General features: G+C 45.1%; 1 long non-coding RNA gene across 1 annotated transcript; it reads left to right on the top strand.

Moving 5' to 3' along the window:
* The first annotated feature begins 19927 nt into the window (after positions 1-19927).
* LOC129387579 (uncharacterized) lies at positions 19928-60561 on the top strand. Its single transcript, XR_008614720.2, has 3 exons — positions 19928-20286; positions 37495-37654; positions 60425-60561. It is a non-coding gene; the product is annotated as an uncharacterized lncRNA (long non-coding RNA).
* The last annotated feature ends 11528 nt before the right edge of the window (positions 60562-72089 follow it).

The raw sequence follows: 72089 nt of genomic DNA, 5'->3' as shown, positions 1-72089 counted from the left end.
TCAGTTTATTTGCACACGGGCATCTGTTGTCGCGTTGTAAAATAAGTCTTTTATTAGTCAATTCAAATAACATTTCATTAAATCAGCAGCGAAATACGCCCGCAGCCTTTCAACTTTTTGCTAATGGTTCGTCTCGTGGTGACCAAGGCAATGAGAAAGCCAGTAACAAAAGGTAAATGAAAACGAACGATTGGAAACAATGGTCCGTTCGACTTGTGAGCGGCTGCCAGCACGCCCCTGCACCTTCCGCGTCTTCGTGACCAACGAGCTCAACCATTAGAGAACAAGGCACGACGGAAGGGGTTCTGAGCGCACCTTGAAGATAGACAGACGAGGAGGGAGGGAATGGCTTCCGTTGTACGAATTCCTTTGTTTGTAGATCTGTTTCTTCTCGCCTCCTTCCGTGGCTGCTCTCCAACTGTCAACGGGGTCCTTGTTCGCTTTCGTTCCGTGTGGCCAGCTTCAGCTCCTATACGTAGCACAGGGGCGCTGGTGTTTCCGTGCATGCCGTTCATTCGCGCACCTCATCCTCCGCTATGCGCAACGTGAGTCGCCTTCGCGGCACCGAGAACTCAGTGACGTGGTCTCGTGCACGGTCTTCAGCGTAATGGAGGCCAAGGTGCGTGGATTCCCGCTGCAGTTGGTCATTTACCGCCAATGATACGGCCGGCACGCTCGCCGCGAAATGACGGCGCTGGCGGAGATCTACTTGTCTACACCGTCGCCTCGCGCACGCGAAGCGCGAGGGTGTTTGCGGTGGCATGCCTCGCCAAACCGGGTCAATGGCGCACGGGAGTGCCCGATTTCTTTTCGGCGGCTGAGAAACCACCTTGGCACATATGGACACGCGGATTGCTCCTTTGGCATTTTCGGGTTTTCGTCTTGGCTTGTTGCGTACTACTGCCTTCATTTTTATCTGATGCACAGCGCTGGTATGCGGGCGGAAAATGGGATCGTAATGAAAGCGAAAGTTGTTTAGTTGCCTTTATTTTACGTTAGCTTTTCTTCTTGGGCCGGCAAGTACGGTGCTTTCTGTCGGCCGAACAATGCGGCCAACATAAGCATTTTTCCCTGCGTTCCAGTGTTTATTTGGTTTCCCCTTCTTTGGCTCTCAGTGGGCCAATGAAGGATTGTTTCCTTAGGACGCGTTGGGCTGTTGACATCTAAGAGGTAATGGCGGAGCCCCTGGGAGAGGGGCTATGGTGCCGCTGGCGGACTAAGAAGAGATCAAGAATTTCATTTTCAGTTTTAGTGCAAAACGGTAACGTTTGTAGGTAGCAGAATTTAACGGACAGGAAACCTCAATTAGGGTCACGCAGTTTCTGTCACAGAAAACGTTCGCAGTGCTGCTCGCAGTTATTTCTCAGACATCATCGTTATAATCATCGTCATCATCAGTCTATTTTATGCCCACTGCAGGCTGACGGCCTTTAGAAGCATTATGCAATTACACCATTCTTGCGTCAGCTTACTTCATCTTGTGTGTTTAAATTTTCGAATTCCACCACACCACCTCATCCTCTGCGATGATCGACTGCGTTTCCCTTCCTTAGCCATCCATCCTGTTGTTCTATTAGCCCGCCTGTTCATGAATAGAAAAATTGACATCCACCCGCGTGTAGCACAAAGCTACAAAAGAAACCCACATGTGCTTCAAAGAAACAAAGCTTCGTAGTTGAAGAAAAATTCGTACTGCTCCGGGATTTCAGCCCGGGAGCATGCAGCACCTTACCGGGGCGGTCGCGCTACCGTCTTAGCTAACCAGGAGACTGGCAGATTGCAGCTCGAGGGCGAATCAATCGACAACTCGAAACACAAGGAGAATGAATGTTACGAATAAGTTCTGCGGAATTCCGCAAGGGGGAGAAAGGTTCCAGAAAGGAAAAGTATCTGCAGAATTCCGCAGAACTGATTTGTAATATTCATTGTCCTTGTGCTCCAAGGGGTCGATCAATTCGCCACACCGGCAAACCGTATGTCGTTGGTTTCATTCAGCTGCAGTTACCCCCTTCTTTAAAATCGTTGGTTCAAGTTACGTGAAGCACCCTGTATAATACAGGTACGTGTTATGAAAATTGAAGCTCCAGTTATCACATAATGTTGTGTTCCGCAACAAGCATGTACACGAAATGAAGGAGAAGCTAGTTCCTCTCAGCATCTGTTTCGTGCTTCCTCATGGCTTAGTTTTGATGTCATTCGCGTGCACTACAAAGTCTCTTGGTCTAAGGCCCCAAAGCTGCAGCTTTCGAGCGTGTATAGTATGTATAGAGTGCCTTCAGAAAGGTGGCTATTTGGGCCTGTTGATACTGTATTTTCCGCTGTGCGTTCAAGCAAAACAGAAAGGAACGGATGCATCTTGTCCCTTTATGTTTCTCGCTCACAAATAAAATTCAAAATATAGACTGCCTTTTTGTTTCTAGATCTTGCAAAGTATTATGGGCTCCAGTTGCTTCGGCACGGCTTGTTTTGTACTCCAGCTCTTCGTATAGAACGGCACTCGCACGGAACGCGGGTGTGGTTCATAGAAGCATGCCTATAACAAAAACAATTATGCATAGCTGCGCTATCGTGTGGCGGTTTGACTTTGCAAGGCCCATTCCTTGGCGGCTGCTTTTAAAGTTTGCAGGCATCATGTAATCGTCACCTCACCATTGAAGCAATGGGACACCAACACGGTCAAAATTGTGCTGTTTAGTTATGCAATTTTCCAACAATGTAATCAAAGGTAGATGCAAAAGAGAAAATATTTTAAGTGTTAAATGCGCTCTGCCTTTCTCATATTTTGTGAAAAACAAAGTTAGCTCGAGCGAAATTGTGCGTTAGAGCCAGGTGTGTGCTTTTCTACCGGAGTGCGTTTTCTAGACACTTAAAAAAATTATGAAATGATGGGGTTTTACGTGCTAAAACCAGGATCTGAATATGAGACATGCCGTAGTGGTGGACACGGAAAATTTGGACCACCTGGGGTTCTTTAACGTGCACATAAATCTAAGTACACGGGTGTTTTCGCATTCCGCATCCATGAAAATTCGGCCTCCGTTGCCGGGATTCGATCCCGGTTTTCTAGACTATTGCACCAGCGATCTACGTGGCGGCGGTATATGCCATGGACATTGTCCTTAGGTGGCCACAACAGTCTTCACTTTAACATGCTGCAACATAGAGTAAGTGAAAAATAGATGTTTAGAAGGCATGGGCACAAGCTTCATGGTCGTGTGTGCTTCGCGTGAGAGTGTGATAAAGTTAGGGGAGAGAAAAGCCTTCGATGCGCATGACACCAATTTTATCTTGTTAGCAGCAATTAAGTCATTGGGTTAAGCCTCCTGTATTAAGCCTGTTCTTCTCACTCAGTAGTTTGTAATAACTAATGAACTAAGCTTTCAATTGGCATTCATATAACAAATCCTCAAAATAGAACGAGACTTCTCCGAATAATACGACAAGTAGATATATATGACTTTTCGGGCCCTCTAAGATTATCTTCACAATGAAAAGTAGCTACAGGCTATATATAATTTTACAAATCACCTGTGACAGATAGTGCAATGGCAGCGGTTGAGCTGGATTACTCGATTAATTAACGAAAAATCACTGATCAACGTTTCAATTATTTTATTTGCGGCACGTGTTGCAATTTACCAATTGTAGCCAGTGAATTTGGGAGGCATATTACCCATTTGGTTCGTCTCCCACTTTGCGAATATCTTGAATCTTGTGCTCTACCTGCAAATTACTTCCAAGTGGATACGCCTTTCGAAATCACCGGCTGCAATTCGTAAATTGCAATATGTGCCACAAAGTAATCAATGAAAAGCTTATTGAATTTTTGTACATAAGAATAGGCATTTCAGTTTCTCGTGCAAGTAATGTGCGCCTCATAAGTAAACCAGCCAAATAACTAAAGTTATGCTCTCTGTACAGGCGACTTTAAAATTAATGTATGGCCTAAAAAATACACACGGTGTATGTTCACTTATTTCCAGGTTAGACGAGTGCTCATTTTATTATGGTAATGAGCTACCCCGCCTGTTCTGCTTATGGTGAACATAATGTTATGCACATTATGCATTGCTTTCGCTAGATGCTTTAAAGCTAACACGCTTTGTAAAAGAGTCAAACTTGAGCTAGCTGCTTGAAATGCATATTTGAGCGGCTGCTCAAACCAGACGAGCACACACAGAAGAAGGACCACGAAACGCTGCACTGATCTCACAACTACACTTTATTGAAAGAAATGAAAGAATAAATACAAATGAAGAAGAAATCGCGCATGCGCAATGATATGGCGGAACAGTAAACAATGGTGACAAAAACAGTGATCAAAGCTTTGTGTCCAAGAAAACGAGGCCTCTCTTGTAATAACTTCGCAGAAAACGTTCCCAGAAAAGGCACGGGAAGCAGTAAAGAAGAATTTGTGGGCCGATAAAGCGATGACATCAAAAGTGAAAGAAAAGGCATTAAAACTTTTGAACTGCTACAGTTCGGAAAGGCTAGAGGCATCTGTCGAGAAGGCAAGTAAACAAGCATTGCTCGTTTTCTTTTCGGCTGTGACACATAAAGCGGATGTACCTTTCAGGGTTGCAGGGATGGAAAAGGGCACGTGGAAAATCAATGTGTCATAATTTCTAGTCATTTGTCAACGTCAAACATTGGGTGGCCCTTTCTGCGTCGAGAATTCGGTTGAATTAGTCCCATATTTTAAGAAAATGGACCCAGGAAACTGTCATATGTTCAGCGGGAACGTAGTGGACCTCATGATAAACTGATAGAAGGTGTGAAATTTTGCAGAACCCAACATAATGAGGAATAAAAATGTATTAAAAAATGTGGCATATTCAGTGAGCCTTTGGAAATTATTTCTTTTTATCTGAATGGTACTTTTATTGGCTGTAACGGGGAAAAATTTCTTGCTGAAATCTGAAATATGCACCGTTTTGCGTGTTGTCCCAGTCCTAAGCTATATTTTTCTCCCCACAGTAGACCGCAATATATATCCAACTTTGAGCGACCCAGGGTTAAAGAGATCGTCAGGTATGTCAGTCATTTATTTATTCTAGAAAGGAGATTCTATTGCCGCCGACGAACAGATGCTTTGAAACGCTTTTGAGAAAGTGGCTTTGGGGTTGCATTTTACGTTTGAAGTGCCCGAACTCCAGTCTTTAGATGTAAGGTCCAGGTTATTGAGTGGACATGTGTGCTGCATGTGTTCGCCAAAATCAGCAAAGCCGCTTCTTGAATTCTGTTTTCAACCACTCTACAAGTGCAAACAATCGCGTTATCACGTCTAGTTTGCTGTCAGCCATTTCAAGATTTTGTGTCCAAACTTTGTATAATTGTTTTCCAAAGCGAGTTAAATGTCGGAAATCCGCGTACACGACAACCCAGGAATTTGTAGCTCTATTTCGAAATTAGTTCGATGCGCGAAACGCCACGTTAGTTTCCAAGGAAACCTATATATGTACGTTAAGTACGTGTATCGAATGTATCACCGCTCAATGAATGCGGCTGCAAGATGTGATGTCATAGTTGAGTTGTCTGCACGCAATAATTTAGCTAGAATTTGTGGATCTGCGAAAGAAAAAGCGGAAGGAAAAGAAAAGGGGCATCGACAACAACAACGCGTGCCTTCCAAGACGGGGGTGGCTTACTCTATTCCTGTGATATTTCGTGGATCTTATATTGGACAAACTAATTGCTGTCGGAGTGTACCGTTAAATGAAAAATGAGCAATCGTTGCGGGCCGCGTATACTTCCATTTAGCACAACACGTTAGCAGATACGGGTGCACTCCGATATTTAATGAGACATCGATATCAAAATTTCACAAAAATTAGTTCACAAGATAATTGACAAAGGTTTTCTTCATTAGAATAAATAAATATATATTTGTATCAGTTTTCCATCAATCATGCTTGTTTACTGCGAACTTTCTTAGGCATAAGAGAGAGAGAGCAAATGATAAATGAAAGGTAGGGAGGTTAACCAGGACTGAGCCCGGTTGGCTACCCTACACTGGGGAAAGGGAAACGGGGACGGAAAGATTAAAGAAAGAATAGAAAGTCCACCGGGGATATCGTTCAGTCACTCAGTCCGGATCACAGACGCTGACTCAACCCTGTATCTTTCAAATATCGCAGCAGCGCTTTTGTGGCCTTTTGTAGCTGCCATATGCGAGGCCATGGTCCCAAGATCTTGTTCAAGGTGAAAGGTGAACGGTTTTCTATCTAACTGGTTGAGAGCTGTGCAGAGTTCTTGTCTTTCATTTTCAAATGATGGGCAGTAGCACAGTAGATGGTCTATAGTTTCTTCGACACCGCAGGCATTGCACTCGGCGCTATCAGCCATTCCAATTAAAAACATATATGCATTCGTGAATGCGACGCCCAAGCGTAAGCGCCACAGCATTGTTTCCTCATTACGCGGAAGCCCTGGTAACAGCCGCAGTTGCATAGATAGATCGAGGGAATGCAATCGATGTTGAGTGAAATCAGGTGTGTGCCACTTCTCCAATGTCATACGGTGCGCTAGCTTGCCTAAGTGTTGGGCTGCGTCAGTCCGCGATAAAGGTATAGAAACAAGGGTTGCTCCTTCATGTGCTTTCTTAGCAGCTTCGTCAGCGACGTCGTTGCCGGAGATACCGCAATGGCCAGGCAGCCACTGAAACACGACGTCGTGTCCTTTCGCTATGATACCATGGTGCATTTCTCGTATCTCCGACACTAGTTGTTCACAGGACCCGCGACGAAGAGATGACAGAAGACATTGTAAGGCCGCCTTTGAATCACAGAATATTGCCCACCGATTAGCCGGTTGGTTGTTAATATAATCTACGGCACCTCGGAGGGCAACAAGCTCCGAACCGGTCGATGTTGTCAAGTGAGAAATCTTGTATCGGATGCCTAGTGATCGTGATGGTATAACCACTGCCCCGGTGGAGCTGGTCTGGGTGGAAGAGCCATCCGTATATATGTGGACGCGGTCAAAGTAGAAAGTGTGCAAACAATCCAGAGCTGCTTGCTTCAAGGCCAAGGTAGGCAGGTCGGTCTTCTTTCTTATCCCTGGAACCGTAAGACGCACTTGAGGTTGTTTTAAACACCACAAAGCTGAGGTTGAACGTGCTGATGGTGTGAAGCCCGATGGTAGGGAGGCACGATGCTTGCTGACCTCGTTGGAGAAGGATGCCTGTGGTCGTCGTTCTGGCAGACAGGCAAGAAAGCTTGATTGAATCCGTGAAATATGACGAACATGGGCCCTAAGCGAGTCGGTGCTGATGTAAGTCGTGATTGGATGGTCTTGAGCCATTATAATGGTTCCTGCTGTTGAGGTGCTCCGCGGAAGGCCTAGGCAAACACGTAGTGCCTGTGCTTGCACGCTCTGAAGTTCTCGAAGATTTGACTTGCATGTTTTCATCTGTGCCTTCGTAACCGTTGTTTGTTTATCTGCTATATCTTCACGCGTACGTGATATCGTCTTATTGTGTATTTACTACTTTAGTAAAGTTTAGTTCTAAGTTCACAGCCGTGTTTTGTGGTCCTCTGTGTACATGTATGGGCTGTGCTGCCACTAAAATAAGACGGTTTTTGCGCATTCAGACTAAAACGGGACTGTAGGGGTAGTCCTAGCTTATGAAAGCTTCTCGTCGATAAGGTATAGTACGGTTTATGTGCAAAAAGCTGTTTGTGGCAGCTTGACCAGTCCCAATACACGAAAAACAAAAACAGCAGCAGAGCAGTTGCACCTTACTCCGAATAGCTTGCAAATCAAGCGCTACAACATACTATATATGACGGAGGTCGGAAATAAAAACAAAGAAATAGACATGAAATAAAAGAAAGAATACATCTGAATGTACTGCACAATCTCATACAATAGCATACAACTCGCCTATACACGAGAAGAAAAAGACAAGAATATTACAAAGAAAATAAGACGTCATATCAGTTTCATTAAATATAATATAATTTAATAACCTTGTTTGACTAGAGCATAAAATTTGCATTCTGTAGTTAGTGCGCAGATGCTTTATGTGTGAATGCTCCGGATTTCAGACATTGTAGAGAGCTTCATGTTGCTTCAAATAAGCCATACACTTTACGTAGCCTATACTTTCTTTTTCTGCTCATTTTATACGCTAGTACTAAACAATATTTTAAGAGAGGCTTATCATTGGTGGTTTAAGTTCGTGAAACAGAGGCGCTGAAAGAAAATCATATGGTTTGTTGAGAATAGCGCTAAGAGCCTTCGTTTGCAGAATGTGCGATCTGTTGATATTACTTCTGTATATGTCTAAGTTACGCGTTAATAATTAGTAGTAAAGTGCGCTTTCACTGCGCTCATAAAGCGTGCTGTGTGACGGAGAAAAATGGGCACCCAAAGCTATTGCGACATATAAATGATGCCAAGCTTGTTTGAATTATTCATGTAGCAGCACTTGCCATTGACAAGAGTTCAACCTCACCGCCTGTAGCGGTTAGCCGTCTGCGTCGTGACGACGAAGGCGACGCATGATGGTTGTCCAGCAAAAAATGATGATGACAGTTTTATGCCCAGAGAAGTACGACAGATATGTAAATGTCATTTAAGACCTCATACCTCTTGAGTCACAGTAGCAGAGAGAGAGAGAGAGAGAAGAAAAGGAAAAGACAGATAATTTAACCAGAGGGGAAGTTCCCGTTTGCTAACCTGCGCTGGGAAGAGAGGGTCTTGCGAGTTAAGGTGATAGGAAAGTTGACAGAGGTAGAGAAACGAAACACGGACGCACAATCACAGTCTGTAAATTGTCACAAGCAAGGTGTTGAAGAGACTCTTCACAATCGAAGTCAGCACACGAGGCGCCATCGGCCCATCCGATTCGGAAAGCAAAACCTTCGTGAAAGCCATTCTTAGCCATATTCGACAAAGCAGGGTAGCCTTGCGTAGGCATAGTTCAGATGGGATGCTTATAGGCGGAGAGGAAAGTCTAGGTGTTGGGGACGATTGTCTTGAAAACTTCGGGTGTTCCACGTGGAGAACGTGTAATCACGCGTGAATATCGAAGTTTCCAAGTGGAAAGTGTCCGTGATAGCGGTATCAACTACTTATCAGCTCCTCTTTGTCGCCTTGAAGAGCCGACTGAGCAGCGTTATTGGTTTGCTCTTTACCTAATACGCCGCCATGGCGTGGAAGCCACTGGAATGTCACGAAGTGTCCTTTCTCAGTCGAGGTATGAATTAGTTCTCTAATCTTGAATACAAGTTGTTCGGTTGGTCCGCGCCGCAGGGCTCATAGCAGACTGCAGTGCTGCTATTGAGTCACAGAATACTGACCAACTTTGAGGTTGTTCTGGGCTGACGAGACGAAGTGCAGAGCCAATTTTAAGAGCTGCAAGTTTCATAGCCGTCGACGTCGTGGGGTGACACGTATTGAAACTGATGGTGGTCTCTGGCTGGGGACAACCATGGCTCCGGAGGACCACTAAGGATATCGTGATCCATTAGTATAAATATTTACGTGGTTGGCGTACCTCTCGCGCAAAAGGAGCAGAGATAGTACATCCACTATAGCGTATTGACCAAAAATGTGTTCCGCCATGAGCAATTTGAAGCCAAAGAAACCAATTGCGTTCAAGAGCACGTAATAGCGAAACGCTCATGTTCCGTGCAAAAGTGTTTGATGAGGCTCAATATTCAACAGGAAAACTACTTGTTACATATTTACGCGTGATGTGCCAATACAAAGATCTCGAGTAATCTTTGCTTGAAAATAAAACCTCTGTTCCCCGTCATATTGCTCACGACTAACATGTACATTGCAAAATAAGCATTGACGCATACCTATTCTCGCAGTTGTCTGTTCGCGCACGTACAGCAGTATATATTCAGTGACTCAAGATGTCTGCTTGGTCGGAGAGCAGCAAGCAACAAGTTATGTATTTGGGCGCACATCCTGTGGCCGAAGTTCTTTACTCTGCAAGTCGGCAGCTGGTACATACCTAGTGTCCCAAGTTTTCTATATAAATCCAAACGTGTACTGTGAGGAAACGAAGATAAATTCCAAACCATGAGGGAGAGGGAAAGAAGGGTTCATTTCAGATGATGTCTACATGTGGGCGAGATAGGCAGGCAAGTGAAGATAATGCACATAATCAAATGTTTCCTTTCGGTCATGCCGGAGAGCTCGGACATTTACACTGGGCGAGTTTTAACCACGCGGAAACACTTCACACCTGATGACAGTTTAGCCACAGCGGAGCATCCAATGATATTGCGTATTAGTGGAGACCAAGAAATTGTTCCATGACGGTTCGTACTCGGCGCAACATCACCCTAAAGAAAACTTCATAATCGCTAATAGTATACAATTGTGGCTTATGTGAGGTAACCGACCTATTTATATGTTCTGTTGTGCATATTTGTTTGTTATTTTTTTATATAAACATAACTTACATGCTCCATGCGGAGCATTGTGCAAGGGTGGCAACAATTAAAAACAAAAGGACAGCGAAAGAAATTCTGAGCCGGAAGACAATCAATGCAAAGTGTAAGTAAATACAGCAGTATGCTGAGGCATGAAAACAGCAAAACGTCTATTGAAAACATTATAGCAAGACATGCAAAAGAGGCTCATAAATGAATATACTAAAAAACACTAAGATAGCGAGGTAATAAATTTCAGTTTTTAGTAACGTACTAAACATTGAATCATTTATCACGCACGTTGCTCGCGGACATCATCTAACATTGTATAAGAAAAAGGGTCATTGGAAAAGCATGGAAAGAAAACCGTGGTGATACATATGATACATAGTGATACATAGGATCACATACCGAATAACACCATTTTTAAGACAAAAAAGTTAATTGAGCAGGCTGTATAAAGAACACAGTCGCAGTGGAGTACTGAAAGGCGTTGTGCTTGCTGCATACATTGTATGGACACGCGGGCACAGAAATGACGTAACAAATTACACAAGCTACATTTATTTACGCATTAGAAATGTTATATGCTTATGTTGTAGCTAGTGGTTGTCTCACGGTCTGATTTTTCAATCATATTCGCTCCCTCTTCGTAGCGAATTGAAATGAATTTCGGGGTTTTACGTGCCAAAGCCACGATTTGATTGTAAGGCTAGCCGTAGTGGAAGGATCCGGAATAATTTTGACCAGCAGGTAACTTTTTACGTGCCTCCGTTGCACGGGACACGGGCGCTCTCGCATTTTGCCCCCATAGAAATGCGGCCGGCGCTGGCCGGGATTTGATCCCGCGACTTTAGCCCTTAAGCCACAGCAGCAGTCCCCTCTTCGTAGTGGTCCTACTTGTTTTGCAGAGGGTGTTTGGGCAGTAGGGTGAAGAAAATACTCCCTCTACTGGTGGAACCCGTGTCTACTCTGCACAGCCAGAGCCTACGTACAGCTCTCGTATATGCTTGGGGCTCCTTCGCTTGCCTCTATGTCCGGCACTTGTGCTCCATATATGGAGCGCATGCGCCAGACGGACGCGTTCTGCCTTGGTCAAAGGGGTTCGATATCCCTCTGTCTTGCTCCTTGAGTCTCTTCAGTTCATTTTCAAATAGCGCATCACCAACTCGGGGGCGCCATAACCGAGCAAGCGCGAATTCTTTTCAAAACAAGGTGCACCATTGTAGTCCCTACAACTCCTGACGAGCGCACGTTTGAGTTTATTGTATTACACCTGCTATGGCTGAGTGAGCTCTTTCAAAGGCGACACCTCCTGCCTGGATCGACAAGCGTACTGCCCATCTATGACTGTCAGGGCGCCGAGTGAAAAGTTAAATTTAACTCCGATTCAACCATGTGTCTTGCGACAAGAGCCCCATCTGCGCATGCGCCATCTGAATGATTGATAATGTGTTATTTCTTCTGCACAATGACACCAAAGTAAGCTACGTGAGTAGCACAGTTCCCAATATGTATGAGTAATATTGCCTTAACATGATAATGCTACAAGTTGCCTAAATTTATCATGTGCCTGATTCCGCGACAGCGATGTCAGGAAGGGAATTCCACAAGTGGATAGAACAGGCAATGTAAAACAATAAATGCATCCATATCTCTATGAATACGAGTGAAGCTTAAGCCATCTTTCATTCCTGGTGATATGCTACATGCACATGCCAGCAATAAGACTGGCAGCTTCATACGTTGTGACAAATGCGCCTAATTGATCTTGAGGAAATGACACATATGGCTGCGATGAGAGAGGCACAGAAAAGGTTTAATGTGAGAATAACACCTCGATAGTTGTATAAAGAAGCCTGATATACTAAGTCCTTATTTGTATAATGAGGAAAGCTTGAGCTGGAGCGTGCACTTGTGGAAGACATTCACTAGCATTTATATTAGTTAAGTACCATTTACCAGTCATTGTATCAGTTTCTAATGCATTGAACGTCATCTTGAAGAATAAGGTGGTCTTGAAGGCTGTATGTTTGTCGGTATATAAATCCAATCATACGCAAAACTCCACTTGCTAGTATAGACGTTATTGGGCAAGTCCTCGATGTAAATTAGAAAAAACACAAGGGTCCTTGTACAGGGTCCTGCTGTGACGTACGAAAAGGCGATGTAAAATTGTTTGCCCCCGTGAATCGCTGGCGAGCAGTTGTGAAATTACGGATCCAACGTAGCGTTAAGCTATACCCACCGTGGTGGCACAGTGGCTTTCGCGTTGCCCTGCTAAGAGCGGCGATGCGAGACAGAATCCTGGCCTCGGCAGCCACATTTCGATTGGGGCAAATTCAGTAACGCCCATGTGCTGCGCATTTGGTGCAGGTTAACGAACCCCAGCCGGTCAAAATTAGTACGGAGTCTCTCACTATGCATGACACGTTTTTTTTTTAATTAGCTCTAGACAGTGTAATTTTAGCACATTTAATTTGGAATTCAAGTTGCAGTGAGCTACGCGATTGAACGGCTTATAAAATTCAAGCAAGATGCAATAACTTTGTTGCTTACGGTTTTTGTAAACACGTACGTGGACAGCGAGGTCTAGTAACTGCCTATTGCACGAGAAAGCTTATTTGATGCCGGGTGATGAAATATATAAAATTAAATTTACGTTATTATTGTGCGGAAAAAAACATGAAAAAAGAAGGAAGCACGCAACTTGTGTGCTTCCGCCTTTGTGCGTGTTTTCCTTCGCACAGTAAAATCATGAATTCGTGCCAACTCACCGTACTTGCGATCATTTTTGGGATGCAATAAGATGTTCAACTGTCTTGCAGCATACGTGAGTCAATGACATTGGACGCTATTTCATGGTAAAATTTATACTGCCCCTTTTGAATACAAGTGCCCCTTAAGCAACTTTCCTGACGTAGTAGACTTGCGGTAATGACTCGTGGAAAACATGGTAAGACATTTATGTCAAACAGTGAAGCTGTGTTCCTTAAAACTTTACACATAATGTAATCAATACCTGAATAAATTGATATTTTAAGGTTATTAATGACACGTGCAACGCCATTTTTATTAATATCAATGAATTTCATGTACTGGCAGTCGACACGCGTGAATAGTAGTTCTGTTCTGCATATTGAAGAGAATAACGTATTGAAGATCGCTGAAGCTTCACTATAAGCGCGCGGAACTTGATTCTCACCATCTAATGAAATATGGTGTGAGTCATCACCGGTGAGGTGATATCGCCTGCCCGAATTTTCGAGCCATTCTAGATGAATAAAGAGAATTAATACTTTAGAAGAGTTAGCTGCTGGGCTAGTTGGTGATCTTGCATACTGAAAAGATTTAGCGCCAAAAAACAACACACACAAGAAAGACGACGACACCACGGGCACCCGTGGTGTCGTCGTCTTTCTTGTGTGTGTTGTTTTTTGGCGCTAAATCTTTTCAGTATGCAAGAATTAATACTGTTTTATTATTGATTCTCAAAGCATATATACACTGGACAGGAAAAGGAAAGCGACGAGCAGGCTGACAGATACCACCAGAAGGGGTACAACGCCTGCCTACTATTCAGAAAGGAGGAGGCAGAAACATAGAAATTGAAGGAAGGAAGAAGGTGAGCGACCCTGAGAAAAATGTTTCCCTTTTCAGTTAACATATAGCTGATTAGTAAGCTTTCAAACCAAGATGATGTCACATTCACACTTCGTCCTCGTGCATAGGTTTAACCTTTTCGTCTTATTCCTTAGCTTTTGAAAGTACTTGGTGAACCATGCGTTCGTCTTATCGCCTGTTATTCTGATTAACGAGATGTACCGTTTCACGAATGCACAGAGTTTTTCCTTTACCAAAAGTCACTTTTCGCTAATTGGCATAGCGGAAAGCAAGGGAAATGAGGCGCGAGAACGAAACCTCTGGGGTTCGTTTGCTTTGTTACTGTCGCCTTTGTTTTATATTCCCGGATAGTTTTGTTAAATACGCTTGTAAGTTGCAAGGGGACATTTAGAGTAAGTTGATGTACCTTGTGATCTCTACAACCACCTTCGTAGCCTTCTTCAACAAGTGTTTTGAGCGGCGCTAGTAAGTACTAAGAAGCAGGCGCTAGTAAGAAATATATTAGGACCGCGGGTGGGCTGAGCAATTATTTGTAGTAAATGGCAACGTCCAAGAAATAAATTCAGTTGACGGCCGGGAGGAGGGTGTTAAAGTGTTCCAGCCAGTCATCGGAAGACATGAAGTCGGAAAGTAGATAAGTAATATGAGCTTCCCATATTTGAAGCAATTTAGTTATTTCATTGTGCCATTCGACATGAAAGCACCAATTCAAATGTGGAGCCGGTGCGACATGCGACAGCAGCGTATCCACTTCGGCGTGTAGCAGCAGCAATAATTCTACGTCAAAGGTAGCTTTGCAAATGACTCTGAGGCACCTTTACCCGTAATTTCTTAGATTTATACCATGTGGCGTTTAGGCAGTTGGTCTCTTGTGACTTGCCGAGATTCAAGATATCCACACATTTTCTTTGTTCTACTTGCGGTATTGCAATTTCTAACTCCAGTTTTATTTCATCGGACTGTTTTGGCGCTATTTCTGGGAATACTTGATAAAAATACACACCTACGACGACTGCTGGATGCACGGAACGTCTCGTTGTGCTAGATGAGCGCCCCTACAGTGCAACAATTATCTCATATCTATGGCGTGGCCCTTGGCAGTTTCTGTATGTTTCCATTTGCCTTTCTAGTCGTAGTCTTAATTTTGTGAGGCGGTCGCCAAATTCATCTCCTATTTTCGGGTGAACTCGAACACTTCGCAACAAGGTTCCGCCTCATGAAGCTGTGAGATCACAGATATTCGGCATATCAATGCACACTTCCTCTGTTGTCTTTTTTTTTTCATTAACCTTCTTTCATAGAGTTCATGTTCTCCACGCTTGAGGTGCTTGACAGATGGCGTGCAGGCAAGCACGATTTTCACCGATCGCCACAGGCGAACGAAAAAATGTTCTCAAAGTTAGACACTGCATCCAGTAAGACCTTGTGTACAGGAGCGTGCGAGCATTGAGAAACATGTAGTCAGTTTCCAAAGCATGGAATTACCAAAGTTGCAACCAACCTTCGTATAGCTGGCGGTCTGGAGCGGTTGCATGGAGAATGTTCTCGAAACTATGGTGGTATTGCTGTAAAATTTTAACAAATACCTTTATTGTTATACTTTCATACTAACAAGTGTTAAACGACTCTGCTCCTACTAACTTTAGTGGCCGCTATGAAAGCGCTGGCATCAACTAGATGTAAGGATTAGAAACTATTGTGGGTCATTAGTGTTGACATCGCCACCAATGCATCTGTGTATACGTGCCATCTAATAGTTCGTATGTATATGCACAATGGGTTCGTTGTTATCAATGCCGGACGACACTGTTTATTGAAATTCTATTTTTTTGCACTTTGGCTTTTTCCCATTTCTTTGTACGATGCTCACCAAACACGCAGTACGTTAATGGCAAAAAGCACGTGTCTGAGGTGCTGCTTTGAAAAGGCCGCGCTGTGCGACGGCTCTCGTAACTAGAGGCCACAGCGAAACAGGTTTTTGCTCGCTTCCTAGTATGATGGGAATGAGCTGCCATCTGTCGAGTAAAGTGTCATGCGCCCGCTCTTGCCAATAGTTTTCATTGAAGCAGCAGCAGTTATTATCACTTACAAAGTTATATATTGATATACGTCACTTTTTTCAGAACATCCTTTCAATTGCATCTTAAAGATCTTCCCGTGGCTGCACGGACAAGCTTGCTTGAGAATCACCTATTATAGAAGTCAACGTGACCTCCGAGATAGAGTAGAATAGCATCTCGATGGATATCTCGGAGGCAATATGACTGGAAGAGCCGCTCGGAGTTGTAGTTTCCGTGATGCTGTACAGACGGCGCAGCACAATTCATTCGGATCAGGATTTAAGCGATGTCATCAAATGGATGTGTCACCGGATGATCACTATGAAATAAATGAATGTGATGACACGTTTAATGTTGACCTCAATATTGAAAGGATGAAGAAAAGGAAAGAACGGAGATTATTGCAAGTCTATGAGTGCTACAATGTGTGTCTGTGCCACAAAGTTATAGGAGCTTACGGTGTTCTCTGCCACTGAAATAGATAGGTGATCGCTTTTCTGCAGTGAAACATGCATGCTTGAAATTTGTGACAGAGACATAAAAGATGTTTCCATAGCAGGTGACATTGCATTGCCTGGTCCCCAACATTCCTAAGCACATGAATACGCAGAAGTCTGCTGTTGCTTTCATGAAATATATATATATAAATATAGGCAGGTTGGAGCTCAGAGCTCAACTATGAGTCGTGAGAGGGCTGGTTGGTTTAAGAGTGCTAATAACTAATGATTCGCCGAACAATTGACAAATACAATAAAATATCAATATTACAACATATGCATACGCAAGGAATAAACATGTTATAGCGCAAATAATCACTTCCGAGAAGTGTAACCTTTTTGGGTATAAGGTAGGAATAACAGGTGAACAAGTAGCCTTTCTTTTCTTGTTTCATATGTCTTTCCCACAAATTTAAAGCCAAAACGCTGGTTATTGTGCTAATAGTACCTGTTCGTGAGCAGGACCACATGTTGTCGCTGAATGATTATTTAATGTAGTGATATGTGCATGGAGGTTCTGTTTGAAAATGGAAATCAACGCTGCTAAAGTTATCTGACCAGGAAGTTCATTCCACCATTTCGAAGCTGTACAAGTAAATGAAATACGCGCCGTAATTTCTTCTTGTAAACGTCTAACAAATCCTTTTATTGTTGTACTTTCTTACTAATAAGTATTAAAAGACTGTTTCTACTAACTTTAGTCAAATCAAATCAATCTTTATTTTCCAGTAAAAGAAACAGAAGTGGATGGTCATTTTGGGCTAAAAGCTATGATAGTAGCTTGAGGGGGCCAGAAAGATCATACATGGTAACATTACTTTGGCATATGATCAAACACTGTAGTAGATATATACATATATGTGAGGCAAAAACATAATAGTCATGACTGCAATATAAATAACTTTGTCATAGTGCACCGTAGTAATGACAGCAAATGCATATATGCAGAAGAGAAAAACATGCGTTTCTGCTAGACAATGGAAACGGAATATTACAACTCTAACAAAATATCATAACTGAACAAAATATTGTCTGAGTTGCTTCCTATTGTAACCTGCAATATCTACATATTTGTTGAAAATAAACGGTAAGTTGCAAGCCAGCGATTGGTGTTTGTGAAAAGTACTTGTATATATCCAGGAACAAAGAATATGTCGATCTTAGCGAATATGCTTTATTGAGCTTTTATTAAATTTATTTCGGGCAGTAAACTATATCGTGCGGTATATTATAAATCGTGGTTAAGACGTGATATTTATGACATTTGGCGAGAGGCTGTATGTTTAGAAGCGAGTAAGTAATCTTCACAGATACTTGACTGTGAAGGAAGGGAATTGCACGTAACGCTGTGCTTTGGGCAACCTTTATTCGTGTTAGGGTTCAGCTGAAGGTGAGACTAGACACTGCATTATCATATGTCATGTGGGAGTGTAAAAATAAATGATACAACATTTAAAGAGGGCATGGAGAAAACACCTGTCTCAATTTAAGCAGTAATGGCATTTCAAAAATTTTAGACTCATTTCATGCCCGTGTGTGTGTCATGACAACTGGCTGTCCTCATAAACACCAAGAAAATTTTGTCAATGACTCTCTTACGAATGAGCCCTTAGTTTTGACACTGCGCGCATTTCGTATTCACTAAGTTGATATCTTTTGGAGCGAAAATAATACAATTGCGTTTAGTTGTGTTTATGGAGAGCTTGTTTTCGTGTAGTCATCTAGAGAGCTTTTGTAGAGCTTTTTTAGCTGTTATGTAAAGTTGTTCTTCTTTATTCGCTTATGAAAATACTAGTGTACTATAGAAAGAGAACACATTGTCCTCACAGGTACCATCGTAAGATATTATTATAGTTCAAAAATAATAGGGACCCTAACAGATTTTCGTGGAGCACCAATGTTAATTTTTAATTTTGTAGATTGAGTTCCTCTCACATGCGCATATTGTTGATGGATATGTAGGTTATTAGATAGAAGCTTTAGTGTAATGTCATGAATTCTGTAGCGTTCTAGTTTTAGAGCGTAGCTCATAGGCGCCCGTTCCTGTGTTGAGCATCGGCGCCCCCCGGCGTAACCGTGCGACCGCGCTCGTGCCAGTGCTCGCGCGTACGTCGTCGTATTCTTCCACAGCTGGCTCCGATGCTGCTCATCCTGCCAGCATTCCCATAGTGCCCCTGCATCGGCGAAGGCGCTGACGGCACTGGCCCACTGCCAGTCGAAGCTGTGATTTCGGTCTCACATTATTTTCCTCAGTATATCACGAAATGAAAACACGCATCGAGCTTCGCTCAAATTTCGTATTACAGAGTATCGTAATCGTCAGACATATTTTTCTTAGTTGTAAACGATGATTAAGTGTGTCGAATGTTTTTTTTTTTTTTTGTTTGATCAAGAAAACTTCTCATGATAAGAAGCTTACCTTGTATGTTTTGTTTAGTTTTTTGTATAATATCCACAAGGCCCATTTCTATAAACTACCCCTTTATCTAACCTTACGGCCCTTGTGCATAAATGTCGAATCTCGTGAAAAAATTACCAAGTCATATATAGAAAGCTCTTTCAATAACTTCTACAAAAGGTGAAAGCATGGCGATGATACAATAAATGTGTAACATCATTCTGTCTCCTTTTTTTATATATAAGTAAAATTTAGGGATACCCTGAGCCTAGATAGAAATGTGCCAATTTCAAAGGCCTCATTTTCATACGGAAAAGCGACTCGCCTAACAAGGACCAGAATGTTTGTAGCAACGACACTGCAGCTCCTTCTTCTTCAATAGAGTTTGTATTTTCTACAGAGTGAAATAATTTGTTTATTTTTTGGGGAACCACAAGTTCCAAAAATAGGGATGCCCATTTCTTGTGATGGTAGTGCAATGAGACAAACTGTATTTTTGATGACTGCAGAGAGGCAGCTGCGTCTACGAAATGTATGCTAAAAGCATAACAAATATTGATGAGATTTATAGTTGTGTTATTGTCGATGCATGATCCCGATACATACCATTGAGCGTTGTTGTTATTCGGAGAGTAGTTTAAGTTGTCCATATTGCATTAGAGTATTTAACTTGCCCGGTTCTTGCATGAAAGAAGTTTTCTTTACAGACAGTAAGCAACCTATTAAGACTCTTTTTGTAATCTTTATATATAGCTTATAAATCTGCGTTGTGGGGTTGGATCGTAAGCTCTAGACACGTTATTTTTCTGAACAATGGATCGCAGCAGACCAGTAGTCATGGAAGGTTTACGTTTCTGGTTGTATCTTGTCGTAGTAACAACCCCCGGAAGGCGAGGGCTAGTTTCGGTTTGAAGGAACATGCGCGCTCCAAGCGGTTTCCGGACACCCTAACTTATTTTTCCATTTCTCTGTCTGAGAATTTTCAGTCGGACGAAGCGCGGGAAGCGGTTGCCTTCGTGCATCCGTCGAACTTACTTACCGCCGCTCAACCTTGCCACTCGCTCAGCGATATCACAAGTCAGATCGCGCTTGGTCATCTGCTTCGGTTGTCGTCCCAAGTAGGAAGATAGGAAAGATAAGACAGAGAAGCTAGGTCAGGCATCCAACGAACAGAAAACGGAGGAAACCAAGCCAATAAAGCTTTAGACGAAGATGGCTAAATCGGGGCGTCGCATGTGTTGCGTGGCTCTGTGGGGCTCTAACACCGAGAGTTCCAGTCCTGCGAAGTTTTTCACGTTTCCTAATGACAGCCGGTAAGCACAAGTATTTCCCTTTATTTTCTTAGCAGGTATTCACTTTGCATGAGTAAACCAGTTCTGTACAAACCTGAGTAGACTGACATATATGAGCAGTGCCGCTCGACCCATTCGTCATGACGGCCGCCTACGTGCTTTCGGTGAAATACTTCTACTGAAGGGCTTGAGTGCGTGTTTGTTGGGCTATATATTTTGTGCGCGCTTTGTCGACAGGGCTAAACAAAAGAAAAAGAAAGACACAGCCCTGATGTTTTATCAAATTTTAAGAGCAATGAGGGGAAAAGGATGCACGCCTTTACTTTCTTGTCGCGTTTTGATGCACCACTGCTAAGACATCGTACTGAAGAACGTTTAAGCTGTCTGCTTTATCTGAATTTTGGAGCATAGACTGTACCATACGCTCAATTACCTTCCTTTAGGCTGAGCTTCCGTGTGTGCAAGTTCTTGAGCACCTGTATTATAGACGAGGCGCAGTGTTATTTGTTTCGCCGGCAAAATATATTTAATACCAGTAATACAAGCGCAGACTATTTAATGCTAATTAAGTACGAACTGGTTATCCCCCTTGAGATGAAGAGTGCTATTAAGCTTTTTTTTAATTCATGATTGGTTGCTTGCATTGCTGTTGTCAAAATAGTGTCCTAATACTCGCCGTGCTTTTCTGTATATATGAATATGACGGAAAGTATGACGACAGGCAGATTATATGCGCTTGTAACCGCTATAGAAGAAATATGCTCCCTCATTCGCCATGTAGTTCAAGTAATGAGACCAACTATAGGCTGCTTCCTGTTCATGCCGATGAATGCAGCTAAGTTAGAATTCGGTGGGTCCTTACTTTTCATACTGTCAATGACATAGACGTATTGTACTCTACCTTCTTTCTGTAAGCCACAAAATGTGTCGCCGTCATAGCATATGTGGTAGACAAGTACTGTGTGACTAGCCTGTGATGTTTAATTTTCGCATTGGTTTGGATCTTCTGGAATCGATGTTCGCTGGTTATGTGCAAATCTCAGTTGTGAATGAAAATTGCTTCTGCAGTATGATAAATTCCGACTGCGTGCAGGTTAGTCTTTTTGCACTACGGGATGTGTGTATAAAAAGAAAAAACGTTCAACTTCTTCTTGAGTTGACTTTTGGCTGACTGAGAAACTGGACAGCTTTACTTGATACACTTCACAACACAGGAACAAAATTAACGATTGATGTTAGTAGGAAGTTATTTTCTTTATACTACCCACCACTATATATGTAGACTAGCTAAACTGTAGCCCTAAACTTTAACATAAGTTAAGAATTTCAAAGCGACTGTTTTCACAAAATGACGAAATGTACTACCTGCAAATATTGGTAGTTAACAATGGTTTGCTATATAAATATTGTTCATTATAATTGCTCGGCACTGGTGTGTACGAGCGCTGTCCCAGCGCTTTAATATATCAATAGAAGCTTCCAACGTAGACGCGCCAGAAAAAAAGGCCCTTCGTAAACACGGCACACTTTAGCGGGTTCTGCTCCGTGATTTGGCCACTGCCGTCGCACGGCCATCAGACCAGCAAGAGAGCACGAAGACAGAGAGAGAGAGAGAGAGAGATTCTTGGGGGGGGGGGGGGGGGGGTGAAAGGTGGGGCTAAGTGCAGCGTGATAACCAAAAGAGCACGAACACAGTCCGCTTGCATGAGAAGTAGGGACAGGAGGGATTTCCCATTGACCCTTCACTTCAATTTAAAATCGCGCCCACGTTAAATACAACCAGAGCCTTTGAAACGCTCATTCACCGTCTGCGTCCCGGTACCGCGTACACAAAAATATTTCTCTATAACATTTCATGAGCTGATAGTGCGGAATACACTTGTGGTCACGCTGATGAAGATGTACAGCACTTTCTGCTAGGATGACCGCGACACGACACACACAGACAACGCTTAGAACTTGATTTAGTGGCGTTAGATCGCACGCCCTTCAGCCTCAGGAAGACCTTAGGTCCTTGGCCAACATACTCACTGAAAGGACGAGCGTTGCTGGCCCTTCAAAGATTTCTAGAAGCGAGCAATATTTTCGGAAAGTATTGAATAGTGTTTAAATGTGATAGGGCATTCTATGGTTTTCTTTTAGCCGACTTTGGCATATCCAATGCCTGGTTTTTTGTAACTTCATAAGACTTTAATCCGTGATTTCTTATGTGACCTTATTTTAGTCTAGCTATGTGATCGGACTTTGTTTTTACTCTAGTGCATATATATGTGACTGGACTCTGTCTTGCTGTGTTACTGAGTTGACTTTCAGTTTTAGTGTGGCATTAGTCTACTTACGTTACCTGAATTTGGGTTATGATTTCACTGTTTTTGTTAAGATTTATTCGCTTTTTATATCTCTACGTGAAATGGACTAGCCGGCGCCAATTAAAGGGGGTATCTTTTATGTAGCACGTATTGAGCAACAGAAAGCTGTATCAGTTATTCATGTTGCTCTAGAATTTTTTTCATTGACACATATCATCGAATAAAAATATTTGAAAAGTTGATTAATTACATCAGCCTAACTCGATAATTAAGCGGAACGAAAGAAATAATCTGAGTATCTGTGCATGACAGTTGCAACACCCTGTATATATATATATATATATATATATATATATATACATATATATATATATATATATATATATATATATATATATGTGTGTGTGTGTGTGTGTGTGTGTTCCACTGTCTGTCTTCGTTTATAGTGTACATGTACATGTTGGTATGAGAAACAAATTGAACGTTCACATGTGTTAACTAAGCGCTAACGCAAGTAACCCGAAACGGCAGTGGAGCGGCTAAGTCCTGCAGAAACTTGCGTTCATTTGAAGTCATTCTTGGCGCCTCGCCGAATCAATTCCACGAATGAAGCGGCGCGTTGTGTCCAAACGCGAAGTTCCAGGTTGGAAGTGCTGCGAACGAAGCCTCCTAGATGGCGTGAGCGGTGCCGTAGCTGCAACTTCAAACTCGCTGTTCTCACGGGCTCAACTTTAATCTGTGGCTCAAACACGACACCGTGTGCTCAACTTTTCATCCGCGGCAATTCTTTTATTTGCGTTGCTTTGATTCTGATGCCGCTTGACGCCCGCTATTTTCACTGTGCCAGCATATTATTTGCCGGGAACGTCAAACGAATCGGATCACACTTCACGACAGAACCCGAGGCTCCCAATGGCTCCTTTACACGAGAGCTCCTTTACCCGCTCGCTTACACAATGCCGAGCGCTTACACAATGCAGCTCGGCCTTTTCCTAAGAGGAAACATTAGGTGGGATGCTCCTATCTAAATACACGTAGAAGGAGAATTCGTTTTCCTCGGTAACCACTTCACCAAATTTAATGAGGTTTGTTGCATTTAAAAGAAAAACTTAAATTCTAGTGATTGCCTGTTTCGAACTTTCGTTTTAGGTGGTCAATATTTTATTGAAAAGTGGCAAAAATCGAAAATTTTCAGAAAACGAAACAATGAAGTTTACAACTCTGTAAATGAGCAATGAACATTGATATCACAATTCTCTAAATTGCACATAATAGTACATCTACAGCGGACAAAATTGATGTTACACATGAGTCTCAAAAAATTAAGTATTATGGAACTAAGGCTTTTGCAGAACCCTTGTACATAACATAACTAATTCAAATAGACATATTGAATTTGTCCGCTTTGAATGGTGTAATGGATGCCGTTTACAAAACCACGATATCTGTTCTCGATGAAGAGCTATTAACTTGTAAACTTCGTGCTTCTACTTCTTTTCGGAGTTTCTAATTTTTCAAAATAATTTAAACAAAGTTCGGGCCCTAAATCAAAATTCCGCTTCCAACTGACACTAGAATTTAACTTACTCTCTCAAATGCAACACATTTCATTAAAAAGCGATCCAGGTGTTATCTTAGAAAAGCGTTTCTGCGTTTTACATGTATCTGAATAGGCCGCGTCGGAGCTGGGCCCGAGCTAAAGCTTCCTCTTAAACAATTTGCCTAGGGATCAAATACATGAATAATAACTGCATTGCCATTGCCAAAGATGCTGCAAACGAATTCTTGAACGCTACGCAATGTCAATACAAGTAAAATATGTATATTTAATAAAATGTTATACTCGTATGTGCCAAAAATTGTGCCCAACATAACTGATGTCAATGCTTCCATGTTTTTGTCTATTTAGTAAGTAAAGAAAATATCACACGAACTTTAGAACTACACCAGTTCGAAACCAGCAAAGCAGTGCATGCCGCTGATATGAAAAATATAAAAGCCATGAAATGAACAATTTGAGGACAAATATGTTAATGAAACTTTGTCATTTAAGATCCTTGTTTACATTCTTGTACATATGCAACGGCCAGTGAAAAATCTCAATGACGCTGTCGTTTGTTCCAATGTATTACGCAGGAGCAGCTGTCACCGGTCGTGTATCGTGAGTAATTGCACTGAAATTACAGTCACAACAGAGAACACGTATAAGAAGCAGGAGTTCTGCAGAATATACAAGGCCGAGTCAAATGAAAGTGAGCCAATGCGAGTATATGGCAAACGGGGTACTTTATTTAAAAGTAGCCTCCATGAGCATTTAGACGTTTGTCCCATTGACTAACGAGTCGCGTAATTCCCGTCTCATAAAGCTCCTGGGGTTGTTGCTTCAAAACGTCTGCAACTGACTTTCACGTCATCGTCCGAGACGAATCTGGTTCCCTTCAGCAGTTTTTCCGGCTGCCCCAAAATGTAGAAGTGGCAAGGCGACAGGTCTCAGCTGTATGACGGATGTTGCAGCGTTTCCCGCTTGAACTTTGCCAGTTTTGTATTAACCACATCAGCGACGTGGGGACGGGCATTGTCGTAGAACAAGATGACCCCATTCGTCAATTTTTCACGTAGTTTGTTCTTGATTGCGACACGCAGCCGATCCGGCGTTTCACAATATCGGAGACAATTGATAGTCTCTCAAGGTTTAGCAAATTCTATCAGTAATGGCCGCTGACGATCAAAAAATAAAGGTCAACAACACCTTTCCGGTGGAAATGACGGCCTTTGCTTTCTTTGGGGCTGGTGAATTCGAATGTTTCCGTTGTAAGCTTTGCCGTCGTGTTTCAGGCTTGTAGTAGTGGCATAATGGTTCGTCCCCGATCACAATTGCAGACAAGAAATCGTCACCCTTATTGTGATACCGGATCATATGAGTAAAGGCAGCGCCGAACTTCTCCGTATTCTGGCGGTGGTTCAAAATCTGGAGCATCCATTGCGCGCACAAGAGTCGATAACCGAGATGTTGATGAATTATGGCGTGAATGGTGACGGTGAACCGAACCGTGACTGATGTTCACACGCTCTGCCAGTTCATCGATGCTTATCCTCCGTTCTTGTGTCATCAGCTCATCAACCTTTGCACTTTTGTTAGGGGTGATTGCACGACGGCTTTGGTCTGGTCTGGGATCGCCTTTGCAACTTTCACGTCCTTCTTTGAACCGTTTGTTCTAACGCTTCACAGTGACCAATGAAATGCAATGTTCAATGTACACGGCAGCCATGCGGTGACTGATTTCTTTTTGGGAAACACTTTCAGCTGTCAAAACCTCACGGCACGATGCTGCTCAACTTCTGGAGCGTGCATTACGTCTCGGAACCATGTTCAACCCAGTGCACGAGAGCATTAAAGAACATTTATCCTCACACCTGCGTGTCACTTTTGTAGATGAGATATGCTTGTCTGCTACGTGTAGGCCTTGCAGAGAGTGAACAGAACCATAATTGCGCAGGGTGGGTAGGCTCACTTTCATTTGACTCGCCCTGGTACATTAGAAATGCGAAGATACAATAGAATATACAAATACGAAGATACAGCTTGATAAAGGGCAAAATAGTGCCACTGGAAACAAAGTTCACTGCAAGTATGCACAAAACCTCGCAACAACATATCGAAACATACCTATAAGTCTCCAATAAATCTACGTATCTAAGAAAAAGTCACTGTATATAATGGGTCAAACAAGGCAAATAAACATGTTGCGCAATCACAGATTCACAGAATCCTAGATCCCTCCCCCATTCCATCCACTCCCCCCGATATATCGCGCGCGACGGAAAGCGGCGCGCTTCCTCCCCGCTTTTCTCCCTTGCGCACGCAAGACTAACCAACCATCGTCGGCTCACCCATGCCTCCTTACGCTTTAACTCGCACATACAGCATGCGGCACGTGGTCACGAAGTTATCGCCCTTGGACTTTATGCTGAACATGAGGGCGACGGCAGGAATGAGCCTAGAGTGTCCATATAATTGCTATCGCAATAATATAATAAGAGTATCCGTCAGCTGAAGCGTCCCATGGCCCATTACTTTCCGCAGAAGAAGTAACAAAATAGAACTTTCACCATGCGACAATTCGCTGCGCCGCAACAACGTCTTTTTTTCCTTTTGTGGAGCGGGGGCACCGTAATGAAAAAAAAATGCAAAGGAAAGTGTGTTGGTCACAATCGAATGCCTACTTTGGGCAACTAATGTGGCAATTAAAAGAATGTCGAAGAAAACACGAGACGCTTGGAAAACCAACAACCATGCGCATACGGCTCGGTATGCTACATCGGCGAGACAAGACTTTCTGGAGAGGTGGCGCTCAAGCGAACGCGGTGGAATCCGTCGAGCCCCCCAGGGATGGCGGCTAGCGACCATTGTTTCTTTTTCTCGTCTGCTAGCTAGAAAGCGCCCAAAAACTCTGCCAGGCGGAAATGCACTCGACCAGAGAAAACCGAACGCACACCGAAGTGCGCCGCGCGGTGGTCGGGGACAACGAGAAAAACGCATGCGCTCTCACTGGCTCTGGCAGCCCACAGGTAGGGGAACGAGAACAAAAAAATTGAAGAGGCTCAATGTGTCCTCGCGATTAAAAGTCCAAGTAGAAAAAATAAATAAGAACGTAGTTACCTTGGCTGGCATTAGTGTCCTCACTGGATGCTTTGGCGCAGGTGAAAAATAATTTTGATATTTTTTAAGTGACATGACGGCACGAATGAACCACCACAACGCTTCGTTTCATCGGGCGTCGCTGCGGGCTTTGTCAACTTGTCTTATAGTGTGTTGATTTGGCTTGTGTCGTTGTATGGCCAGACGTACGACTTTGGAAGAATTAATGAACCTTTGGCGTCAAATATTTATGGGAAAATCAAACTTGCAAAGTTCCGCAATTGAAAATCTAAAGCACAAGTTTGGAAAGTCAATGAATATTTCAAATCAAAAGTTTATGAGAACTTTACACCCATAAAGTTTCGGAATTGACATCCACGCGCTCCGTAGATTCCATGGTAGAGTGTAGATTCCGCGGCCTCCTCGAGATGCCGCGGCGAGCCCGTTCGCCATCAAAACGTCGTTGAAACTTTGTGCTCGGATGGGGCTGCTTGCGTTATGTGACTCCCGGTGCATGGGCGTTGCCGCGAAATACAGTCCGACTTCGCAATTATTGCGGTGAAATGGCTTTTCGAGCGTGAAAAAAGACGGTCTAGACAAAATCCAGAATGATTTCAGGCGCCGGGGCTGCTAGCACGAAAACATTTCGGGGGGGGGGGGGGGGGGGGAAGGGCTGAAGAGCCCCCCCTCCCTGGCTACGCCCCTGGTATATATATATATATATATATATATATATATATATATATATATATATATATATATATATATATATATATTCATTCTTTAATAACAGTTGCACTTGAAGAAACTTCATGTGACCTCACAGAATTGTTCACTGAAGTGACGGCTTTATATGAGTATATACAAGACCTCCATAATAGGAGACAGTTCAATTTCACAGCCTGAGTCCTCTCCCACTACTGGGAATCTGGCTTCACTCGGCGGTGTAATTTTCCATCGTGAAATGGTTTTATACTTCGCTATCACTAATACTGCTCCGCCTTTCCAGTGAAACTGCACTATCTCTCTCTCTCTATTCTTTTTTTCCCGCGAGTCCGTGTATAAGCGCTGCTGTGCATGACTGCTGTTGATTTTGATTGCGAGTGAATCCGTCTTGGCCTCATTTTGGCTACTGAGTGAATTACGCAGCGTCTCCCAGTTATCATGCACGCAGAATTAAAGAGCAATTGCGTTACTCGAAGAAAACCTACTGCATATTGTTTCCAGTAACGTGGAGTAACAGCCAGTAATTCTTTTCCTTACTGATATTTAATTAGGTAACTATAGTTATCTAACTCGATCTCGTTAAGTATGGTAGGTATCAAAGTATCAATGAGGCATTTGAAGGCACCCCTAAATGATGTCTAACTGCGGTGATTTCAGCGACGTACTAATTGCGTAACATTTTCCAGACTGGTAAAGAAACCCCACGAAAACTGAAAAATACCACGTGACTGCGCTCCCACAAGCATCATAGAGCAGCGCCTTCCTATAAGCAGATTGAAAGCAACCGCTTTGCCTGTCGCAAACCCGAAGAGACAGCGCATCATTTTGATCATTGTGCGGAAGGAGCCCCAACAGCGCGTTTCGCGGCTTCGCAGGTATTCTTTCCTCTCCCGCCGTGGTTGCTCAGTGGCTATGGTGTTGGGCTGCTGAGCACGAGGTCGCGGGATCAAATCCCGGCCACGGCGGCCGCATTTCGATGGGGGCGAAAACACCCGTGTACTTAGATTTAGGTGCACGTTAAAGAACCCCAGGCGGTCGAAATTTCCGGAGCCCTCCACTACGGCGTGCCTCATAATCAGAAAGTGGTTTTGGCACGTAAAACCCCATAATTTAATTTTTTTTAAACTTCCTCTCATTTGTACGTCACACTTATTATCCGTCTCTCAAGGAGGACTGATCGCAATGATAAAAAAAAGTCCTTTGATAACGCGGCCGAAGAGCCGCTGTGACCACGCGCGAAAAGTGAAGAGCAAGGGAATAGGCATAGAATGTTTCAAAATCGCGGCTCTGCTCGCACCGCATCGAAAGTGTGCGCGCGCAGCTATATTTAGCGCGAGAAACTTGCTCCGGACCAAAGCTAAATTAAAGTGACGGTATTATTTTTTTCATAAGAGTGTATATTTGCTGCGAAAACAGGTTCGTGGCAAAAAAATATAAGTGAAATAAACAGACCGGGAAGCGACATGTGTAGAAAAAAGGCAATACCGATGCATTCAATAAATACATGTTCCGCTTCCAAATGAGCCAATTCGCAGTCGGGACGTCTGAACCAAAAAAAAAAAGAAGAATCCAGGCAGAATCTTCCTTGGGATCTGTATAAATGATGTGTAAGCATTTCGTAGTACGGACGTGGCGTTTAGTCGTATTATTTGCTGGCGTGTTTCGTATAATTGGGAGAACGACCGCGAAAGAACCGTGTAACGGAGAAGCGCGGTTGCAACACCGAACTGTTAAGTGAGACCCGCACGAGACGACGTCGAAGAGGCGATTGGAAGCAATGTTCACTGGTATTATATAGATAGCCCGCAGCGGATGTGGACGTGGATGAAATGAGCAGGGGGATGTAGCAAACGAAGGTAATATATTCAACATTTATTAGGTACAGCGAATCATTATAAACCGTGATAAGTTGTATAGAGGCCCGCAAGGGGGGGGGGGGGGGGCGGGACACTAAATTAAATGAAAACATTTTCAAAGCACAGCGCTATAAGCGCCCGTTTCTGCGGCGAGCGTTACCGGCGTCGACGTCGGCAGCGTAACCGGCTGAACGGGCACAGCGAAAGATGAAAGAGCTAACGTGGGGTGAGAGATAAAAGACGCGAGTCGTGAACAGCGGATATCGATGAGAGTGGCCCCTTCAATGAACTGCGCGCGGGAAACTGGTGTCATACGGACCCGCCCGACCACTTGTTCCGTACTATCGTTATCTCGCGTCAGCTCTCGCTCGCGCCTGTTTGGTTTGCTTGGTTTGGTATCGTTCGCGGTTGTTTCGATTGTCTTGGTTTGCGACGTTTGCAATCTGATTGTAGGCGCTGCTCGAATTCTTTTGTACCTTCTAGAAGCCACGCGGGCATCAGCGATTACACTGGCACCTTCGACCAGCCATGTAGAAAAACCAACGCGCTTGACCCACACATCAGATTTCCGGTGATCGCAGACTCCGCTCACCACTATTGTTGTGCTTGAGTGTTACTTGTTTTGCTGGCCACACGTTCGCCTAATTAAGTGTTAAATTTCCGACGTGTGGTTCCCAGCGCAGGTCGCCACCCCCACTGACGAGGGCCCCCCTATCTTGAATGAGGTAGAACACCGCTCTGCGCGAGTACTGACCCGCCGCGCAGAAGCCTCTTCGAGTTCGGAACTCCTAGTTCAAAACACGCGAGAACGCTTGGTCAGATACAATGACATCACCAAGCACTTCCTGCTAGGCAAGCGGTTATTGCCCCCGCCTCACCCCAAACTCATACGTCGCCAGGCAGTCGTCTGGCGACAACTATACAGACACAAACCTTCCCCAGTCCGGTGCGATTGCGGCACATTTTCCCCGCGCAATACCCGAGTGCTCTTTGCAAGTTATGTAAGGAAACTAGAGTGACGCTCTCACAGATGTTGTGGGAGTGTCGTGTTATATCAGCTACAATGGCAGTAGCTCCGGAGGTTCTTGCGTCGAAGTGGGCCGCTGCTCTGCGCAGCTCCAACCTCAAGACGCAAGAGTGGGCAGTCCAGCAGGCCCGAGAGGCGGCGACGAGGCAAGGCCTCGAAGACCCCTCATGGGAGACCTGAGCCCGAGTAGTGAAACTTCGCCGATTTAAAAAAAAGTTGTTTCCATTCATCCAATGACACTCCTTTGTTTTTCCGAGTTGACCTCACGCTCTACCTCTTGGAGTTATGCAAACATTACTGCAAATAGAGTGGCGATGCATCGCCGCGTTTTATGCATTCATATTTAATGTTCTCAGAAGCGTTCTGTAATTGACGTACATTTTCGAGGTTAGTGATTCAGTATTTTCAATGCAAAAACGTACGCATACATCGTTCTTCGAATATATGTTGAGGTCCCAAGGAGAATATTATAAGAGAGAGCTCCCCTCCCCCACTGTTAGATATGCATACATGATAGTGGCGTATTCAGGCTACATTGTGCGTACAAAGACTTGAAAGCAAGAAAAACTAGACTGAATATAGCAGGGAAAAACAAAAATAAGGTGCTGTACTGAAGATAACATCGTTTTTAAAATAAATTACAACTACATTTCAATCCTACGAGCGATGTTGCATTACAGTACGAGTACCGCGGCTTCCGCTTTAGCGTCATATTCAGGCGAGTGCCCGTCTGCTTCTCGTTCTCCAGTTTTTGGACACCGTTAGGGCAGAGATCATATATTTGACCTTTATGAGGGGGAAAAAATTCACCGATGATTACGATACTTACTAATACGAATTTTGAGCGCAGCTGTTTATGCGCTTTGAATTCGCGATATACTGTGGCAAAGAATTTGAATGACAGGATCCTCTCATTGGCGGGGCGGAGCCTCTGTTCGGGCAGTTAAGCGGCTGCGGCAGATGAAGCAGCTGCAATGGTGGCGTCGCTCTATGTTGAGAAAGAACTCGCTCACATTATTTTGTAATACAATTATATTTTCACGTGGTCATGACAGTGAAGAACAACGCGGTGCCGGAACTGTTATTTACAAATTTAACACTTAATTGGGCGAACGCGTGCCCAGCAAAACAAGTAACACTCAAGCACAACGATAGCAGCGAGCAGAGTCGGCGATCATCGGAAATCTGATGTGCGGGTCAAGCGCGTTGGTTTTTCTACATGGCTGCTCGAAGGTGCCAGTGTAATCGCTGATGCCCGCGTGGCTTCTAGAAAGTACTAAACAATTCGGGTGGCGCCTACAATCAGATTGCAAATATCGTAAGCCATGACAATTGAAACAAGCGCGAACGAAACCAAACCAAGCAAACCAAGCAGGCTCGAGCGAGAGCTGGCGCGAGAAAACGATAGTACGAAACAAGTGGTCGGGCGGGTCCGCAGGACACCAGTTGCCCGCGCGCAGGACATTTAAGGGGCCACCCTCATCGGTATCCGCTCGCGTCTTTTATCTCTCGCCCCACGTTCGCTCTTTCATCTTTCGTTGTGCCCGTTCACCCGGTTACGCTACCGACGTCGACGCCGCCAACGCTCGCCGCAGAAATGGGCGCTTAAGAGCTGTGCTTTGAAAATGTTTTCATTTAATTTAGTTTCCTCCACCTTGCGGGATTCGGTGCAACTTTTCACGGTTTATAATGATTAAGTGTACCTAATAAATGTTGAATATATTTCCTTCATTTGCTACATCCCCCTGCTCATTTCATCCCATGTCCACATCCGCTGCGGGCTATCTATAATACCAGTGAACATTGCTTCCAATCGCCTCATCGACATCGTCTCGTGCGGGTCTCACTTAGCAGTTCGGTGTTGCAACCGCGCTTCTCCGTTACACGGTTCTTTCGCGGTCGTTCTCGCAATTATACGAAACACGCCAGCAAATACTACGACTAAGCGCCACGTCAGTACTACAAAATGCTTACACATCATTTATATAAATCCCAGAGAAGATTCTGCCTGGATTCTTTCCTTTTTTTGGTTCAGATGTCCAGACTGCCAATTGGCCCATTTGAAGCGGAACATTTATTTATTGAATGCATCGGTATTGCCTTTTTTCTACAGGTGTCGCTTCCCGGTCTGTTTATTTCACTCATACTTTTTGCCACGAACCTGTTTTGGCAGCAAATATGCACTCTTATGAAAAAAATAAAACCGTCACTATAATTTAGCTTTGGTCCGGAGCAAGTTTCTGGCGCTAAATATAGCTGCGCGCGCACACTTTCGATGCGGTGCGAGCAGAGCCAGCATTTTGAAACATTTTATGCCTATTCCCTTGCTCTTCACTTTTCGCGCGTGGTCACAGCGGCTCTTCGGCCGCGTTATTAAAGGAGTTTTTTTATCAATGCGATAAGTCGGCCTTGAGAGACGGATAATAAGTGTGACGTAGAAATGAGAGGAAAGAATAGCTGCGAAGCCGCGAAACGTGCTGTTTGGGCTCCTTCCGCACAATGATCAAAATGATGAGCTGTCTCTTCGGGTTGGCGACAGGCAAAGCGGTTGCTTTCAATCTGCTTATAGGATCGCCAGTCGTGGCCAGCTGTGCATTTCAGGAACACAAACAGTAGACCCCCGCATGCACAAAGTGATAGCGTCGCCAGCACACCAACAGATTAAGAAAAATATAAACAAGGGACAAGTGTTTCTACAATAAACGTTCAAATAAACTAAATTATGGCCTACTTACGTTGCCAAATCCACGAACTTATCAAGAGGCAGGCCGTAGCAGAGAACGCCGAATTAATTTTGTACCCCCATGGTTCCTTATAAAGTACCCTTAAATCAATATACGCGAGCGTTCTAGCTTTGCGCTGCCATCGAAATGCGGTCGCCAAGGCTGGTATCCAACTCGCGACTTCGAGCTCAGTTGTGCAACAACCATTCAGCTAGCGCAGCGGATTTGGTTAGTGACATTTCCCGATAGCGTTACTGTCTGCTCTCATGCTGTGGCCCTGTGAAGGCTTCAGAAAGTGTGAGGCCTCTACTTTCAAAGCGTCAGTAAAACGCCACAATTTGCTCCTGCCAAACAAATTGTTTGTGCACATCCTGATAGTTAATTATAATCCAGTTGCAGCGCCGAATCTCCAACTTAAGGTTGACGGCGCCGGCGCATGCACCCTCTACCCGCTTTAGAGCATGATATGCTTGTCTCCGACATCATGAAAAAAGCGAGCGGGTAAAGGAGCCATTGGGAGCCTCGGGTTCTGTCGTGATTTGTGATTAGATTCGTTTGACGTTCCCGGCAAATAATATGCTGGCACAGTGAAAATAGCGGGCGTCAGGCGGCATCGGAATCAAAGCATCGCAAATAAAAGAATTGCCTGGGATGAAAAGTTGAGCACACGGTGGGGCGTTTGAGCCATAGGTTAAAGTTGAGCCCGTGAGAACAGAGAGTTTGAAGTTGCAGCTACGGCACCGCTCACGCCATCTAGGAGACTTCGTTCGCAGAACTTCCAAACTGGAACTTCGCGTTCGCACACAACGCGCCGCTACATTCGTGGAATTGATTCAGCGAGGGGTCAAGAATGACTTCGAATGAATGCAATTTTGTTCAGGACTTAGCCGCTCCGCTGCCGTTTGGTGTTACTTGCGTTAGCGCTCAGTTACCACATGTGAACGTTCAATTTGTGTGTCATGCAAACATGTACATGCACGCCAGACACGAAGACAGTCACTTGAACACACACACACACACACACACACACACACACACACACATATATATATATATATATATATATATATATATATATATATATATATATATATATATATATATATATATATACACGGGGTGTTCCAACTGTCATGCGTCATGCGTCATGTGACATGTAGCCGGACAGAACCGAGGCTGTGTTGGTTGCCGTCGTTTGGAGATACTCAGATTATTTCTTTCGTTCCGCTGAATTACCGAGTTAGGCTAATCTAATCAATCAACTTCTCAAATGTTTTAATTAGATGACATGTGTCAATGAAAAAATTCTAGAGCAGCATGAAAAACTGATACAGCTTTCTGTTGCTCAATACGTGCGACATAAAAGTGTTTTTCCGAGCGCCAGAGATGCCGGCGAATACACGCAAAATTTCCGTGCGACTGGCAGCTTGAGGCATTTTGCATGTATTCTGGGGCTTCTTTCACGCTCGGGAAAATAATCTTATGTAGCACGTACTGAACAACATAAAGCTGTATCGAGAGTTTCATGTTGCTCTACAATCTTCTCATTGACAATTTTCATGTAATTATAATATTTTAGAAGTTGATTTGTTCGTGGGGAATAATTATGTAATGAGGTGGAAGGAAAAAAACAATCTGAGTTTCTCCAAGCGACGGCAAACAACATTACCAAGGGTTTTGTCCAGCAACGTGGCATTCGCATTATTTATATCTTGGTGCATTATAGTTGGGACACCCTGAATATGTATTTATCAAGCCAGACATGTCCTTTAATACAGGGATTTGAAGTGTTTAAATGAGACAAGACACGAAACAAAAACATTTTATTTTCCGACATTTTGGCCAGGGTCATCACCAGGGTGTGCAGATAAGAGAAATGCGCGTTTCCTAAATGAATACACATGTGGTGTAGGGTGCCCCCTGAGCGTGGGCAGTCCACTGTCAATTGGCATGCCACCGTAAATTTGTGCACAGGTCGGTAACAGTGATAGGTGTGTGGCGGATCGCTTCCATGCACCTCAAACGAAACTAAAGAAACGAACAAGTTGGTAGAATACTCACAAAACGTTTAACAAGAACTATTGACCAAAGGTTACAAGCAATGAGTAAGAACTAATACTAATAGTTTAGAGAAAGAAAGGGACGTAGAAAAAAGATATAGCACAATATCGTTGGCAATGAGTATGTGTCAATATAACCACAATCAATTATGAGATTCGTGTGGTAGAATGAAAAGCAATCACCACAGCAAAGATTTATTAAAACGATTTCAATGTATAATATGTTTAACATAGTCTAGAAGCGCAAGAAACGTACCAAAGACGTGTGACATAAAAGTTGCGTAAACACACATAACAAATTTGTGATGGAGGTGGAACAACAAAATTGTTAGCGGGTCTACAAAAAAAATTTGCTTGCATGTACTTTCGTTTATGCCAGACGACACAGCCTTGAACTTATGAAAGGAACGACTCACGAGCTTCCATCTCATGGTCCGAAGTGAAACCTAGCTGATCGTAGTAAAGTGGCTGTATTTTTTTTATTATATGGTATTTAGGAGCTACCGCCTTTAATTGGCGCCGCGGCTACTCATATTCACGTAGGAATTTCAATAAACCAATAAATCTTAACGAAAAATAGCGATATCATAACACAAATTCCGGTAACGTAAGTAGACTAATGCCACACTAAAACTGAAAGTCAACTCAGTAACACAGCAACACAGAGTCCAGTCACATATATATGCACTAAAGTGGACAGAAAGTCCGGTCTCATAGCTAGACTAAAATAAGGTCACATAAGACATCACGGGTTAAAGTCTTATGAAGTTACAAAAAACCAGGGATTGGATTGGCCGAAGTCGGCGAATGAAAAACATAGAATGCCCTATCACATTTAAACACTGTATTCGATACTTTCCGAGAATATTGCTAGCTTCTAGAAATCTATGAAGGGTCAGTAATGCTCGTCCTTGCAATGAGTATGTTGGCCAAGGACTTAAGGCCTTCCTGAGGCTGAAGGGCCTGCGAATTAATGCCACTAAATCAAGTTCTAAGCGTTGTCTGTGTGTGTCGTGTCGCGGTCATTCTAGCAGAAAGTGCTGTACATCTTCATCAGCGTGACCACTAGTGCATTCCGCGCTATCAGCTCTTGAAATGTTATGGAGAAGTTGTTTTGTGTACGCGGTAGCGGGACGCAGACGGTGAATGAGCGTTTCAAAGGCTCTGGTTGTATTTAATGGGGACGGGATTTTAAATTGAAGTGAAGGGTCAATGGGAAATCCCTCCTTTCCTACTTGTCATGCAAGCGGGCTGTGTTCGTGCTCTCTTAGTTACCACGCTGCACTTAGCCCCATCTTTCAGCCCCCCCCCCCCCCTTCCGGCCAAGAATCTCTCTCTTTCTCTCTCTTCGTGCTCTCTTGCTGCTCTGATGGCCGCGCGACGACAGTGGCCAAATCACGGAGCAGAACCCACTGAAGTGTGCCGTGTTTACGAAGGGCCTTTTTTTCTGGGCTCTTTTTCGTGGTGCTATCGAAGTGCTGTCGACCAGCTTTCCTTAGGATCTTGAGAGCTTCGGAGGAAATGCGGCCCCGCGCGTAGTTGCGAACTTCGGATTGTGAGTCGCTAAGAACTACTTCGCAGAAGGGCTCGGTAAGCGCAAGCGCAATCGCTGCCTCCTCCGCTGTTTCTTGGTCTTCCGTTCCGACACTACACGCGTGCGTATGTCGGGAGTTAACGTCCACGACTACCACTGTGAACCGGTGTTCTCGTGTGTACTCTGCCACGTCTACGAAGCGCGTAGTCCTCTTTCCGCCCAAAGAGCGCAGCAGTGCCTTGGCACGGCCCTGGAGCCGGCCCCCATTATATTCGGGGTGCATGTTTGGAGGGATAGGGGTGACAATCAGCGTGTCGCTGATGCGGGGTGGAATGACCTATTTCTAATCGTGCAGGAGCTGGCCACGTAACTGAAGCCGAGTTTCTGCAGGATGTACCGGCCCGTGGCTGTCAGGGACATGCATTCGAATTGCGAGGCTCTTTGCGCATCCACGATTTCCTCAAGTGTGTTGTATACCCCCGACTGTAGCAGACGAGCAGTGCTTGTGAACTCCGGTAAGCCAAGGGCGATCTTGTATGTCTTGCGTATAAGGGTGTTGACTTTCTCCCTTTCTGGGACGTTCCAGTTGTGGAAGGCAGCCACATAAGTAATGTGACTGATTGCGAAAGAGAGTAGGAGGCGCATGACGCTGCCCTCCTTCATGCCCGTGTGCTTGTTCGTAATGCGGTTTGATCAGGCAGGTAGCCGCTGTGACCTTGCCCTCGATTTGGCGGATAGCTTCCATGTTTGTCCCGTTGGCTGCTATATGCATACCGAGGATGCGTATTTTCGGGACTTGGGGAATACAGGAGCCGCCTTGCATATAGAGGGTTATTTCGTCACATTGGCGTGATTTGCTTCTATGCTTGGGCCGGCGGCGCGGGCGGTAGACGAGCACCTCTGATTTGAGTGGAGATAGTCAGAGACCTGTATCTTGGAGGTAGGTTTCGACTGCGGAGACCGTTGCTTGTAAGGTGGATTCTATCTGACCGTCACTGCTCTTGTCGACTCAGAGGGTGATGTCATCTGCATACAAGGCGTGATGGAGGCCGTCGATCTCATCGTGGTATAGGCCGGAAGACCCAGCATCACGAGGTTGAAAAGGAGTGGGGTTATGACCGACCCTTGAGGAGTGCCGGTGCTTCCTAGTGCATGTTCGTCGGATGTCATTAAACACCATGATCAGGGATATGCGGCACCTACTCCTGCCTATTGCGGTAGCTTGATATGGGCAACAAGCCACGACAACGTCCTTTTAAGTGCGTCTAGGATTTACACACGCTTAAATTAGTTTTGCCTCGTTAGAAGAAAACAAACATCTGCCATAATGAAACACAAATGTATGGCCTCTGCCTCTCGGCAATATGAGTTCAATGATAATTGCAAGCTTTGCAAGCCGTACACAAAACAAAGCGGCCGTTATGTATTCAGAGCACGTTATTCCACTGTATTTTAAGTCTGCATAAACCTCGTAGCCACATAAAGCTCCTTACGATAATCGAAACCTTGCATTGCAGGAGGGGCGCGCACATTTGGGTTGTGTGGTCGCACCAAATGCTGACTGAGTTCAACAATGATGCGTAATAAGCTGGCAGGCTGCACTGGCGCCGTCACGTCTCGAAACCGAATGCTACACCTGTCGTGAAATGCCAAGCGGGGTCTCCTCCTTGCACAACGCCACAAAAAGGCGCCCATTTCATCCAAACAGTCCCGCCACGAATTATTCTGCCTACAACATTCTGCTACGGGATGTGGACCGCGGCGCGCCACGGCTGCGCGCGAATGCCCAGGGCTAAAGCGGCGACGTGCTACGCACTGTTACGTTTCGCCTACAACGCGCGGTAATGCCGGCGCGGATGCAACGGACGCCGGGGCTTCGTTCGAAGCGGCGGACATTTTGGCCCGTTCGACGCCGCCGCAACGCCTCCCTGCCAAGCGTGTCCAGGCGTGTTTCAGTGCCACGTGTCTTCGTATGTGCGTGTGTGTGTGTGTGCCCACGCTTGTCAAAGCGCGGCAGCCGGGGAGCGGAGCTCCCCAAGTGAGGAGCCAGGAGGTCTGTCCGTCGGCGGGTTGGCGATGCGTCACTACACTCGTCTCAACATGTCTCTCGGCTCGACCGTGCTCCGCCGTCGCGTGGGCTCATGCTCCGCCGTCGCGTGGGCTCATGCTCCGCCGTCGCGTGGGCTCATCCCGTGACCTTACTTCTGGCCCGCGACGCCGAGAGTATAAGAGCAGCTGCCCCCGGACGCCAAGAGAGAGGCTCCGATTTCTTCTGTTGAGTTACGTGCTCTCCCGTCTCTCCACTTCGGGCGACCTGACCGGCCGCTCTTTTGCGATGTTAGAATAAACAAGTTGTTCTGTTACCAGTCTACTCATGCTTTGCCGGGACCTTCGGATGCTTCCAGTGCCCCAGGCCGCCAGGCCAACGCTACCCTTGGGGCTTGCGACCCATTTGCAATAACGGGCGTCAGCACCGAGTCCCCAACAGCTGGTTGCCAGCGGTGAGATCGCGACAACGGAGGCCAGCAGCGAAGAGATGCGGTTGAATGTATGCTGAGCAGCACAACGACCATCCGGGAGCAGTGCAACGAGCCCTGTGTGATGACTGGTTGCCTGCAGCGGAACGACTGCGCTGAATTCTTGGCTGCGAGGTTTGGTGAGTGCGGGACTTTCTTCTTCTGAGTTTTGCCAGGCTTTTGTTAGTGTCAGAAACAGAGCTGGTAATTGTGGTTGTCGTTGCTGCCGGGTTAGTTTGCGGCAAGACAATAGTAGGCAGTAGAGAAAGCAGCATTCAGAGCAGCCATGGATTTGAAGTCGTTGCGCAAACCGAAATTGCTGGAGCTTGCAAGAGAGTTGGGTCTGGATGTCTCAGACAAACTCAGAAAACCAGAACTGCTAAGGGCTATTCTTGAGTTAGAAGCTGAGGATGACAAGCTGTCGGAATGCCTTGAGACCATTGAGGAGAGGGAGACGGCAAAAAGACAGGAGCGCGAACTTAAAGAGCAAAAAGAGAAACAGGAGCGCGAACTAAAAGAACAAAAAGAGAAAGAAAAAGAAGAGCGCGACCGTCAACACGCTTTGGAAATGAAGCGTCTCGAGTTAGAGATGGAACGCGCTCGTAATGGAAGTCAGGCACACGGTGCAGGAGAACGAGTATTGTTCAAAATGACTGACCTGATGCGGCCGTGTAAGCTTGGAGAGGACATTGGTTTGTTCCTGGTTAACTTTGAGCGAACGTGCGAGAAGCAGGGGTTCTCTCGGGAAACGTGGCCATAGCGCTTGCTCACTTTGCTACCCGGCGAGGCGGCCGACGTAGTCGCTCGCTTGGAGAGAGAGGAGGCAGAGGATTTCGACAAAGTGAAATCGAGTCTGCTAAAAAAGTACAGGCTGTCAGCGGAGGCGTTCCGTCGGAAGTTTCGGGAAAATGAGAAAGGCAAAAGTGAGTCATATACAGAGTTTGCCTACAGGCTTATGTCAAACATGCAGGAGTGGCTCAAAGAAGAGAAAGCGTTTGGTGACCACGAGAAAGTTCTGCAGTGTTTCGGGCTAGAACAGTTTTATAGTCGGTTACCTGAGAACGTGCGGTACTGGGTCTTGGATAGGCCAGACGTTAGTACGGTGGCTCGAGCCGCTGAGCTAGCCGAGGAGTTTGTGACGCGTCGGGCTCGTGGAGCTAAGGACGGTCAAAAGGGTGAATTTGGCTCCAAGTTTGAGAGGCCAAAGTTCACGCCCATGAGAGCAAAGGGGGACACACGTAGTTCGGGTGCAAGTGAAAGCAGTCCGACCGAACGTAAGGAGACGGCGGCAACCGAAGCCGAACGCAGAAAGCGGTTCGAGACGAGGGAAGCGCGCGTTTGTTATACGTGCCAGAAGCCGGGTCACTTTTCGGCGCAGTGTCCAGAAACAAAAACAAAAGTCGTGTTTTTGTCTTTATGCAGCACTGACGAGAACATGAAGCTTCTCGAGCCTTACATGCGAGACCTCCTCGTGAACGGGAAAGAGTGCCGAGTGCTTCGCGATTCCGCAGCTACAATGGATGTAGTTCACCCCTCTTACGTAGAACCCGATATGTTCACGGGCGAGTGCGCATGGATCAAGCAAGCAGTGGAAGCTCATAGCGTGTGTCTGCCGGTAGCAAAAGTGCTTATTGAAGGACCTTTCGGAGCACTTGAGACGGAGGCCGCAGTGTCATCTATGCTGCCCCCCCAGTACCCGTACCTATTTTCGAACAGGTCCGATCACCTCCTGCGCGAGAAGGGGCTTTTGTTTGGTGAGGCTAGCGTTCAGGCCTTAACCAGATCGAAGGTTCGGGAGCTCGCTGCAAAGGCGGTAGTTGCGGGGCCGACGTTGTTGAACGATGAGAAAGGGTCAGAGGCGCAGCAAGCTGGTATTCAGAGCACGCCCGAACGGAATAAAATTGAGCCTGTAGCGTTAAAGGCACCAGATACTGGAGAGGAAATTCCCGATGCGGGAAAGTTAGAAGAGCTTCCGCTCGAGCTTCCGGGACTAGGCTCAGTGACGAACAGGAAAGACACCGATCAAGTCATTAGTGACTTAATAAGTAAAGCTTCGCTGTCGCCTGAGCAGAAAACCGAACTACACCAGCTCTTACAAGAGTTTCAAGGTCTGTTCTCTGAGAGGCCTGGTAGGACTTCTGTCCTTACTCATGACATAGAACTTACCTCCCCAGAGCCAGTACGATCCAAGGCGTACCGGGTGTCACCCCGCCAGAGCGATATTATGGAGGCTGAGGTAAAGAAAATGCTACAGCTCGGTGTTATTGAAGCGGGTGAGAGTGATTATACCTCCCCTTTGATTTTAGTTGAGGTACCGGGCAAGGAACCTCGTCCTTGCGTCGACTACCGCATGCTTAATTCCATCACTAAGGATCAAATTTATCCGATCCCTAACATCGAGGAGCGCCTTGAGAGAGTGAGTAGCGCTCAGTTTATTTCCACCCTAGATCTTGTCAGGGGTTATTGGCAGGTTCCACTTACAGAAGAGGCTAGTAGGTATGCGGCGTTCATTTCACCAATGGGGACATTCCGTCCTAAAGTTTTGAGTTTTGGTTTGAGGAACGCGCCATACTGCTTTTCAAGCCTCATGGATAAAGTGTTGCGGGGACAGCAAGAATTTGCTTTACCGTATCTAGACGACGTAGCGATATTCTCCGCATCCTGGCCTGAGCATATGGCGCACTTGCGGGCAGTGCTAACCCGCCTGCGCGATGCGGGCTTGACAGTCAAGGCTCCCAAGTGCCAGTTAGCACAGGCCGAGGTTGTCTACCTCGGACACGTGATTGGTCGGGGTCGTCGCCGCCCCTCTGAAATAAAGGTGGCCGCTGTGCGAGACTTCCCGCAACCGCGCACGAAGACCGATATTCGGTCGTTCTTAGGTGTCGCCGGCTACTATCAGAGGTACATCCCCAGGTACTCTGATATCGCGGCTCCCCTAACGGATGCTCTAAGAAAGACAGAGCCGAAAACAGTCGTCTGGGACGAGACAAAGGAAAGAGCTTTTAGCGCCCTAAAGAGCGCCCTAACAAGCCAGCCTGTGCTACGATCGCCCGACTACACAAAAGGGTTCGTTGTTCAGTGTGATGCTAGTGAGCGAGGCATGGGCGTTGTACTGTGCCAACGGGAAAATGGAGAAGTAGAACACCCCGTCCTGTATGCTAGTCGTAAGCTGACGAGTCGTGAGCAGGCGTACAGCGCCACCGAGAAAGAGTGTGCGTGTATCGTGTGGGCCGTTCAGAAATTGTCATGTTACCTAGCTGGCTCGAGGTTTATCATTGAGACGGATCACTGCCCTCTCCAATGGCTGCAGACCATCTCTCCCAAAAATGGCCGCCTCCTTCGCTGGAGCCTCGCTTTGCAACAATATTCCTTTGAGGTGCGTTACAAAAAGGGGAGTCTCAACGGTAACGCCGATGGCTTAAGTCGAAGCCCCTAACGTGGGAATCAGCCTCAAAATTGCTTGTTACTGATGTTTTTCTTCCTGAGGCAGGATTTTTAACCTATTGCTTTTGTGTAGTGTTTCAAAGTGATGATGTGCTTTCTAGTGCAATTTTCCGATTTGTGGACGCGTTCTGAGTGCTGCTAAACTACTGTAAGGAACTAGGCAGCAGTATAAAAGGGGAAAGAGCCTGGCAGGGCTTAGTGAGGGTTGTGCCGTGCTTGCTGACTGAGCGGTTGACTTTCGGCGTAGTTCTAACGCTTGCCGGAAACGAGAACAAAAATGTCAACTCTCCCGAAGTCACTTTGCAGTGTCCTGTGTGCACCTGAACGTGAGAACGAGGCCTTCTCTGTGCGCTGCGCTCAGGAAACGCCAAAGGACGCCCGACTTCGGTTATGAGCATCATCGAGCGACATCCCTCCGGACAGCGGATGCAGTCCCCTGACCATCGGGATCTCCTTCCCCCGGCGGGGCGGTCTGTTACGTTTCGCCTACAACGCGCGGTAATGCCGGCGCGGATGCAACGGACGCCGGGGCTTCGTTCGAAGCGGCGGACATTTTGGCCCGTTCGACGCCGCCGCAACGCCTCCCCGCCAAGCGTGTCCAGGCGTGTTTCAGTGCCACGTGTCTTCGTATGTGCGTGTGTGTGTGTGTGCCCACGCTTGTCAAAGCGCGGCAGCCGGGGAGCGGAGCTCCCCAAGTGAGGAGCCAGGAGGTCTGTCCGTCGGCGGGTTGGCGATGCGTCACTACACTCGTCTCAACATGTCTCTCGGCTCGACCGTGCTCCGCCGTCGCGTGGGCTCATGCTCCGCCGTCGCGTGGGCTCATCCCGTGACCTTACTTCTGGCCCGCGACGCCGAGAGTATAAGAGCAGCTGCCCCCGGACGCCAAGAGAGAGGCTCCGATTTCTTCTGTTGAGTTACGTGCTCTCCCGTCTCTCCACTTCGGGCGACCTGACCGGCCGCTCTTTTGCGATGTTAGAATAAACAAGTTGTTCTGTTACCAGTCTACTCATGCTTTGCCGGGACCTTCGGATGCTTCCAGTGCCCCAGGCCGCCAGGCCAACGCTACCCTTGGGGCTTGCGACCCATTTGCAATAACGGGCGTCAGCACCGAGTCCCCAACAGCACGCTGAAAATTTCCATAATCGCGGCTTCGCGAGAGCAACGTCCCAGAATCGGCTGTCAAGCCGCGCGAAGGACGCTTAGGGACTAATATACAGAAGCGTTTTTATGAATCAGCGAGACAAGCGGTTGACGAGGGAGGGAGGTGGAGGAGCTGCAGTTCTTAGGCTGATGCAGCAGTGCTGATAACGGCGACGACGTCCGCCTTGCATAGACTCAGACTTCGGGCTCGTGGCCGTGTTTTGTTCTGGGAGCACGAACGAGGCAATCCTGTCCCTCTGGGTTGACACGCAGTTTGGTAAGTCTTGAAAGGGGTGCAACAGCGGAGTGATATAGGAATCGCGTGCGAGAAGTTGTCAGTCGTGGCACTTTGTTGACGTTAAATGTGGGAAACATAGCATACGAAGAAATGCTTTGGCGAGATGCTTCGAAAACATTTTTTTTCTTGGCGACGCGTGACACGCAACAATCCTTGAGTGTATACAGGCTATTCGGCTGGGAGGAATGACAGTCGCGCTTTATGTAAATGTGGAAGGTTGCATTGTAGTTCGTCAGCGTTGCGGGTTAAAGGGCGGTTTTAAGCACGTATAGCAGAAAGACAGCGAATTTACTTTGCGTTACCAACTTACCAGATCCTATATTCTGTGTTGTTTTGGAATAATTTACTTCAGAAATAAGGCACTAAATAATTTCAATGATCGTGCTAGATTTTATATAGAGTGCGTTAAATTGGCAACAGCACATACTGCTACTAGAAAAACGTTGTCTGTAAAGAAATGAATGTGTCAGGATAGCAGCGTCTATAAAAGCTTTATGCTGAATGCATGTCACAGGCCTCGATCACTGTTCCTTATGTGGAGCAGTGTATGCGATATGTGCGTACAGTTAACGGGTTCCGTTCGTTGATATGCAACAGTCGTGCACCTTGAATGGGAAATAAACCGAACCATGTATGGAACAAACTGTTTCTGAAGAAGTTCTCTCTGGAGAACTGAATAGGTCTCACTGTGGTATCTTACCTGTCATCTACGTATAAAACGAGTTTATGCTTTATATATACGAGTATACGTGTGCGTGCATGTTTGAGGGTGTGCGTGGTGGTTTGCGAGCACAAGATCATGGTACTAGCAAAGACGCTTTTCAATGTAAGCCTTTCTGCGGTGCCGCGGTAGAGATGTCGAAGACATCCTACCAATACGTTAGCCAAAGATGTTTGTGTTCAAATAACTTGCTGTCTAACTTTGGCCACTGGTTCCATGTGTTGTAAGAAGTTGCATAACGTTGCTAAGAAACATCGAGCGCTTTTTTTTCATCATCGTGTAGATTTCTCTACCTACCTCACTGCGTGCAAAAAAACAAAGTGTAATACACGCACTCGGCACCATTTTGCTTATTATCTAAATGCAAATCACCGGGACGGGCCGTCGAGCTCGTGTGGGGCCCGGCTCACTCGCAAGTGGAAGGCAACGCACTCGCCGACCACTATGCCCGAGAACTGTCAATCCGGGCCGAGGACGAGCCAGAGCTACCGCACCTCATGACAAGTTACAAAGAAATCCGCAAATGTACAGAAGCGGCAGATGTAGGCTTCCCCGTCCGCATCCGCAACTCAGCCGAATGCAGCAAACGATCGTGCGACGCACGCAAGCGGGGTCGCTAGCACATCCCGTTCTCTTGCACAAGATGTTCCCAACAGAGCATGACACTTCATGCCCTTTTTGCAGACGGTCAAAAGGCACTCTAGCACACATCATTGCAGAGTGCACTAAGCTCAAGAACCCCCCCCCCATCCCTACCCCCCACCCTCCCCAGCCCCAACACCCCCCCGAGCGATGGGAGACCTTGTTGGGATGGGAGAACCAGCTCGCGCTGGCAGCTAGGGGCCAGGAACTGCTGGACGCATATGGGACCTAAGAAGAAAGTTCCACCCCATCTGGTGCCAGCGCGCACCAACCGTCACTAAGGGCTCAGTACAAAAGTTGATTCTCTCTATCTCTCTGGACGTGACGACAAACCACAAGTAACACGTTGAAGTTGCTTCGAGTCGGAGGATTCGAGTTGCAAATGAGTTTGCATAAAAAGCTTGAACGTGCACAAGCGGCAGCTGTGCGCGTGAAGCGTAACAAATTTCTTAACTAAAGCATGGTTCAATAAGCAAGGAAGTATAGTTGCCCGTGGTATCCATCCTCCTGAATGGCATAGGTGGTGAGATTTACGAATACCGCACGACCTGTATAGGTAGCGCGGCAACTCAAGAACGCGAGACGCCGTGTTACTCTATTCCGGTTAATATGGCTTGATGCCGAATTTTATTCACGTGTATTTCGGCGCGTGGCGTATTGGAGTTTGCGGGTTCAATCTGCATCTACTGGTGGAATCCTTAGTGTGTTTTGCATTATACAGACAAGTGCGAGCACTTGTATGGCATTCATTACAATTTGAATAAATACAAAAACCGGCGTGACATGAAAACGCACTCTTTGCATAACACAGCCGATGCTCGTTCTTGCGTTCTCTTGTAACACGTAGATGTGTCTTTTTGAAGTGCGTAGCATTCATTTGCATTGTCATAAATTACAAATTCAGGTAGTCGGTGTCATGAAATCCAAAAACTAAGAAGTCCTTGATATAATATGATGCTCTCTTTGCGTGGGATCGCTTATAATTTCGAACTTGCCCTGGCTCCAGTTGATATCTCAGTCTTTAGAAAGCGCGGAAGGCAAAGATGAAGTTTAGTTCGGAAAGTTATGCATACAAGGTGGCTCTTAAAAATAATTAGACTTCGGAGGCTTTACTTGCCAGAACCGTGATATGAATACGAGGCATGCCGTATTGGGGTGTTGGAAATTTCATCACCAGACCAAATGAGAAGAGAACTTCGTCTCTGACCGCTTCACTTCTTTGTCTTCAACAACCGGGAATCCAGATTAACTATTTTTGTTCCGCCTCTGTCGGAATGCGGCCGTGGAAACTGGGATTGAACTTTCAGCGTCGTGCTCAGAAACAAAGCCATAGCCAATATGCTACCGCGGCAAGTCGTGGTAGTTACATGCAACGGGAAATGGCTCTCGCGAGGAAATCTAAGGCGCGAATCACGTTAGTCTTACCCTCGATGTTCAGTTCATGTCACCTGTGAACGCGTCACGAATGAGGAATGTACAGCAGCCGAACGTCTCTCGCACGCTCCTCTCTGAACATGGTGCGCCATTTGCTTGTATGCGGCTGGAAATAGCGGCTGCACATTACAAACGACCACTAGCAACAGAAAGTCGTACATGCATTTTAATGCGCAGGTGGTCTTTTCTGAAGGACTCATTACTTGAGTGACGAAGTAAGATGTGTCGGTATGCTCGCAACTCTCAGCCAGCACGATAGAGTGTAGCTGTTTGCGAGACAGTACAGATAGTGGTCGTTATGGTAACGCACAAGGTGACTGGACATTAGTTTGTTGCTGGCACCAACATAACAGACTGTGCCCGCGGTATACATGAGTGATACCATATATTCCTCCGCTATTTTCAAACCATCATAACAATTTTCTTTTTCTTTGTTTTGTTTCCTTCCCACATTCTTTGGTCGCTGCAGTTTAACTTTTAATAATTGTGAATAATTGTCCTTTCGGTCGGCCTTTTCCGACGCTTTGTTACCTTTAATAAACAGCTAAAAGAGACCGCTATACAACGCTGAATACAAAGGAAAAATATGCAGTGCACTATTCTCACTTCCATTTCAGCTGATAGTACGCGGTGTTACCCAAGGTCCGTGTGGTGGGCTTACGAGTCACATAAATCACTTTTCATGGTCGCGGTCCTTTCAAGTCATGCCGACGAAGACCTGCTCTGAGAATGCTCTAATGGGACGCCAGACACGTAAAGGCGACTCTTGTATTCACTGCACTAAAGCGGTTTCACTTTATTTTTGCTTACTTCGCATATCGTATCCCTTCTTCTTTCTTACTTGCATCTTCGTATGATGAGAATTCATAACTACGTGATGAACAGAAGAGCAAATTTCTTTTTTGTTTGCGTGTGCGTGTGTAAAGCAGTGATAAGTAAACTCACAGTATAGTTTCAGAAAATTTAAATCACCGCTTAATCTTCCATCATTTTTGTTTCAATACGGGCATGCTACGGTAGAAGACAGGAAGTGTCTCGCATCAAGCTCTACATATGTTTATAAGACGGATGTATAAAATGAAAATAAAAATAAATAACAAGGTGTCTGGGAATATTAGGTGCATGCATATGCCTCAGAACAGCGGTTGCATTCACGACTCCATAAATGTTAACGCAGATTGCGAAGCTGAAAGTTCGCGTTAATACTGCTGATCTGCTTCCATTCCTTTCATGTAGCTCCCAAAGCCTTGGAAAATCATCTCTGGCTGATACCACAACTGTTTTGCTGAATACGAATGCCCGATATATTTATGCCTCGACGGAGAAAGAGCCGTCGCCACTCACCATGCACGACTGGTCACAGGGTAGGGGAAACAGTGACTAATGCATATACCTTTGGCGACCTGGCGATAAATAGTGCATTTACATTAAAATGGATGATGACTTATGTGCTACACATATCTTAAGAAGTCTACCATATTGGGATGTGTGCGACTGCACTTGCAACTGTGCGCAAGTATAAACCATTGAAATTATCACTCTGTCCAGAAAGGCATCGTGCCCCCTTTTTATCGGGAAGCAGAGCCCGTGCACTGGTGAATCTATAGAGGAGACGTTCTCAGGGTGGGTCTTTCATCAGGCTACGATACTGCGCTCGCTTCAGCTCTATGTAAAGCTTTGTGCTATTAGCAAGGACACGCCCCTGCTGGCATAAACGACGTGAGTGCCACAGAGCGAGCCGTGCTGTCGCTGGTTTCCGCTGATGCTTGTGCACGTCCGAGTGTGAGCGTGATTCGCGCACTTCACCGCACTGATATCCGGTTCAGATCTCACCTCATCTTTATCCCTGATTTTCACCGTACCTCGTTATTTCAGCAGAACTTATCACCAGTCATTACACTGGCTAACTTCCCGGTGTCACCGCCCTACGATTTTAAAGCGGAGCTGTATATGGCTAGGGTACGTATTATAAAGTTTTCGTGTCCGCACACAAAAACTATTACCATCAATGCCTCGTACACCCATAAGCACTCATAGCCCGGTAAGCAAGTAAAAGATGCAATTGTTCATAGTCCCGTAAGGCAGAGGCTCAAGCACTCAGCGAAGTGAAGGGAATTAACAGTGCTGAAATTCTTTCCAATCACGCACACAACTTACACAACAGCATGTCGAAAATTGCCATCATCAATGGCTCATACCCCATTAAGCAAGCAAACAATTGAATGGCTCATAGCCCCATAAGGTTCGTGGCTACTCACTTTGCGTGGGTTAGTTGCGATGACACAACCCCTGTGGTCGTCGTGGGTGATTTCAGTGTGAATGTGTCGTCACCGATAATTTCAATTTCAATAAATTTATTCTTTTTTTGTTCGTCACACAAAACACACAAAAAACTGTGCATTTGCAAACTCAGTAAAGGAAGTGGTTTACGCATTTCGTGTTGCAGACATGTCGCTTGCGATGCCATACCGATACGGCCCAACCGACCACCCAGCGGCGTACGTGCGTCGATTTGACGTTATCAAAGAATATGATCGCAGTTGCGAGTGTGCTGATCAGTGCATGTCATGACGACTTTAATGCCATTGTGACCGTCATTAATGAGTGACAATGAGGGACGCAATAAAGTCTATACTGCCAGTTTTCTTGCCACGATGTTAACAGCTCCCCTGGTCATCCATCTTCGCAGGGCGGAATCCCTGGAATTTTTTTTTCACGCTCTCTCTCCAAGACTTCGGCTCATAAATGTACGCCAATTTTTCATCATTACATTCATCACATGAGCGTTGCATACGCATACTAGTCAGAATAGTATATGAGAAAAGAGGGTTTTGCAATTCTGCACAAATTGAATTGCACGGCGCCGGATGCATTCAGTGGTGGCCTTGAGTAATAAATTAAAATGAATGCGTGCACGAACATTTTCGACAGTCTTCAATTCCGACAAGGACACAGTGATGGTATCAAGCAGTTTTGGCTTTACGGGGCAGAGAAAGAACAAACATTTACTCGCGATCTTCTGCACACAAAGAACCAACAGCAACAACAAATAACCATTCGCCTCCATTTGAGAATAAATTTACTATAACGCATTCGTCGTTCTTCACTTTCACGCGACCGATCTGAAGGATAAAATTCCCTCTTCACACCGGCACTCTACCCACCACCCACTATCACTCTTTCGGTGTCGCACCAGCCATGGCTGCGCTGCAGCTCATTTGCTTGCATGCCATTCTAAGGCGCTTCCTTTATTTCGAGCTACTGCACCTTTGCTGTGCCTGTATAAAGATGTTCGACGGCCATGCTCAACAGCTGTGCATTAGCAAAGTGGGCATGCAATACCAAATAGTTTTTGCTCTCACGCGCAAGCTCGCGTCCCTCCGGCGCGTGAGGCCGTAAACGCCGGCGCTTTTCATCTGTAGTTACTATTCAGGGTGTCTTCTCTCTGATACAATAGAGTTTAACAAAGACTCTGTTTACAAGAACACGTCGAATGCCTTCCAGGGGATGCCTTCTGTGGAGCGGGACGGGGATAACAAGAGGTTCTCGAGCTGCACCGGGGTGTATAATGAAATGTCAGGGAGCACCATGCAAGCGTATAAAACGTCATTGTGCACTCTATGTAATAGATTCTTGAAACGACGGTAGAGGGTATAGGGAAGCCGACGCCAAGTGCAGGCACCCAAATTAAGTGATGAGCTCCTCAGGCGCGAAGAAACGGAGCGATGCACGCATGCCTTTACACACACTCGATCGGCAAGTGCGCACTTCGTTACATGGACGCCATCTGATCCATTGTATCCGCTCTAGTTGGGGACAGCTGGGCTGCCATTTTATGATGATGATTTAGTTCTGGAGCTCCTATCTACAGAGAGAGAGAGAGAGAGAGAAGAATACAGGAAGGCAGGGATGTTAACCAGTCCATAGTCTGGTTGGCTACCCTACACTGGAGGATGGGAGAAGGGGAAGAGAAAGAAGGGAGAGAGGTGTAGGTACGTGTACAGAGAAAAGGCCAAGCAGGCCTAGGGCCTTACTTGAGCCCGATCCCTCAGCCACCTCCCCTCTTCTTCCTCCCCCTTTCAATAAAAATCAGCCCCCCCCCCCCCCCCACCATTACGCAGGAACAGAACCGTCTTTTTTAACGGCAATTACTGCATCAATTTTGATGAGCTTTGATGCACTTAGAAGAATAAGTTAAAATGTAGCCAAAGTCAGTCAAGATTCTCATAAAAATACCTATTAACGTTCCTTATGATATTTACCAACTTCCTAGGGACTTTACAGAAATCATATTTACACGTCCAATCTAGTAACAATTCTATAGAGAATGTGAATACACAACCTAGTTACTTCTTTATAAAGGCAAGTTTTACTAGACAGTCTTTAGAAATTGAAGTTACTATTTATAAACACAGTTTTTAGTAAATTCTCCTTAATATATTAAGTGACATATTTATAAAGACAGTTCTTAATACGATCTCTTTATGAATTCAAGTTACTTTCTTCTAACAGCAAATTTTAATGGGAAGAAAATATTCACTTTTCATACTTTTTCCCTTAAGACATATTTCAGTAGAATGTAAATAGAGATGCACTTTTTCCCTAAAGGAGGTTTGAATAGGACCCAATTCAGCAATAACTATTTTTTCTAAAGCCGTTTCTAGGAAACACGAGGTAGTACTGGTCTTACTTGACCTAAATTGGTCTCTCATTGTTCCTAAATAATTGCGTGCCGCTGTGCAACGCTAAACAATTTCACAAACACGCAGCTTAATTCCCAGACCTCTCAGAGGTGTTTCCTGACAAACTACATAATTTTTCCACAATTGTCTCCTTTGCATATATAAACATATTGCAATTCCAAGTCGGTGGCCACTTGTTGACGGAGGGTAAAGGCGCGTGCGCTCCGTGATATAATTTGCACGCTCTAAGCTGGAACATGGCTTGACAATAGCTTAATGGTCTCTGTTAAATAGGAGTAAAAGAGCCTAAACTGAGCGTTACACTGTGACGGAACGTCGCCGCGCAAACATCCAAAAGGATGCAGAATACAGCTGCTGCGGAGTGAGAGCAATTCTTGACCTGACAGAATGTGCAAGTAGAACACTAAAAAAAAAAAAAAAGCTGAACTGGTTAGAAGTGTCAACTGTTTCTCAGGCTTATTCTTAGAAAACAAGTCCGTACAAATATTTTTGCTGTACATGAAAATAGTAGCTTTGTGGGCGTTGCTATTTGCACACTTTTATCCCTTCCTCCTGCCGATGCCTCCTCCACATTAAAGGAAACTAATAAGACGCTGCATCGTAGCGAAGACAAAGTAACTAAAAATGTAAACTGATGTACTTTACGCGATTGTTGTTTGTTTCAGAAAGCAGATGGAAAAAAGATATGCACTCATCATATTCAGTGCTTTCGCTTCATAACACAGCGACAAATGCTGGGCTCCAATTAGGTTTTGAGGTGGTCCTCAGGACTGCGGCATTCCGCGGCTGCAAGAGCCAGGATATCGAAGGTCATGCCTTTGCCATGCTTCGGGCGCCCAAAGAGCGGTAACGTCACAGCCACCACAGTTTCGACATTAAGTTAAATACAAAAGTAATACCACTTGACAAGAATAGCTTTCAAGATTTTCTAGTACTGATCACCATGACGGAGATTCTTGTTTTTTAATGTAGCAAGTGTGCTAAGAGTTCTTGTGTAGATTAGAATAAACGTATAATTTATCCTACATGATATCTTTTTTCATTTTTATCACATTTGGAGATAAAGTAGTTTCAGAACATTATAGGCCTGAAAAAGATCATTATATTGAGCCTCACAGCCTGGAAAAAAAAAAGTTAAGCCCGCAGCCTTGTAAGTTTTTTTGTCAACCTCTGCCATAGGGTACAGTTCTTTCTCTAAGCGCAGTCGCCGATGAAGGGGGTGTGCGTACAAAAGACCGCCACACCTAGTCACCGAGAAGGAACGCACTGGTGGCATTCAACACTTGAAATCAGGGGCCCTATAACGTAAAACTATTCCAATATGTTTCTATTCCAATCTTCTGACGTCAAATTTGCGTAACCATCGACGCAAGCACCGGGCGGTCACCCGCAGGGTTGTCTGAACAGGCCAATCAAACGCTTTCCTCGTTCATAGGATGTCACTTTTGTTTGCTTGAAAAACGAATAACATTGCCTACACTGAGCGGCTTGTCGTATGTAATTGGCTGACAAGAGGCGAGGGGAACGCTCAAGTGGAGAGGGATTCACTGGGGCAGAGCCAGTGCACTGAAAATCGATAACCGGATGGAGAGGGTGGTGCCGGCGTCTGCGATTGGTCGGCTTTCCCTTACTTAGCTTGTGGTGGCTGGTCGAAAATCACGGCGGCACGCAACGGAAGCTTAAGAATGACGCAAAAACTGACCCTCAGCAAAGAAGAGTTGGCAGAATGAGGTGGTAAACGTGCCAAAAGGGCTCGGAAACGTTACACGGCCACGCAAGAAGTTTTATTATACGCAAATACACCCATGCTCTCCGGCAGGTGCGAGTAGCCAGCGTCTCAGCGATCGGCGGCAGCTATCTTTTATTCCATTCGGAACGGGGCAGCCTGCGGCTATTCAGAAGAAAATTCAGTTTTGTTCGGCATATTAATACATCTTTATCGCGTACACGTCACTTTGACGCGGTGAGTTTGGGCGGTTTTGTGACGTCGCGTTACAGGCAGGTGAAGTGGGTGCAGCCCGAAAACTTTTTACCAATAGCCGAGGGCTGATGGCGAAAAGGGGTCGAATCAGAAATAACTGTTTTTCTTTTTTCTCTCAAGTCATGCATAATCAGTGTATACACATCATATCAGATGGGGAGGTATCGCGGTTATCGGGACGTCGCGTGACAGAGAGGTGAAGTGGGCGTGGTCGAAAAAAAGTTTTTCACCAATCGTGGAGGGCTGATAGCAGAATTGGAATAGAAAACTTTGGAATATTTTTAAGTTATAGCGCCCTAGAACGGTGTGCATGGTTCGGCGGTGGTCAAGATGAAACTGGTGGATACAGAGAATGCCACATGCCTCTCGCGTATGGGCAAGAATTTGCAAGTGGTCCCAGGCGAGGCAGAGAAGGCCATCATCATCGATATCGCTTCCGTCGCCGCGCTGGCGTGGTACGTTCGGAACAATGTAGGAGTCTTTGATCGTGTTTTGTAGAAACAATCTAACTCTTCTTCCTGTTATTTCTGATTAGACTGTGTTGTAGCCCATTCATCGAAACAAGAAGACGTTCCAGGCACACGGAAGAACTTGCGGAATTTGCAGAATTTGCGGAAGAACTTGGCCAACAAGCACCGTACTCGAGAAGCTCACGGCATTTTCACCGTTCTGTGATGTGAACTTTTTTGCAACTTCTCTGCCAGCCGCGAGCACAGTCGTGTGAAGCGACAGTGATTTTACATCGGCACTGGCTGTTCTTGAAACTGCACACTGCACTAGTAACGAACAGTTATGCAAAAGGAAAGCACTGCGCTGAAGCTATTTCTGTTTCCAAACTAAAATAAAGAGGTGTGTACCTTTCGATCATTTATATGTAGATAATTATGGTAGATTTCCATTTCCTACGGCGCATTTTGACCCTTTCTTAGAAGCGCGAACTGAAATGACGGGAAACGTTTTTAAAAGCTACATTCTTACGTACACGAACGTGGTCGCGTCGTGCGGTTCGTTGGAAGTGGCTCTAAATACGAAGAGTACGAACGCTAAGTTTTCGCAGTCGTCGAGATGATTTAATTTACGGTAAATAATGTAAGATTGTGCATTATTCTATCCCTTTCCTGCTCAGTAGGTGTAGGACGAGAGGTCGCGAAATGTTTGCCCTATGGTTTAACGGCTGCGAGCTTAAATCGTCATAGTGTTCTTGTCCTACCTGTTTGAAGTACACATGTGATTGTCGGATGTGAATGCACAGCTAAGTGCTACTTACCTTCTTTTTTTTTCACTATACAACACCAGAATTTCAGAGCAACAAGCTTACAAAAAGAAACATACCCAGTATAGCTAGGGTTAAACTGCAGCTAACTTTGAGAATGCTTAAGCAGCTTCGCATAACTGTAGTATCATTTCGGCTGTTCCCAAGTGTGACTGTTTAAATAATGTGATAAATGCCTGATGCAATCTTCTCAACGTTTCCAATTTACATGCCTTTATTTAGAGTGAATTATTTTTTATCCTGTGGCTTCATTTGCACAGAGTGCCAAGCGCTAAGACTATCAATACTCCATAAAGATCAAATTTACGTATACATGAGGTATCCCACGTTATTGGGGAACAAATATGTGAAATGGATAGTTGCGGCTCTGAGCTTTTAGGGTGATATACTGCTTCCGTGGGTGATTTAGAGTTGTACATTTCCAGAATAGTATAAGTTTATGAACAGCTTTTATTAAAATGCTGTGACCGATTGTGTACAGTGTTTCTGGAATGTCTAAAGCGAAAATATTGGTACGAGGTTTTAAATGTTTTACAAATTTATGATGAGGCCTAAACAACTGTTTGTACAATGCTGGGAAGATGATGACCGTCTACAAAAAAGCTTCGATTCAAAGACAGTGGCCAATTTGTGACGCAATGCTACTGCGCTGTCTAAGTAAAAAGCTGGTAAAATTAATAATAGGACGTTTACACAAAATGTGTGAACGTGATTCAATATAAAAAAAATGTTAATAGGAGGCAAAAACAAAGGTGTTTCTACTCAGTTGGTAAGAAGGTGACAGAAAGCCTGGGAAAGCGTTTCAAATTAGTGATCAAAGGCTGCTACCAGGGAGTGATAAGGAAGCCTAAGGACCATTGAAAGGATTTCATTTACCGGCTTGTACGTTCTGGTAACAATAGTCCGAAGACAATAAAAAAATGTGGCTAGAAATTTTTATGAGGCAATTTTTTATTTAGACGGTCAGTTATCTCTATTTCTCGAAATTACCAACAACTTAACGAACACGCCGTACGAAGTTTACAATTCTGTAACTGTCTGAAGAAAAACGATACAACAATTCTGTGAATTACACCTAATAATACTTTTTAGGTGGACAAATTGATGTATTATACACCTCTCTGTATATACAGGTAATCTGTAAGTAGGACGTTCGTGAAACTTCTCTAAACATTGATACCCATTGAATATAGTGTAAATATGTATCTAAAATTTGCTTGCTTACGATGCAATAGAAGATGCCGTTGACAAAACTTCAATATGGGTTTTTGGTGCAGAGCTAAAGATTCATGAACATCGTTTGTTTCCTTTTTTTTTTTTTAAGCTAACCGATATTGAGCAATTTTTGTAAGTGTTCGAGGCGCTAAATAAAATAAAAAATATACTTTTAGAGTCACTAATAAACTTTTTCTTTCAGTTGATAGAAATTTCATTCAAGTTAGTCCCATGGTTACCAATAAAAGTATTTTTACTTTTTACATGTGTTTGAATATGGGGGTGAGAGTTTGCGGCCTCCTAAAGTTTCATCTTAAGCGTTTGCCGGAGGCTACCCACGCTATTCTCAACTGAGGGAGCTGCGCTTGGCGCCACACCAGCGCTTCAGTCTGCCCTGAAAATCCGATGCAAAGTCACTCCGGGTGGCAGTTCAGACGCACACTGAATTCTATCTTCATTACGAGCGCGCTGAGCAGGCGTTATTTACAGAAACAAGCATGCGAAGCCAGACAAGCAAAGAGAGGCTCACTGGATTGCCGTTTCTTGCGCCGAAGAATATCGTAGAATTTAAAGACCAGACGGTATTTGGTGAAGCTTTCTTGTCCATTTTGTTTGTATGAGTGCTTACTTCGCTGTTGAGGTACGTGGTGGTTGCATTCTGATTGCGACAAAGAACAGAATCGGCTAACGAGAGCAGCGAGAACGCCGTTACGCGGCTTTAAGGAATGCTTCGTCCAATGCCTGCATCAACCAAGAGTGAGCGCAATTAATTTACACTGCTGTGTGGATTAGGTTACTGAACACGCAACAGCATTGACGGAGCACAATTTTCTTTCTTTTTTGTCGCTTAAGTCAAGGAATGGAAATTCCCATAATAAGATAGATGAGGTTTTCCTTTAAGCTGTTTTTCCCGTTCTCTTCTCGTTCCTAGCTACTCCTAGCTTACTGATAGCGATGAAGGCCCTAATAAATTGCCAGGCACTGAAGAAAAAAGTGAGCATCAGCTTTCTTTAAATTACAAAGTTTTACGAGCCAAAACTACGATATGATTATGACGCACGCCGTAGTGTAGCGACTCCGAAAATTTGGACCAGCTGGGATTCTTTAACGTGCACCTAATTTTAAGTACACGTTTTTTTTTTTTTTTGTATTTCGCCTCCATCGAAAAGCGGCCGCCATGTCCGGGATTCTAGCCCGCGACCTCATGCTTAGCACCCCAGCACCATAGCCACGAAGCAACCACGGCGGGTTGAGCAAAGGTGTTGAAGTCGATTTGGTCAGGAATGCAAACACATTACTCCTGCTAGAACGTACTTTGTTTCCTGAGAGCACAAGTATGCATTGTTATGGGCGACACGCTCACGGCGCTCTCAAGGTGCCCAGTGTTCGCAAAGAGAGAATTTTCTTTAAAACTTTATAAAACTGAAGTGTTGGAAAGATGCAGCAGCACCGAATGTATGCATGTAGCATTCAAGAAATGCTTGCACACAAATTTGAATGCGGACGGCAGGAACTATGTTGCATAGCAATACCTGCAAGCCAATTTATGCAGTACTTTGCATTAGTGTAATATCAGTGTTTACAGTATAACCACTTTCTTTTTGCCGCTTGAAAAGCGATACTGAAAGTTATCAAAAACAGTCTTCCGTGTTGGTATAATGAAATGTACTGCTTACGTAGTTTGAAAGTTGGCTTGAAATTTCAGTAACAACGAAGGGACAATGCATGTACTTTACGCCAAGGGCATTTACACCTGAGCATCAAGTGTAGATCTGTATAGCTGCATTGCCATCAATGTTGACATTTTAGGTGGTGCACTAATTGCAACTGACTTTGCGCCTATTTAGTGCGGGTGGGATTCCCCATGGCCAGAAAGTATAAGATCACGTGTCCTAAGTGAAGGCCTTATAACATGCGTAAGCAACGCTGAATACGTTTATAAGCGTGAAAAAAAAAATTGAGACATTGACACTAAAGACAAAATGAAACTGAATGCACGGAGCGTATACAATGCTCCCGAATCGCATATAACACCGGAGCACGCAAAGCATCCTTGTTTTTGTTGCGGACAGAACTTACAGCATGCTATAGTTTGGCGAATAGGTTGCAGAAAAGCACAGCCGAATATAATAATAATAATAAGCTTTATTTCCATCAAAACGATGGAGGGGCCGTGGGTGAAAGCTGCTGAACAGCTTGACTATAGAGCCCACGGTCCCCTCTACAAGGCAGTACAGGAGCATACATGAAACATACAGGAATCTAACAAAAGACAAACGCAAAATTGATTCGATTTAATGTATCACAAGGAAATCAATATTAGAATTGTTCAAAAACATGACATATCACGTGGCGCAGTTCGCGAACTGTAGTGCGACCTAAATCAATTCCACATTTATTCAGATCATTAAGAAGTTTCGGCAAAATATACGATAGTGTACCCATAGAATAGTTAGTACGGGGAGTGACCACCTTCCAGTATTCAGACTGACGTATAGTATAGGATGTAGGCTTTATTTCTAGCTTGGCTAGGTTGCGAAAGAAATTTCTATTTTCTTTTAATTCGCACTTAAAGGCAACAATTAGTCTATAGCTAAACACTTTCCAGACAGGCATTATATCTGCTTTAATGAACAGAGTATGTGTATGAGAATTGTAGGGGACATCAAAAAGAAGCCTAATTATCTTTTTTTGTAGGACGTACACCTTTGTTAAGTTAGAGACTGTGGTAGATCCCCATACTAAATAGCAGTAAGAGAGGTGAGAGTAAAAAAAGAGAATTATATATCAGCTTTTTTACGCTGAAAGGTAATATCGACCTACATCTGGATAAAATACCAACGACACTTGACAGTTTAGTGCAAACAGAATCTACATGAATATCCCATAGCATATTTTGCGAAAATGTGACCCCAATAATTTTAATACTACTTACTGTTTCTATTTTTCTGGTGCCATAGATAAGATCTACGTTCATATTTACCTGCTTTGATTTCGGTCTAAATAGCACAGCCTTAGTTTTGTTGATGTTAACCTCTAACTGATTTGCTACAGACCATTCCAGAAGTTTTACAAGGGCGGAGTTTGCTATATAGCTGATTTGCTCACAGTCTGTAGCGGAAAACAATATGCTGGCATCGTCGGCGTACAACATATATTTGGCTTCAGCGCATGTATTTACCAGATCATTTATATAGATATTAAAAAGCAAAGGTCCAAGAATGCTGCCTTGAGGCACTCCTCTTGCAATCGGTTTTTGGTCGGAACAGTGCTCACCTATTTGAACATACTGCCGCCGATAGCCAAGGTACGATTTTATAAGATTTTATAAGATGATATTCGCATATATCAAAATTTCGATAGACGGAAACATCACTTCCAAGTGGCATCAAAACAGCTACATCACCAGCTCCAGCCTTTATTGCTTCAAGACTGTGCCGAGACGAGCAAAAAAGAAAAAAAGCTTTTGTGTGATCACTGCAGTTTCACGCACTCACATGGGAGGTATGTAAAAATACTCAGGTTTACTACCGCTCCTCTAAAGCATGAGCGTGCTTAATAAAATATGATACGACATATTTGCCAGCAAATTATGTTTTGAAATGCGAGCCTTATGGGCTCGACCGAAGCATTCGGTAAAATTAAATGTTGTCGCTAAGTACGCCACACATCTATAAATTTTATGGTGAAAAGAAAAAGGAATAGGCAGACTATGTAGCAATTTCAATTCATATAAGGGCCACATGCCGGCACTTGGAGGCTACCATCAGAACAAAAGGGTGCGTGACAGAATTACCTATGTCAGTTTTGCAGGCTTTCGAACCAACCCGCCAAAATTAATGATTACCATATCAATCAATCAATAAAGCTTTAATTTCATTTTCTTTCCTCTTTTACTTTTTCTTCTTTTCTGTACAGCGTGCGGGCAAGCCATTCTCCTCTTACACGGACTTCTCGGTGCACCGCAGCAACAGAACTGGCAAAAATTATTGTTGAGTGTCCGCATAATTATCGTAATAAAATAGAGCAAGGGCTGGTGCTCTCGGCTAACTCAAGCCTTGCTACTGTGTACATTCTGCACGTATTCTGTTGATTTACAAGTTCATAAACTTCGTTATTTAGCGTTTGTACAGTAGCAGCTCTACAGTCAACCGCAATTTGTTTGTTTCACTAAAGTGGCCACTTGATAGTGTGCTGTATTTGAAGGCGTGCATTGATCTCCGCAGTGTATCCGCACTGTACGGCGTCGTCAGCTCGAAGATATATTTAGCGACAAAACTGGCTTCACGGGAACCGCTGCCGTTAATTAGCGTGACGAGCCATCAGGGGTCAATTACCTTCTAAGCACTACCCTTCTTTCTGTTTTTGTATCTATCTTTCCTTCTTTATTTATGTATCTCTTCCTTTTTATCGTACAGGGATCTCACTGAAATGAGGGAGCCACATATAGCGTTTTATATGTCCGTAGGAGTTGCGATGCAAGAGCATAAGCGATGGTTGAGCTTTGCGGCTTGTTTGCGCGGGTAACATGATTACAGTAGTTAAAAAGCCCGAGCTGGTGCGCAAAACTGTGTAGGGTGAAGAGCCTTCAGGTGCATATTGAAAGGAGTCATATGAACGAAGGCTGCAAGAATCCAGGAAGCTGTCCTTGCGCTTCTAAATGAGCGTTTGCAATGTAACAATTATATTTTTGTGCGCTTTGGTTCGTGACTTCTGACGTCGTAACAAATGGCTCATTTTCTTTTCTTAGAAACAGAGCAGCACTTGTTAATTGTTTCTTTTATTTTACCGAATTTTTATTTTGCATAGGAAATCAAGTTACGCTCTCCGTTGTCGCTTAGTTCTGCTTCACAGGAGCCCACAGGACTATAACTCAAATCAAGAGCGGGGAAAATAGCCTCTTATCCCTACGATGCCTGTTTCGTATTTTGCCTTCATTAAGCAACGTTTATAAGACAATGGTATGAGTATCGTTTATAGACTTGTTCTGCACCTTCAAGTGCGCGCGCAACTAGTGCTTTCTCGCGTTCCTTTTCTTTTCTTTTTTCCCCTGCATTACTTTCTCCTGTTCAAGGTAAGATACCGAAAGTGCATCTGGTTAACCTTACTACCTTTTCGGCCTTCTGTCTCTCTCTTGCACGTTTCCGTTATGTGAAAGATGCCTACGGCGCTTTTAAGAGAAGTACAGTAAAGCTTGCGTACAAATGTGTGCACTGAAAACATAAGGCGTGTGAGTGCTTCTGTTCAGCTGGCATAAAATAAAGCAATAAAGCAATAAATTGCAATAAAATTCAGTTGTTAGTAACGCTGTGTCTACGTTTCCTGTTCTTGTCCTACATGCTATTTTGCGCTTTGCCTCAAGTTATGAAGTGCGAACTATTCCACCAGACTGTTCCCATGAAGCTGTCGAATACGCGGAGCAAAATGTAATACGCGAGTGACGCAACTAATCGTGCGTGTGGCGAGGCGTCATCTCTTGTAAATCGACTAGTGGTTTGAACATGTTAGAGGACCTTGTCATAGATGTCATGATTTTACTGGTACTTTTTTATTTATTTTTTTACTTTCTCGTGGATAACGTGCGTAACACGCCTACGTTGCATTGTTCTCATAAGTGAGATCGTTATCTTTGGCCGCGTATATCCGGGAAATGCGGCTTCGCAATCAGCGTAACTTGACGTTGCAAGTACCTTCCTCACTTAACGTACCAGCAATATGGTTAGTCGCGAAATCTCTGCAGCTACATAATTTAGTGGCCCCTGCCAATGCGAAGCCTCCGAGATCATCGCATGCCTTTATTAGTCTGCATAAGAAACGTAGCGTGCCACGTAGTCTTGCCTCATTTGCATGCGCCGCAGTGCACATTAACAAAGACGAAACCTTGTTGCTTTTCCTTTGTTCAGCGAAGAAAATGGCCGAAGAGAAAATAAATAAAGAAAGCGTTACACTACGATGTGATATGAGGAGTGAACATATTGTTATGGAGCGATCGATAAATGAATGAACGCGAGGTTTGGCAGAGAGATGAAGACGACGATGGACTCTTGCACGTGGGACGCATCAGACATCTTCTCTTGTCCTAGCTTTCTTTGTAAATATTTTGTAAATATATCATTCGCCTACATCTCACCTCCGTCACTCTTTGGTGGAGGTGCGGAGTATAAGCTCTCCACCTTTCTATGCTATTTAGACGGTGTTACTGTCTCCTTGTCCACGTTTCGCAGTCACCTCATCCGTTTATCGTCCGTTCTTGCCATCTTCAAGCGATCCAATCTTCAGCTGAACTCTGCCAAGTGACGTTTCGGGCGTATACCTATGCTCGGTCACCTTGTCAATGCTGCCGATGTTGAACTAGGCCCCGACTAGGTTCGAGCAGTCCAACCAATTCCCGTGCCGTGTTCAGGGAAAGACGTCCGGAGTTTCGTAGGATTAAGTTCCTACTTTCGTAGCTTTGTCCGGAACTTCGCGGACATCGCCCGCCCTCTCACTGAACTCTTGAAGAAGGATGTTCCTTTCGTGTGGGAACCCGAGTAAGCAGCTTAGTTTTCTGCCCTCATCCGTCTACTCACTACACTACACAACCAATACTGATCCACTTCGACCCCTCATCGCCTACAGAACTTCGCAGCAATGCCAGTGGTCATGGAATTGGGGGTGCCCTTGGTCAAAAACAGCATGGCAAGAAACGTATCATCGTCTACGCCAGTCGCCTTCTTTCATTGTCCGAACGGCATTTTTCCGTCACTGAACGCGAGTGCCTGGCTTTAGTGTGGGCTTTGACCAAATTTATACTTTACTTTTTTGGCTGAACTTCTGTGATTACAGGCCATCATGCCATCTGCTGGCTCTTGTCGCTCAAGGATACGTCTCGACTTCTCTCCCGCTGGGGACTACGGCTTCAAGAATGCTCGTTGTGCACTACGAATATGGACGATCGCACCAAGACGCAAATTGCTTGCCACGTCACCCTGTCGATGCTCCCGACATCACTGACCCGGACTCAGACGCTTGCATACTGTCCATCCTTGCTTCGAATGATATTCCCATCGAACAGCGACGAGACGCGTCTTTAGGGCTAATCATAGACCGCCTAACCGCTCCATCACCAGACCATTCTGTTCACTTGTTTGAGTACATAACAGCTTTCTATACCGTCGTAATCTCAGCTCAGATGTCCCAGAGCTTCTGCTTGTCCTACCTCGCCATCTACGCTCCAACGTTCTTTACCAGCTTGCCAACGTACCAAGTGCCGGTCACCTAGGTGTCTCGCATACATACGCCCGCATTCGGTGTCGGTTTTTCTGGCCTAGCATGTACCGTTCCGTGTGCCGCTGCGTCGCTGCTTGTGTACGCTGGCAACGCAGCAAGCGTCCTTCAGCGTGGCCTGCAGGCCAGCTACAACCGATTCATATCCCTGCAGAGCTATTCTTCTGCGTCGGCCGGGACCTTCTAGACCCTTTCCCTGCGTCTATCTCGGGAAATAAATAGGTTGCGGTCGCGGCAGATTACGCCACGTGCTTCTAAATCACCCAGGCATTGCTGACAGCTGTTCCACAGATGTCGCTGACTTCACGACATAATTATCCATCATGGCGTCCCTCGGCAGCTCCTCACTAATCGCGGGAGGTACTTCTCACGACTAGCAGATGACTTCCTTCGTGCCTGCTCCACTGAAAATAAGCTTACCACCGCTTATCATCCACACACGAATGGACTTACCGAGCGCCTGAACCGAATACTAACTGAGGTGCTGGCCATGTATGTTTAACCTGGTCACCGTGACTGGTAGAGCACGTTACCATTTGTCACCTTCGCCTATAATTCGTCGCGGCAAGACACCGCTGGACCTTCACCGTTTTATTTACTGTTTGACCGACATCCTGCATTGCCATTCAAGATTCTCCTTCCGCCAGCTCCTCTCTCGCCTACTGAATACACCAGTGACGTCGTTGGTCGAGACCGTGCAGCTCGTCAACTTGCCCGCGACTGACTCTGTGCTTTGCAAGACTCCCAAAGGTCCCGTTACGACAGCCGACATAGCAGTGTGCACTTCATGCCTGGCTCTCTGGTCCCCCTAAGGTCGCCATGTCGCCGCGTCAGCCTATGAGAGAAGCTCTTCTCACGTTACACCGGGCCCTACAAGGTACTGCATAAACTCGGTGACGTCAATTATGAGATTAAACCCTTGGGTCATGCTTCTTCGACCTCCTCGCTAGCAACTGATGTTGTCCACGTTTACCGGCTAGAGCCCTGTTGCCCTTGTAGCTCCTCACCTTTGTAGCAAGTGCCAGGATGGCGGTTCGGCCACCGAAGGGTGATGTTGCAGAGCAGTTGATGCATGGATGAACGCGAGGTTCGGCAGAGTGATGAAGACGCCGATGAGGACGCTGGCCCGTGGGCCAGATCAGACATCTTCTCTTGCCCTAGCTTTCTTTGTAAACATTTTGTAAATATATTCTTCACCTACATATAATCCCCGTCCCAATATCTTTGTTTTGTACTCGAAAACATATGTAAATTTATATTTGTGTGATGCAATAGTTGAGGTACTGTAGGCTTTGTGCATGCCAAATTGCTTGCCCATCCTGCCTCTCTCGTCATCGTCGCCCATCATGCTCCTCTTTCTTCCCTCTTTTTTCCTTCTTCCCCTTCCCCCAAAGCAGAGTAGTTGGCTAGAGGAATATACCTCAGGCTGACCTCTCTGCATTTCGTATCGTTAAACTTCTCTCTCAATCTCTAGTGGAGGTCATCTTTATTGCGCTGCTGATGAAAAATATCAAAAAAGAGTCTCAATTCTTTTTTTTTCCCTACGGCAAACATTATCAGTAACACGGCCGCGTTTCGAACGCTCACAACCTTTGACAACGAGCAAACTTACTAATATCGAAATTTCGAGGAGTAACCTCTAACCCATGACGGTTTTGAAAAAATTATCTGACCAGTTTAGTATTGCATAGACAAGGTCTTGTGGGTTCAATAAAGACGAACAATCCGATCAAAACAAAAACCAATCCCAACCTTTACGTTGAGCTATTAGCATCTAGAAAGCCTCTAGCAACTTTCTTTTCTGTTCTAATACGAAGGTCAGCATTATTCAGTGGCAGGGGCAGCGTTTTATGAACAATCAAAATAATTGGAGCCTCGGAAACCGTCTGAAAAGATAGCCGCGCGCGGTGTCCACCGTGGCAAAGCAATGTCACGTGAACGTGCTTTCGATGCAAGAACTATTGCAGCGCCGGCATCTCTAGTTGCAGCACTCGCACCAAATTTGGCAACGAAGGCATCAATATAATTTTACACGTGATAACAGTGTATATGCTCGAAGATAATTTTCGAGACGTAGGCAAAGTTCGCACTTGTTTTTATACCTTACTGCGTGCACTGCTACCGGCGATATTTTCCGTAGGGTGTATCCTTCGTTTCTTTTTCCTTGTCACCTTTTCTCTCTTTAGGCACCGAGAGCTACCAGGCCACCGTTATTCTCTGCTCTGGATTCTTTCCCAAATTTATTTGATGGTGGAAGAGACTTCCAAATGACTCCGATAAATATATAGATCTACTTACAGGGAATTGCACTCATAAGTCCGTATTCAGTCTTGGCTTCCTTCTCTTATTAAGCATAGAAAACGCACAGGAAACCAGCAAGTTGTATCGATTCCTCTGATGGATAGGATGAGCGGGCAGGTTAAATGTGTATAGTTAACGCATCAAAAAATAGATCCAAAGATATACGTCGTAGGTATTGTTTGCTGCGGTTCTGATACCCAGCAACGCAAGTTGGTGTCAAAGAAGTTCTTCAAATAGTTGCACATACCCCGTGGTCTATACCTAGTGGCCCCTGGGCCCACACTCAGTGACCTATAGTGGCCCCAGTGGCACATACCGGTGTTGGCGGCAAAAAGGTTCACTGGACGGAACATACCCATTGGCAAATACCCACTGGTCCCAGTGACACATACCCGTGTTGGCGGCAAAAATGTTCACTGGACGGAACTTACCCATTGGCACATACCCACTGGTCCCAGTGACACACATTCAGCAGCGCATACCCAAGATGGCGTAAAAGATGTTCATTGGAAAACGGTACATACTCATTGGCCCACGCACTATGGCCCCAGCGAACATACCTAGAGTCCCACGCCTCCGAACTCATTCACCACGGCAACAGGAAGGTCTCATAGAGGGGCACACCGTCTTGTCAGGGACAACACCGTGCTTACGACACGCACAAAGGCGTCTTCCGTCATTAATAATGACGGAAGACGCCTTAAACTTACAGCCAGTATTTTTTTCATCACGACGTATTAATTAATTATTTGCTTTCATTTAGCTAACTTTTTAAATATTGCTCGAATCGCAAACATATCAATTACTAAGTTGTAGGGCACCTCAAATAACCTCCGAATTAGGCGTTTGTTTCGTGCTCAGCTCTGCGTCGTTGGTTTTTCCGAGGAAAAGTAAAAGCGCGCGAAACATCCAAAATGCGACATAGATATGCGCTCATGCGCCGCTACTCAAGCGCTCCCAAGCGAGTAGCCACGGATACACGGCTTCACGCTATGTGATGGTTGCGGTATCATGAGAACACGCTGCTGACATATTCATAAGCGTAGCGGAGCCGTAAGGAAGGAGAGGGGGGGGGGGGGGGGGATTTCGATGTCGGGAAACCATGACGGCGCAATTGGGGGTGTAATATTGCGCAGATAGGGCGCCCGGAACCTATGTTCCTTTTAGCAATAGAAACAAACCTTGCGCAGGCTATGTCCATCCAATGCGTTTCGGCAGGTCTGTACAGCCAGCATATGTCGTTGTCCATTACGTTAATCCTTTTTGCTTGACGTGTCAGCGCGTAGATGATAACGGGAGATCTCAACAGGTATAACACCAGTGACCCGCTCTTCAAGAAGACAGTCATGCCTTTCAAGAATGATCAGAAGGTTAAAATGTTCCTGACTTTGGCGACGGCGCATGGCGAAGAGGGGAAGGCAGCCAAGCTATTCCGGATGTGGCATTGTGGAGGACGCCCTAGTCCGTCAACAATACTTGAACGTACGAAGTCCTTTGCGAGACGGGTAGCTTCACAAAAAGGCGACACAGAACTGCGGCGGTAGTTCAAGGAGCAGAAACCGATGTTGTGGCATTCTTTGCTGCTAACCCTCATGGTAGTGTGGGCGACGCCAGTGCGGTGGCCGGAACGTCGAGGTCATCAGCGTAGAGGATATTAAAAAAAGGTCATCTGAATCTGCACCATGTACAGCTTCATCAAAAACTTGAAGACCGAGATTTTGAAAACAGACTTCATTTTGCCAATTGGATTTTCCCGAAATGTGAGCAAGAACCAGACTTTCTATCTCGTGTACTTTTGACGAATGAGGCTAATGTATCCAGAAACGCACAAGTTAACCTTCACAACACACTACTGGAGTTATAGGTTGGCTGGCTGAAACAGGACACCAATAGCAGTGGTCGTTTAATGTATGGTGCGCTATTTTTGATGGCAATATCATCGGACCCATGTTTTTTGACTACACACTAACGACGCAACGCTACGTCGACGACATCCCCGAGGGCCGCGTGAACGACGTTTGTTGCAACGTCCCACTTGCGCAATTTCGGAACATCTGGTTTCAGCACGATGGCTCTCCTGCGCATAGTAGTAGCCAGTCTCGAGCGTGGCTCCACAAGCTTTTTCCTGTACAGTAGGTTGGCCGGCATGGACCTGTACCCTGACCTGGAAGGTCGCCGGACATGATACCGCCAGACTTCATCTTGTGGGGCTACGTTAAAGATCACGTATACAGCAGGAAATCTACCACACCGGACGCCCTAAAGGTAAAAAGAACCAGAATCTGCCGGAAGATTCCAGCGTCACTGGTCAAAGCTACAACAGCACAAGTGTTGGAACGAAGCAACTGCTGCATTGGCTTCAGACGGTGATCTGTTTGACCACGCGCTGTAAGTGGCAGTGGAAAATAACCGCTAAAAAGCGGCGTAAAACGTGACTGCTTAACGCACCTTCATGAGACCCGCCGTGGTTGCTCAGTGGTGGCTATGGTGTTGGGCTGTTGAGCACGAGGTCGCGGGATTGAATCCCGGCCATGGCGGCCGCATTTCAATGGGGGCGAAATGCGAAAACACCCGTGTGCTTAGATTTAGGTGCACTTTAAAGAGCCCCAGGGGGTCGAAATTTCCGGAGTCCTCCACGACGGCGTGCCTCATAATTAGAACGTGGTTTTGGCACGTGAGTCCCCATAATTTAATCTTTTTCACCTTCATGATGTCACCCTATCCTTACACAAAAGAAAGCTTGTGACAAAAATAGAAATAGGTAAAAAAACTTCTCTCTTTTGCCTCCTTTCCGGAGCTTAAGAGACAGAAAGGGTATATGGCTAAACCAGTCGCACCTTTGGATGCTTCTTTGTGGGCGGCGGAGACACATTAAGTGCTTTTGGTTTATTTTTTATTGAAATATACTCCCGAACAACTCTTTTCTGTTCTTTCGAGAGCAACCGTTCCTTCTTTTTTCTTGCTCTTTTGCGCACTGTTTTTTATTCAGCATTGCTTGAATGTCTTTTGTAGCTTTGTTTCATGATACGCGAAGGTTAAAGCTATCCCGAGGGCGTTATAATCGAGCACAACATTCTTGCGCCCACAGATGCTGACGCGCATCGCACCACGCTTGCTAGGTCACGAAACCTATCGAGCCATCTTACATGACGAAGCCTTATACGATGCGGCGATAAGCGAATGCAGCCGTATATCCTTCGGAGGTTGCTGGAGGCGCTTCAGTAGCGGCGCGCGAGCGCGCATCTATATCATATTTCACGTATTTCGCGGGCTTTTGTTTTTTCATGGAAAGAAACAACCCGACAAACTTCAGCGCAGTATAAATGCTTGATTCAGAGGTTATTTAAGGTGCCCTAGAACTTTGTAATCGACATGTTTGCGATTCAAGCAATAATTAAAAGTTTACTAATGAAAACGATTAATGAATGAATACTTCGTGATGAAAAAAAAAAAATATTGGCTGTAGGTACACCCGTCTGCCGCTACTATTCTGTCGGTGCAATTTCTCCATAGCTCATAGTTTTTTTTTTTTTTAATCTTGGTCCAAGTTATCTGGGACACCCGGCATAAGTAGAACCGAAAATATAGCAAGATCAACGAATGCAGCCTGTCTAGTTTGCTAAGGGTGGCAAACGAGTGTAAAACGTGTGTTGCTAACCACGCAACAAGGTGGTCTTGCTTTTGCGCGGTCGTCTACCACTGCCTCACTTGCGAAATAACGATGTCATTTCCGGCAAATGCAACGGTGCAAGGAAGATTGCGTCACCATGGCGAAAGCAAACATAATCAATGAAAGATGAAACGACTTTGAAGAAAATGAGCGCTCGACACGTCACCGAAGCGTCCGTGCAATACTGACAAAAAGAAAGCCAAGAATGGAGCAAAAAAGGCTGTATGCTAAAGAACAAGATGGACTTCCTACAGACGTCGCTCGTGTTTTCTTTTACTGCAGTCTGTACGGCAGAATTCGTTAACAAAGCTGACGCACAGTCGTCGATTTAAGAGAAAGTAATAATGTCCAAGAAACCGGTCCAACGGAAAAGGCCATCATCCTATATTTTTTCTTCTCTCTAAAGAAGTACGTCATTTCCTTCTACTGCACACTATGCCCCCAAATACTGTCGCTCCCTCGCGCAGAAATAATTTTCGAAGCTAGGGTCCCCACTTCGTTTAAGTCAGGTTAACTACTGGTAATTTTTGTTCTTTGCAGTTTCATTTGCGAATAATACGTGCGTGGAGTGGCATGTCGCGTCTGTTCACGTCAGGAACCGTTGAAACGCATTCTGGAGTTTTAGATTTTGCGTACGCAAGCTTTGGTACTCAAACCTCTGGGCTTACAGAAGAACGCAAAAGTGTACAAAAGAACCTCGAAAGGGTACAAAAGAACGCAAACGGGGCGCGATAATTTGCGTACACACAGGCTCATTTCGCTTTCCAATCGCGTTTGCGTGCACAAAATCTCAATCTCCATATTCACTACAGGTACGGAGCTGTTTTCCTGTTGCCGTGTTGAGTACCTTTTCCGCCAGCCAATACCGCATTCGAGCAGAAACTGAAAGTGGTTAGGAGACTTGTGAATGCCTTCTGCGGTTGGACACTTGGCGCAGTATTCTTTTTAAGCCAAAAGTTCCGTTTTTGAGGCGTGAAATTTTCAACAAGGTCTCCGTTCGGAGCGGATGCTGTCTATATATGTACAAATTGCGCCATGGATAATATATTGCTACGTACCTTTTCCCCCCTTTTAACTACATCGAACGATACGGGAACCCGCCATGGTTGCGCAGTGGCTATGGTTTTGGGCTGCTGAGCACGAGGTCGCGGGATCGAATCCCGGCCATGGCGGCCGCATTTCAATGGGGGCGAAATGCGAAAACACCAGTGGTACTTAGATTTAGGTGCACGTTAAAGATCCCCAGGTGGTCGAAATTTCTGGAGTCCTCGACTACAGCATGCCTCATAATCAGAAAGTGGTTTTGGCACGTAAAACTCCGTAATTTAATTAACGATACGGGAGCCGGTCGTGCATCGAGTGCTTCTCATATAGCGGAGCATAAATATATATAGAACATGTAGCCTGCAGCCAAGATGCAATTCACACAGATAGCTGCGGGATATTGCTTTGCTCTGCGTTCTTTGATTAGCCACCTCGAATGCTTGTGCGCACTGCCGACAGTGCAACATATTCAAGAAGCCTTGCACGTGGGTCGTCTTTCTACTTGTCTTCTTTTTATTTTACGGTTCTATTCACTATGATAACTCATTAACCAACCAAGGCTAAGATTTACGGCATATTTAAAGCTTGCGTACACCATCTTCTTCTACTAATTTAGCATCAAGATGTACTAAAATGTTTTCGGGTCGTAATAACTTCCGCAATGTTATTTTCGACTAAAAAACTGCAAATTGTTTAGTTCTTACCTTGAATAGGCAGAATGTTAACATGGCTTAACGCGAATCTTTATACAAATTCGATATTCCCCAGCCCAGTTATCTCTATGCTAATTAACGTAGAAAGTTGAACTAGGTGGTGTTGATGCAGTTGCTGGGATGCAGTTACTAGCGTGAACAACACTTGGCTGTCCACTGCCGTAGGTGCACTCCTAAATGCTCCCCGCGTTTTCATAACACGCAAGGCTTCAGACGGTTCACCACGTAGTTAAAGAAATATTTGAGGCACATTACAATTCAAAAGCCTCCTGATAAGCGCTCTGCCACTGACACTCACTGATAAAGAAGTGCTGTACCTTGAGAAAAACCTGGTTAACGCTATGTAATGGTTTGGTGTGGCCGCTTATCAGCTTCGTGGCGCATTTGGTTGTCTACAACGTGGCACATTTGTTTGTGCGCCTGTCCGCGCATTTATTTGAACATCCTTGCATGTTTTCCTGAATAAAGCTTGTCAGTTGAAGTCTATAGCGTTCTGTCGTTACCTACCTATTTTTTTGGTAGTCTTGTTCACACTGGTAACTCCGTCACAGCAGCTACACCTATGCTAGTTGCTCAAATCGCAAGACCC

This window comes from Dermacentor andersoni, chromosome 2 (assembly GCF_023375885.2).
Source record: "Dermacentor andersoni chromosome 2, qqDerAnde1_hic_scaffold, whole genome shotgun sequence".
Lineage (NCBI taxonomy): Eukaryota > Metazoa > Arthropoda > Arachnida > Ixodida > Ixodidae > Dermacentor > Dermacentor andersoni.
The sequence above is the reverse complement of the archived record's forward strand: the minus strand, read 5'-3'. Positions and strand labels throughout refer to the sequence as shown.